The following is a 68,654-nucleotide window of genomic DNA, read 5'->3' on the forward strand; positions in this document are numbered from 1 at the left end:
CAGGGCTGGGTTCCAGGCCAAAGTGGCCCAGAGAGCCCCTCCCTGTTCTTCTCTGGCTAGCAGGAGGCTGTGCTGTTCTACCCAGCAGAGCGGGCAGCCTCCTGCCTCCCTGGCACTGCCACCCTGCTGTGTTGGGCTGGCATCAGCTGGGTGGGGCATGGGTAGGTATGTATGAGGGGTGGTGGGATCCCATCCTGGGCAACTCCTGAGGCTCCTTGGACGACTCCTGGGTAGTCGGGCAACTGAGGCCATTCAAACCGGGCGCAACTGGGTGCCGAGCTCTGGTCCAGGGCTCAGGGCCCCCCAGTTCTGCATCATAAGGGGACGGCCCTGGAAGGTGGGCAGCGGGAAAAGCGCTTCCAGCCCAGCACCCGTTTGCTCCTGGGGGCTGCTTCCGCTCAGAGCCAGCTTCCACGGGAGCATCTCTCAGTCGGATGCCCAGAGCCCTGTCTGCTCCAGGGCCCATCTCCTCCGCCCTCAGGCTGTGTATCATCTCCCTCCCTCCTCATGCTCTGTCTTAACCTCAGTGCTCCCCATTCCTCAGGGCACAGCGCAGCCTCCTCCTCCAGGAGGCCCTGGAGCCTTGGCACACCCTGAGCTCACCCCACCACCCTGCCCTCCTCCCCCTGGGCAGGTAGGTGCCAGGGGGCCGCCTCCCTCTTGGGTCCCTGGGGTCAAGCCTCTTCTAAGGTAATCAAATGGTCGCCCCCCACAACCTCAGGGAGGTCCCCTGAATCAATGGGATGGGGGTGGAGGGAGGGAGATCAGAGTGGGGCTGCTGGCTTCTCCTACCCAGTGCTTGTTCCCTTGCTGCACACCTCACTCTCCCTGCCCAAGCCCAGCAAAGCAGACGGCCTCCATGTCCCTCTTCTCCGGATGGGGGATGCATGCATTTCGCCTTCCAGGAAGACTGAACATTTGTTCAGCACCTACTGTGCGCCAGGCACTGTGATGGCTGTAATAAATTACAAAACTAACAATAACACCAACTTTGAACATTTGCGAAGCACCAGACCCACGGCTAGGCAATTCAATAACAACCGCTATTATGACAGCAGCTCATCGCAATGGTCAACCTTAACTGAGTGTTTACTATGTACCTGGCGCCGTTTTAAGAGCTTTGCTGCAGCAGTGACCCTTTGAATAGAAGCTATGGTCAGTTGCTCTGTTTTGATAGGTCCTAACTCAGGCAGAGGAGTGGGTGCTGGCCTGGGCCTCTGGCTAGCTACGTCCCAGGGATGCTGGTAGGGACAGGAAATGGGGCAGCAATGAAGAAGTGGGGCTCTAGGCAGAAAGCAGGCAGCCTGCTCCCCTAGGCCTGGCTCTGTCTCTCTATGGTCAGTGATCCCATCATGAGTTAGAAAAGGTGGGTGGACTTGTACAAGTTCATAAGGCAGAGTGGCTAAGGTCCTGAGGCCTGGAAGCTTCTTGGAGTCCCCAGGCCCTGCCCCAGCCATCTGTGCAGTTACCATCCCCATAAGGCAGGTCTGACTCAGAAGGGGCCCTTCCAGCCTGAGTCACCACCTTCCAGGAGTGCCCAGGCTCTGCCAGCCTCGCCCACCTGCCTGCTTGCTCAACGGCTCTTTACAACAGGCTCCACCTTCCCCAACAAGACCCAACAGGGTTCCCCCTGCTTCTCTCTGGTTCTTGGAGGTCTCTGCCCTGGCCAGCACATCTGGCAGTCCTGGCCCACCTGTACTTGCCCTGATGAGAGACACATCCTTGGCATCCAGAAGGGTTCTGAGTTTCTAGGAGACCCATTTCTGCCAGTGAAATGCTGTGTGACTGTGGCAAGTCACTCCTCTAAGGTTGGGACTCTGAGCCCCCAAGTTCAATGCGGGGGGTTCAGTGGGTAGGGTACAGGGGGTCACCCTTGGCTCTGCTCTGCTCCTTGCCCGTGAAGGCTGGGATCAGGTGGTTAGACCCGCTGGCACAGGAGGTTCTGAGGAGGGGCTGGAGCTGCAGGGGGAGCCTGAGTGGGAGGGGTTCCAGGTTGTCTCCCCCTCCTGCCCTATTTAATCCATTTGCACTCTGTCTGTGGTGGGGTTCCACATTTGATTTGGTCAAAGTGTTCTGCCCATGGGGTTCTGAGCAGATAGACCCCAGGGTGTCTGGATGGGAGGGTGCCATGGGTGGGTGTGGAGAGACAGAGAGGTGAGCTCTGAAGAGTCTGGGAGGGGCAGAGTCAAACCTGCTCAGAAACTTAAGATCTGCTTGGGCTCTGGATGGGATGCAGGGGCCAGAGCAGCAGTGGAGAGCCTCGCTAGCCCTCCTGGGGGATGAGGAAAGCTGGGAAAGGAGGTCTGGGTGGGGCTTGTGGTTAGAGACCTTCTGGGCTTGTGGGAAGGGAGGGGCTACATTCTGGCAATAGATGTTTCCCGAACATCTCTACATGCTTAGGACTGAGCTGGCTGGACACTGCCTGGAGGGAGCACACAGCATTGAACTATGTTTACTACAAGGTGCAGAGAGCTGGGGCCTTTGCCCAGGCTGGGGGCCTCAGCAACCTGGGAGGGGAGGGAAGTTGGGTGCCCCCAAAGCACTCCCAGTACAAGGGCAGCACATAGGCTGGGGGTCACAGCCGGCATTTGTTTTGAGGGGCAGAAGGGACAGCTCGGCAGCCTCCGTCCAGCCTCTCTTGCTCCCCACCCTCTGCAGGATGGAGAGCTGTGGGAGGCCTGTCCTCCCTTCCTGATCAGGCCTGGGCCGGACAAGCAGCTTCTCCCCTCCTCCGCTCGCTGCTGCTGCTGGGCCCTGGGGGAGACCCAATGCGCTGACTGGTGACCTTGGCTGGACACCTCCCTTAGTCCCTCCCTCTGCAGGCAGGGAGGGGCCTGGGAGGGAAGGACCCGCTGGATTGCAGAAGGCAGGGTGCAGGGAGCTGCTGCACTGTCCAGGGACCTGCCTTTGGAAGGTAAGGGTGGGAGCAGGCTACTCCCTGCAGACCCTCCACACTGGACTGGACCTGGCTGCCGGCCTCACCTTCCTCTGCTTCAAGGACTTAGAACGACCCGTCTAAGTTGGGCTTCAGGACTGATACGTGAGCCCTTTGTGAGCTTACAAGGCATCAGAAGGAAGCCGTGGGTTTAGCTCCAGGCTCTGGGCTACCAGAGCTGGCAGTTCCTAGGTTGGGGACCCGGGGAGCTCCTCCAGCTCCCAGCTGAGGCTGTGTTTGGGTAGAAAAGTTCCTTCTTGGCCACTGATTGAATTAATCAAGGGTTGCTTGTGCCTTTAGGGGCTCTTAGGACATCAGAAATGTGAAGGAACACAGCAGAACCCACCAGTCATCCTGGTGGCCACAGGGGGCTCTCTGAGGAGTTGGCACCTTTTATGAGGACAGCGGCTATCAGTTCAATACTGTACCTCATTGCACTGCGAAGGGAAATGTGAACAGGAGGTAGGTAGGGGATGCTTGACGTTAGACACTCATGGCTTCTCCTTCCACGGAAAGGCCTGACACTCTGTAAGGGGAGAAGAAAGCTGCCAGAGGCAGCTCCCCGCCCCGGCCCCCAGGCTTCCCCGCACCCGCTAGCTCGTGCCCCTGGGTTAGGGCACACATGGTGTGGTAGTTACTCATTGGCATGTCTGGGGCTCTTCAGGAAGGGCTGGGTACATTTCTATCTGCATCTCCCACAGCATTTTTGGCACCAAATACCCTTGCCAATGTCTGACTAATCCTAGTGGTGACTACCCAGGGATGGCATTAAATATGAGAGGACCTAGGATGGGACAGGGGCTGTGGAGAGAGGGGTCTAGCACGTCTGGTCTCCATCTTGGCTCCACTCACTTACTGGGGCTCCCTCACACGTGACAACTGGGAACAGGAGACCCAACCAGAGAAGTCTGGCAGGGCTGCCCAGGTACCTCCATCCCTTTAAGATCTGGAATCTTCAGGGCCCAGAGGAAGATGCTAGCACCCCTGGCAGTTCCCATTGGTCAGGAGAGGTTGGTTGCGGGGGAGGAGGAGGAGGAGGAGGAGGAGGGGGAGGGGGAGGGGGAGGACCATTTCTCTTGCTTCCTATTGGAGGACAATGGTTCCAGCTCTGTGGGTTCCACAGCTGCCACAGCAACTCCACTTAAAGGGCCAGCTCATAGAATGAGGTGGGGGGCTCAAGGGAACCCCTTCCTTAGCACCTAAGAGGCTAAACCATTGAGGGTGGTGGGCAGGGCTTCCAAGCTGGGGATCTAGGCCCCCCTGGCAACCCCTACTCTGTTTCCCATACCCCGTTCCACCATCCTTCCCACTGTGGGGTCACTTCCCAGCTCTGCTGATGTCAGCTCGGGTCTGGTGATGGGCAGGACATCCTGGCCCTTGGCTCAACACGGCCAGCTCCTGGGACTGTGGGCAGGCCACAGGCAAGGAGCACTTAACCCTGAAGTTTGTATGTGCACCTGTGAGTGTGTGTGTACGAATTATATAGGGAAGTATTTATCTCTGTGTTGTGCTTCTGAAAGTCTGAAAGTGCACAGCTGTAAGCACAAGTACACTGTGTGTGTGTGTGTGTGTGTGTGTGTGTGTGAGAGGGTCAGAGGCTCCCGGACATTCCTGAGCGCTTGTACACAGGTTGGCTCCTCTCCTCAGTGCCTGGGAGGAACCAGCTCCTTAACAGAACGATCGGTGAGTTATTTTGTAAAGTGGGTGGCAACCTCCTCAAGCTTGGGGTGCATACCTGAAATCTGCAAGGAATCTACCTAAAACAAGGCCCCACGTTTAACATGGGTTCTGAGGTTGGTGTGCCTGTGAAAGACCCTCTCCCACGTCCTGGCAGAGCTGCTGGCACGATGCCTGGATGGTGGCCCACTGTCCAGCCCAGGCTTAGAGGAGCTGGAGCAGCGTCAGCCTGCGCCAGCTCCCTGGCGGCAGGGCAGGCCCGGCCACGTGAACAGAGAGGGTGTTGTCAGGCCTCTGGGGAAACCTGAGCCGAGGCCAGATCCTGCCTGGCGGGTCTGTCGCCCTTGTCTCAGCTTACACTCCCAGGGAAACTGGTCTCCTGGGTGGAGACTGGCCCCAGATATCAGGGCCCTGAGGATGCAGGCTTGAGCGCCCGGGAGAAGCAGGGCAGAGCGTGGGGTGTGGCGTGGAGACGCCCTTGGCAGGGCCCCTGGATGAGGCTGGCCTGGGGCATGCTGGAGAGACCAGGCTTGAAAAGGAAGCTGGGGCCAGGACTGCGAGCTCCGGGTATGAAGGCAACTCTGCAGAGTCCCATGGGTCTCTACCCTTCCAACAAGAGGACCAAGAGTGCTCCTGGGTCCTGGCCAGGACTCATGGGTCCTGGCCACCTTCCGTGAGAGGGAGGCTTTCAGTGTAGCGACAGGAGCCGGCTGTGCCTCAAGGGTCTGGTCTGCTCTATGACTGCCTTGCTGTGCGAGACTCTGGACAAGCCTCTTCCCCTCTCTCTCAGTCTCCCCTTGGTCCTCTGGGGGTCCTTTCAGCAGTGATCTACCAGGATTCCGGGTTTCTTGGCCAAATCTTCTGAGAGAGGGGGAGGCTCTAGGAGGCCGGATGCTGAGATGCGAGGGGCATGGTGGGAGGGATGGTCCAGGGGCAGCACCGTGGGGAGGAGGGGGTCTCCTCTCTTGCCCTAAGTCCTGGTTCAGATGTTGAGCACAGGGAGGAGGTGATGCCGCACAGCTGCCGGAGGCTGGCTGGGGCTCTCCCCGCCCAAAGCGGCCGTGCTCAGGCCCCAGCCGCCCCCCCCCAACCCCCCACCTCCCCCCAGAGCTCAGACAGCTCTCCTGCTGCTTTTCTTCTGAGGACTTCAACTTGCTCCCAGAGCTCGGGGTACTCTCTGGGACCGAGTCTGTCTCCATTGCCCACGACCCTGAGAGACCCTCTGAACGGAAAGGACCAGAGAGTGGCGGCTCCTCGGCAACTCACTGAGGGCCTCCTGAAGACACCGTGTCTCAAATCCATTTCTGACCACAGGATGGACTCTTGGGTCACGTACGCGGACCGCTGACTTTGTGGAACCCTTGCTGCTTATTCTGCCCTTGAGAAGGAGCACTCTTGGTCCTCTTGTTGGAAGGGTAGAGACCAGCAGAAATCTTCCTTGTGAAAATCTCCAGGGAGCTGAGGGAGGGCGCCTCTGGTGGTCCCCGGCTGCCCCTACCCCCAGCACCACGGCCCAGCCTGGCGATCCCCAAGTCCCACTCTCTCCTCATCTTTGCTGCTCCAACCTCTTAAGAGGCGGATGGAGAGGAACTGGGCCGTAGAGGCCAACACTCAGCCTAAGAAACCTATGGCTGGGGGAGGTCCCTGGTAGCCTAGTGGTTAGGACTCGGGGCTTTCATGGCTGTGGCCCAGGATTCACTTACTGGTCAGGGAACTGAGATCCTACAAGCTGTGTGGAGGGGCCAAAGGTGGAAGTTCAGGCTCCATCTAACCTGGTGGCTGAGGCCTGGCAGGGTGGCCTGCACTGGTGGAGGGCAGGCTAGTGTGGACACGGGCCCAGCGCATAGTCAGACAAACAACACGCAGCTGTCCAGAACCTCTTATCCAGAAGCACCATTTATCCAGGCCCCACGGAGCCGAGTGCCCCCAAGTACCCGCCCCTCAGTCCTCAGGGGAGCACAGGCACCGCAGCAGCCTGTGGCCTGAGACCCGGCACGCTCCCCAGCCCCAGCCCACTCTGGGGCCACAGACCCATGCTTGCCTAGCTGTCAGCCCATCAAGGTGGAGCCCTGGGAATAAGCTGGCCTCCACTATCCCTCACCCCAGGGGCTCCATCATTCGGGGCTAGCTCAGTACCATGTTAAATAGCTGCCCTGCAATCCCCCTTAAATAAATCCATCCCAGAGCAACCCACCCACCTTGCACCCTGGATATATTATTATTCCACGGGCTTATACTTTCTAGAGAGTGGGAAGACTCTCTCCTCCTGCCCACTGCTCCAGGGAATACCATCGCCCTAAAAAAACCAAGGGAAAAAGGTTTCCTCTCAATCCTGGGGCAGAGACAGGTGGGCGGAGGCCTGGCTTGGAGTGAAAAAGCCAGGAATCCCCACCTGGTCCTCCCTTCCCTTTCTTCTCCTTGCCCTCTTAGCAGCCTGGGTCAGGTGTGACTTACCCAAGGTCACAGACCCAGGACCCAGAGTTCCGACCATGTAGGAGGCGACTCTGGTTTTGACAGCGCACGCTACCTCCAGGGCAGGGGACTGGCCCTGAGCCTGCCTCTTCTCATACCCTTGCAGTTCTCCTGGCTCGCAGTGAGCTGGGGAGGTTCCAGCTCTTGACTCCACTTGGTCCTGGACCCCTGGGGCTTCATCCCAGCACCCTCCACCCCTGGTGTGCCCAAGGCTCTCTGGCTCTGGGGACTCAGACAGCACCAGGGCATGGGAGCAGTGGGGCTGGGGCCTGAGCAAGCCTGTCCCTGGCCCGATCAGCATCTGGGCCCAGGCCAGGCCTCACACCCAGTACTGGCCGTTCTTGAGGGCAGGGTTGGATGTCCGGCAGAACTGCAGCAGCTCTGGGTCAGGCTGGCCCCCCGGCGGGGGCCCCTGGCCAGGCACCGCTGTGAGTGGGATGGCCTGGCCCGGCTCCACCTTGCGGAAGGTCTCGGCGTCACCGGCCAGGCCGTTTCGGGGCTTGGCAGTCAGCACCTGGACGTCGTGCTTGCCCGTCTTGTTGCGTTTGCGGAGGTAGAAGAGCAGAGGCACGGTGAGTGCAAGCAGCAGGATGACCAGGCACACGGGGATGATGATGCTGAACATGTTGGCCTCCAGGAAGCCCAGGAAGCCCCCGCTGGCCACGGTGGGCACGGGGCTGGAGGCTGCTGGGCCCGGCTTGCCCGTGGGAGTGCCGGCCTCGGGCTCCCCCGCGTCTGTCCGAGCCGCCTCGGGCAGACTGAGCAGGGCCACTCTGTAGGGCCGGCTCGCGTTGTAAGGCTCTGTGGCAAAGTCCAGCGAGGCCACGGCAGGAGGGACACCCCTTGCCCACAGCTCCAGAGTGAGACTGTCGCCTGCAGGTCCAGAAGAGCTACCCTCTGGCCTGCCAACCTCCAGCCCCAGCCTTCCATCCTCAAGGTCCTGCTGGGTGAACTGCTCCACAAGCTGGCCGCCCCTGGGCTCTGTCCTGGCCCGGGGCACGCGAACTACGCGGCCGTGCCGGGGTCCTGCCAGGAGCCGGAAACGCGGCACACTGCCTGTGCGGTTGGCCAGCTCGCCCGCATCTAAGACAGTGGGATCCAGGCGCAGGGTGGTGCCCTGGGGCCACGGCCCACCTGTCCACACACGCAGCAGAGCCCTCACGGTGACGTTCACCGTGGCAGATACGTTGGCACCCCTGGCCAGTGCCAGGATGCTGAATTGGTCGTGAGAGGAGGAGAAGTTGGTAAAAGCAAAGACCACCTCACCCTGGTCTACCTGGAACTGGCTGAAGGCTGTGGCAGGCTGCCCGCCCACCAGGAGATGCCCGTACTGGGGCCCCTGAGTGAGGCGGTAGGCTGCGTCTGGCTCCTCCCGGTCGGAAACCACCCGGAGCTGCTGCCGGCTCAGGGAAGAGCGCCCTAAAGCTTGGGGCACCTCTAGGGGTGCCCGCAGCTGCACCTCAATGGACGAGGGCAGGACATCCACGGCCAGGGACATGGGCAGGGGTGGGCTGGCCCCGTCGGACACGCTCAGCTGGAAGATGCCCGCCACGCTGCTCCCATTGGCCACAAAGGCCAGCTGCCCTGCATCCACGTCGGCCTGCGTGAAGCGGGTCACAGGCCCCGGGCTGGCCCCCGCCAGGCTCAGGAAGCCGTTGTGGGGCGCCCGCTGCACCGCGTACTCGATCTCCCCAGGAGCCGAGTCTGGGTCCACCACGCTCAGCTGGGCCCGGGAGACGGCGCTGCGGGAGCCCCGGGTGAGCCTGAGCGGGACGGAGGTCTGCGGCTGTGGGGGCCGCGCGTTCACGTCCCGCACTGTGACGGTAAAAGCCTCTGAGGTTTGGGGTCCCACCACGGAGGCCCCTGCCGGCCCCTGGAGGTGGGCGCGGAAGCGGAAGCCATCCTGCTGGGTGCCCCCGCCGCCGTGGGTGTACACCAGCTGTCCTGCGGCCAGCTCGGACTGCAGGAAGTGGGGCTGCCCGGCGTGGAGGGGCTCCTCGGACACCGACAGCTGGCCCCGCGTGGGGAACTGCGTGATCTGGAAGAGCACGTCGTGCTCTGAGCGCTGGGGTGACGGAACGCTTGCCAGCAGGTTGGAGGCATCGAGGGCGGCCGTGGTGATCTCGGCTCGTTGGCCCTCAGAGACCCAGAGACCTGGGGGGTGGGACACAGTCTGTGAAGGTCCCATTCACTGAGGGGAGAGCCACGGACCCTCAGGCCAGGTACCCCAGGTTGGGGCTCAGGGGCCAGGAAGACCAGGATCATGTCCTGCTCTGACCTCAGAGCCTCCCCACCTGCCCACCCTCCCTATAATCTACCAGGTCCTGGGAGCTGACACGAGCTGCTGGCCTTGGCCTTGTGTCCCCTCCTCTCTGGGCCTCTCCCACTGTCCCCTCCACCTTTGCCAGCCCACCATGCTGTTCACCTGTGTTCCTCCAGAGGCGGCTGGGGCGCTGGGGACAGGCAGCCTCGAAAGACACAGTCACAGCAAGGGTGGCGGCCACATCAGGGGCAGGGGGTGAGGACAGCCGGAGCTCCAGGGTGTCGTGGGCCTCCCAGAAGGGCTCGGCGGGCATCTCGTGCTCATACAGAACGTTCCCAGCATACACCTGCAGGGAGACCCCGTTGCTGGGATGAGAGGCAGGTCCAGCCTGTGGTACCCAGGAGCCCCCACCCAGGCTGGCACCAGCACCGGCCACTCGGGTCTCCCTGAGAGCCCCTCAGAGCCCAGCCACCCTCGAGGCTCTCCCCGCTGTGCCTTGTTCCACGTCTGTAGCCCGTGCTCTCCCTCACCAACTCAGCGGGTCACCGTAAAACAGGCACGTGACAGTGAAGAGCCAGGCCCTGGAGCCAGACGCCTGTGTCGAATCCCAGCTCTGCCACCCTGGGCAAGTCACCTCATCTCCCTGAGCCCCTGGGGAAAGCAATACTCTATCCGTGCTTCTCTGGACAGCAGGTCATTCCTCTTTTGCATGAAATCCCTGTCCCTCTTCCCTACTGAAGACCCCACTTCTACCATCTCCCGTCTTCCTCCCATGACGTCAGTTGCCCCCAGATGGACCTTTCCCATCGTTACCAACGATGCTATCCGCCCGCCTTAAAGGAAAAGCTTCTCTCGACTTCATTTTTCCACCACTGTTTGCTCCCCCACCTTTTATTGTTCTTCTCTGCAACAAAAATCCAAGAAGCATAGTCTGTACTCTCCCCCATGCTGTCTCGAGTGCGCTCCGCCCAGGCTTCTCTCCTGCTGTTGCCGAGGGCACGATGGCCTCCGTGTTGCTGGACCCAGCGGTCGGTTCTCCGCAGCACTGGACATGATTGAGGATTCCTTCCTCCAGCCCACCCGATGGCTTCCAGGAGGTTCTGCTCCCTTGGTGTTCCTCCAACCTTATCAGTTGCTTCTTCACAGACTCTCTTGCTGGTTCCTCCCCTTCTCTGCAATGTCTGTGGCTTGGCCCTGAGACCATCTACAGGCGCTGCCCACGTGCTCTCGGTGGGTCTCACGTCCTCAAATGCCAGCCGTGAGATGACCCCCTGATTTGCATCTCCAGCCCGGGCTGCGCTCTCCTGAACTCCAGGCTCAGGGCCACCTGCTTCCTGGGCGGCTCCTCGAAAATGTCTGAGGGAGGTCTCAAACTCAGCATGTCCCAGACGACCCTGACCTGCCCCGCCTCTCCCGGCCTTCCCACGGCAGAGGGCACAGCTCTGTTCTTCCAGTGGCTCAGGCTCCAAACCCTGGAGTCACCCCTGATTCCTCTCCTCCTCTCACACACCACCATCTCCGGCCTGGATTACTGCAAGAGCCTCCTAACTGTGTCCTGGCTTTGCCACACACCCCCCTCCCCCTCGCCCCATTTTGTCCTTAACATAGAAGTCAGAGTGGGTCGTTGAAAATGTAAGTCAGGTTCTGTGACTCCTGCTCAGACAATGCAATGGTTCACCACCATTTGGCTTCAAAGACCCCGTATGACCCCGTTACCCACGACCTTGCCTCCTCCCACTCCTCCCACGGCGACTCCGCTCCAGCCACACCCGCTGTTCTCCAGGGCCGGCTGCCTGTTAAACACCAAGGAACAGTCTCCACTTCCATCAAGAAGGCCATTCCCTCCCCCTCCTAATCCCAGTGTGTCCTCTTGGCTTGTGTTTTGTTTTCCGCTTTTAGGAGACACAGGGAACTATTTTCCTTCTGTCAGAAAAACAGGACTTGTGCAATGGTGAGGTGGACGCCGACTGGGGTCACAGTGTGCGGAGATGCTGAGAGCAGTGGGGTTGCATGAGGTGGGGAGCCCTGCCCAGTTGACAGGGGGAGCAGAGCCCCGTCTCCAGCTGACGGTTGGAAGAGGGGACACAGGCCTTTTAAGAAACTGGAAATCAGGGTGTGTGTGTGTGTGTGTGTGTGTGTGTGTGTCTGTGTAATCCCCCAAAGGTTATGTCTTGACCGCTAGTTTTAATATATTACATGCACGTGCAGGCCAAATGAAACACATCTGTGGGCCAGCTGTGGCCCGCAAGGGCTGCCATCTGTAACCTCTGGCCCAGGCTGGCGGGTGAGCAGGAAGGAAACAGTGACCCTCTGGAGTGGGGGGGGTGGGACGCTTGATGCCCGAATACAGGAGCTGCTTATGGGTGGGAGGTGTTTGGCTGGGGATGAAGCAAGTCACAGGCAAGGTGGGGAGGGGTCCCTGACCTCTGGGAACCAGCATTGTCCTTTGGCGAAAGAAGTCGTGAACGAGCAGCCAAAAGGCATAGCCCCGGTTTTGCTTACCAGCCGTGGGCACTGAATAAAGTCACCTGACCTCTGCGAACCCTCAGTTTCCTTACCTATAAAACGGAGACACCTGGCCCCTGCCCCACCCAGCTCAGAGTACTCTTGCACAGTGGTGCTATCAGATACCACCCAGCCCTGCCCTGCCCTCTTGGCCAAGCGGGGAGGATGTGTCTGCCACGAAGCCTCCTCCCAGCTTCCCCGGGTGGTGCTGCCAGCCTGGCCCCCTGGTGGCCATTCAGTCCAGTCCTTCAGATTGCTGGGGCGTGAGGGAAGCACCGCGGGGTGGGGGAGGGGCCTGATGGGCTCATCCTGTTCCCTCCCCTCTCCTGGGCATCCGACGACAAAGGCTCCCAGGGACTCAGGGTGCACAGCTGCTGCAGCCTGCTGAATATTTCATTGTGGGGAGGGGCAAGAAGGGGGCCACGGCAGAAGCTAGGAGAACAGAGAACCCAGGCCTGGGGGACGTTGATGTGAGAGACCTGAGAAACTCTTCCCACCTCTGTTAAAGTGACTTCCTTCCCTTGCCTGCAAGATCCCCCCTGCCCCGCCTTCAGGAAGAACCAAGGCTGCCCTGGAATGCTTGGCATCTCCTGCACGTAGAAGGGACGTTAATTTAAGTGATGGCTGCTGGCTCACTGGCACAGTTAGTACAGAGAGCTCTGTGATCCCAGTAGCCAGCCATCTGCCTCTTCCCTTGGCTGAGAGTTCTAGTTTTCACCGGTGGCCTCTGGTGTGCTCTGGGATAGCTGTGTCCTGAAGCTGCCACGATGGATGGGTGGCAGCCCGCTCCCAGCTTGACTCACACAGCTGCTTCTGTCCACTTTCAGGACCCACTGCTTCTTGCTGCCTCTTCACCTGAGCCCCAGGCTCACATCTCTGCCCACAAGCCTAACGGCTGCTCTCATCCCAAACTCTATCCCTCCAAACCAAACACTGCCCCACACCAGCCACCGGGGTATCTAGGGCTCCCTATGCAGTGTACCCTTTCCAGTCCCCTAGGGTCCAACTGCCGTTCCTTCTGGAAGCCAAGCCCCAGAGCCTGATCCCTGCTCTGGGCTCCTATAGCCCTGACCTCCTGCATCCTTCTTCCTTCCCTTGGAACATTAAGCCCCATTTGCTCTACCAGCCTGGTGGCTCCTGGAGGGTGGGGCAGGCAGGGCCTGGACCATGGCAGGCCCAGGGAGTGGCTGCCAATAAGGCTGGAGCTGGTACCCGTGTCCACACGTGCGTCCAGAGGCAGAGTGGGCCACTTGAGGCTGGATGGAGTCTAAGTGGTGGCCGTAGACGGTGGTCCTTACCTCTGCCTGAGTGAAGTTCCCCAGGACCTCCCCAGTGCTGCCCCGCTGGGTGTGGAACAGCCGGCCAAGCTGGGGGCCCTGCACCACGTGGTAGAGCAGGTGGTGGGGGTCGGTGCCCGCACTGGAACTGGCTCTCAGGCTCTGGCTGCTGAGCGGCTGGGTGGACCCTGCGAGAGGCAAAAGGGGACTGCCAGCCTCTGACCAGAAGCCAGGGCAAGGCCTGGGGAGGCTGCTGGGGAGGCAGTGTGACCCTGGTGTGGCACACCCACCTGGGCAGGCGGTCAGCGCCCGGCTACCCTCCAGCGAGAGGAGCAGCTGCTTCTGGGCCATCACCCGGAAGAAGTGTCCCGCAGACGTATGCTTGCCATCAGACAGGCTGAAGCGGAAGCCTCCGTCCAGGGCTCCTAGGACAGGCATGGGGTTGGGTCTCACCGGCCCATGGTGGCGCCCATCCTCAGGGCACCCCCACCTCTAGGCACCCACCTCTGTGTGAGAATAGCACGAGCCCGCCGTCTAGCTGGACCTGGGTGAAGCTGTGGACTTCAGTGCCTGGCGCTGCCCGCAGCACCACCCGGCCGTTGCTGGGCTGCTCGAGGGTGTAGACCAGGTCCTCAGGTCCCGAGTCACTGTCTGTGCCCTTGAGGGCCTCCGTAGGGATGGGCACAGTGGCCCCCTCCCACATCTGGGGACACAAGCGTGTGAAGGTTCTGCCCCAACCATGCTCACCCACTGCACTCCTCCCTGGCCCTGGGGCCACCCTCAGGGCTCCAACCACACTGCCATCTGGATTCCCCTGCACAAAGGGCTCTCCATCCCATTCACCTTCCCCTGCTGGCCCAGCGCCCCCCACGCCCAGGCTCCCTGCTCTCCCTCTGCCCTAGTCCTGCCTGTCCCTCAGGCCAGCTCATGAACCCCTATCCCAGGAAGCCCCCGGCTCTCACCCCCCAGAGATCCCCAACCCTGACCCATAGTGCTGCCTAATGTGGCTCCACTGGCAGGGCAGCAGTCTCCCTCAGACCCTCCATGGTGAGGCTGGGCAGGGGCTGGCACACGATGGGCATGGGGGTTTCTGTCTGCCCAGGATACTTAGAAATGAGCTCTCTTTCCAGGTGAGGGATGGGGTGAGCTGGAGAGGCTGATGGCTGGCCACTACCCTGCAGCACTGAAGCAGTACTTGATGGCGGCCCAGGTGTTTCCAGGGCAATCACGAGCCCCCCAGCAGGTGGGTGAAGGCTTCCTGGGTGCAGGCAGCCCCTCCCCATGCTCAAAGTGAAGCATGCTAGCTTCACGCGCTAGCAGGGCAGGATTCTGTTTCGGGGGTCCTGTTCCATGTCCTGCTGTGTCAGCAACTTATGAGCAGTATTGGGGAGGGGCTCCCATACCTGGAAAACGGGGCCCTCTGGGATTCCCTCCCCCAGCCCAAGGCTGACCTCAGCCAGAGCTCTGGAAGGAAGGCCACAAAGGGCAGATGCCGGGCTTTAGCACAGCTCCCTGCACAACCATGGTGGACAGCACCACCTGGTGGCTGGAATGCCACACAGCATCATCTGACTGCGGTCCCAGGGCAGCCCTTTGCCTGAAATCTACCCTCTGCTGGCCTCCCCACCACGGGGCTGCTCCCCACAGGCACATCCTATACCATCAAAGATTCCCAGGGCCCCACGTCACAGACAGCTCGAGTCAGCCCTCCTCTGAAACCTTCCGCGGATGAGGCTGACCCAGCGTCCACACTCTAGAAGTCAGCATTCAAGGTCCTGCCCATTCACTATCCTACTGTGTGGCCCTGGTCAAGCCACACCCTTTCTTTTCCACCAGTAACTTCTACTGTGACCCTGGAGAAGTTCTGTTACCTGTCGGGGCCTCAATTTCCGCCTCTGCCGGGTGAGGACACCACTACTCTGCAACCTGGGGATTGGGGAGCCAAGCTGTGGCCTTCACTTGCTGCGGGTGGAAGTGGGGAGCAGCTGGAGTCCACCCTTAAGGGTTTGAAAGAGCTTTCTTCAGACGTCCTGGTCCTGAGCCATAGGAAAAGCTTCCTGCTTAGGGTGAGTCCAGGGAACTGGACCAAGCATATCCATTCACAAGGCTGTCTACCGCACGTACGAGTGTCCAATAATTAAGCCTCACACCTGTGTTCTAATTTCAATGCAATAGCTCTTCTCTCTTCCCCACAACCTAGTGAGGCATGTGGCAGGGTCCCCATTTTACAGAGGAGAAAACCGAGCCTCAGGGAGGGGGAGCTAAGTGCCGGGTCTCTCTCTGGGAGGAGAGGTGGGAGGTGGTCCTAGAATGCTCTCACCTGCAGGCCTGTGTTTGTGGTGAGGACGGGCGGATGGTCGTTGACAGGCAGGATGGTGACGGCGAAGGCCACGGGATGGCTCTGACGGTCCACCTCTGAGGCATTAGCCACTAGGACGAAACTGTCTGCCAGCGTCTCACTCCCGTCGTGCACGTAGCGGATCAGCTGCTGTTCCACCTGCAGGCAGGCCCAGGGCTGGAGGTCAGGCCCCAGCAGGCCTCAGACCCAGCACCCTTCATGCCCTGCCTTTAGGTGCAGAAGGAGACGGACTCCTTGAGAGCGTCAGTTTCTGCAGGTGGCAACGGGGACAATCATTTCTCCCAGAGGGAAGGAATGAAGGAGTGAAGGCAGTGGGGACCCTTGTCTCTCTCTGCCAGTGAGGGAGGATGAGATGCGGTGCTCTGGAAGAGTGGGCTCCTGCCTCTCCTCTGTGCGTGCCCCCAGACTCTGCCCCCAGAGCTGGGCTGCACCCTGGGCCTCCCTGACCGTACCTCTCTCCAGGAGAAGGTGCTGAGGGTCCTGTCTTGAGGTCCTTCCTCTCTCTGCAGCACCCCGTGCTGGGGTGGTTCCAGCACCTGCAGGTCAAGGCCCGGCAGCGTGGGGAAGTAGGGCCCAGTGATGCGCAGCAGGGGCGGGGCCAGGGTGCGGGTGCCGCCCTCGGGGACGCTGAAGTTCTGCGCCTCCAGCGGGATGGCAGCGGGCAGCACCTCCAGCTCCACGCGGATGTCCTCAAGGGGAGCACCCAGGCCTGAGGACACATCCAGGGAGAAGGCATCGCTCCAGGCCTCAGGGCGGGAGTGCAGGTACAGGACCCTGCCCGCGTCCACTGCCTCCTGGGAGAAGCTGTGCACAGGGTCCAGGCTGGGCGGCTCGGCTGCTGTGGCGCCGTGGGACAACATCACCAGGTAGCCAGCGCTTGGTGGGGTCTTCACGGAGAACACAATGTCTGCCGGTGGCACTGCCTCCTGGGCTGCCTGGTTATCAGAGGGGTCACAGAGGGAGGCTGTTGAGGCCTCTGGGACACACGTTCTCTCGGAGATGTACACAATCACACATCCTCAGGGTCAGTGCCATGGACAGTCAGCCTCACCACACACAAATGTGTGGACCGAGACACACATCACACATGCACCCCTGGGCGCGCGCTTACGCGCAGACACATGCATACGCACGCACACACAGGCACTGCCCCTGCCACACTATTGCCACCAGAGGGCGCCCCATCCTTCTCCGCGACACAGACTGCTACACTACAGGCCCCATGGTGCTTACAGACCGTAGTCCAGTCCAGGGCCTGCAGGGGAGGTGCTCCCTCCTCTGCTGGTCCAGCCACATAAGGCTACACACCACCCCTGAACTCACATTCCTGATTCTGTCCCTCTGCCTGGAATACTGTCCCCCTGTTCTCTGCTGTTAAACCCCAGGCTCTTCAAAGCCTGGCTCAAACGCTGCCTGCTCCGGGGTGAAGACTTCCAGACACCAGACGTGTTTCGTCACCGTCTGCCCCAAAGTCCAGACAGCCAGAACCACAAGAGGCTCAGAAGTTGGCAGCATAGGAGAATAAGGCCCAGAGAGGGCAAGTGACGGGTGTGAGGTCACACAGCAAGGCAATGGACCTGCCGGATGGCCTGTGGTTTCTCTGTGAGGTTCCTAGGCGGTCAGCAGCCCTCTCCAGACCCTGAGGCCTGGTCTGAGGTCTGGAAAAAGAACTGAGGACACGGGAGCTGGGGGAGAGGCAACCAAGCCTGTCCTCAAGGCCTACAGTCCCCAAAGTCTGTACCCATCAAAACTCTCCAGAGAGCCTACTCTTATTCGAATACAGATTTTCAGGCTCCGCATCAGAACCTGTGGCCTGGGTAGGGCCCAGGAATCTGCATGGTTGGTCACAGCAGGTACACGTGTGCACCTGACACATGGAGAAACACGCAACCCACAGGCAGCCGTATGTACAATAAACTCCCCAGAAACCCTCAGGCACGCGACATGCACATGTACACGTACATACCTAAGACACATACACACACCTGGCCCAGAAGCCACCACAGGCACATCCCAAACCATCCAAGCACACGTGGCATGAAAGCTGGAGGGAAGGATCCCCTTTACCTCGCCCGTTCCCCTGTTCACGCCCCCAGCCCTTTACCTCCAGCTGGTCTCTTCTGATCTCAGCCGCCTCCCCCTGGAAGACATAGACCTTCTTGTTCTGGACCAGGTGCAGTGGGGCCAGTGGCCCCTCTAAGGCAATGGTCACTGGTAGGGTGGCATCCGTGTGCATAGGCCCCGCCTCCACAGAGAAGGCCAGGGTATCACGGGGGCTAAGGCTGCCGTTGTGGCTGTAAGCAATGACCCCATCCAGCAGGTCCTGCTGGGAGAAGGCTGTGACTGGCTGGCTGGCCCGGAGCAGCTGCCCCCAGCGTGGGCCAGCCGTGACACGGTAGTGGATCTCATCCCCACTGCGGATATCTAGGTTGGTGTCCAGGTGTAGCACAGCTGTGTCGATGGTGCCCTGGCCTCCTTGAGGCACCACAAGGCTGGAGCCATTGGCCACACGGAGGTAGGGCTCCGAGGCCTGCACTTCGAGCAGCGCGGTGGCCTGGTGCTGGCCGTCAGACACCTGCAGCTGGATCCAGCCGCGGTCGGCCCCCGAGTGCACGAACAGGACGCGTCTCTTCCTGAGGTCCTCCTGGGTGAAGCGGTAGATGGGCCGAGTGGGCTCGTCGACAGCCACGATACTGCCGAAGAGGAGGTCCTTGCGGGTCAGCACCAGCTGAGCATCGGCAAAGCCGGAGTCGGCGTCGCTGAAGGCCACGTCGTCTGTGGTCAGCAGCCGCCGCCCACCGCGCGCCACGTGGAAGACCCGGCTGATGGTCTGCACAGGGGCATGGTCATTCGTGGGCTGGATGGCCACACGGAAGACACCCCGTACCTCCTCCCAGGCCATGTCACCACTGCCCTCGCCCTGGCGGGTAGCCACGAAGGGGATGTCATCTTCCGTGGTCTCGGAGTCGTCATGCTGGTAGACCAGCCGGCCATGTAGCAGGTCCTCGTTGGTGAAGGATGTCACCACGGTGGCCCTGTCCTGTGCCCCCTTCCACACCAACCTGCCATGGCGGGGCCGCTCCATGACCTCATAGAGGTAGCTGGCACTGTTGAGACTCTTGACAAAGAGGTGATCAGCAGAGAGGACACCCCAGCCGCCCTCAGGCACTGAGAGGAGGACGTTGGTGAGGACGGGGGCATCTGGATCACCACCGATGTGGATGGGGAAAGTGTAGAGTGGGGAGAAGTGTGGCGGAGCGGTGACCCGGAAATGGAAGGAGTCCTCGACGGCCTCTGAGGCACGTGCTGTGGCCCCGTAGGTCACCCGGCCGGCCTGCAGATCGTCCTGGGTGAAGCTCTGACCGTCTGACAGCCGCGTGCCCTGTAGCTGAAGATTACCCTTCCTAGGGGCCTGAACCACCTCATAGTGGAAGGTGGTGGGGCTTGGGCCTGCCTCCTCCAGGGTGGCTTCCAGGTGGGCTGTGGTGAGGGCCTCCTGCTGGGTGTTCTGGGTGTGCAGAGGCTCTAGCCGCAGCAGCCACACCGTGGCTCTCTGGACCGTCACTGGGAAGGACAGATTGCTCAGGGCCTCCTGGCCCACCTGCACCTCCAGGGCCACGTTCTCCGTGGTGTCCTCGGCGCGGTGCTGCGTGTCGGTGCTCAGGTACCTCACCCGGCCCTGCTCCACGTCCCACTGGTGAAAGGCCTGCGTGGCCCGCCACTCAGTGCCCTCCGCCCCGCCTGCCCCCTGCTTCTGCAGCTCCCCAAACTTCAGGGCCCCGGCGACTCGGAACAGCACGCTCACATCCTGCCCCACGGCATTGGTCTCCACTGACAGGTTGGCGGGCAAGACAGGGGCCGCGGAGCCCTGGGCCAGGCGCAGCCCCGTGTTACGGCGGATCTGCATGGCCGGCCGGACGGCCACCACCTTCAGCGTGACCGGAGGGCTGGCCTGAAGCCCGTCACTGACCCGGAACGTCAGGTCCAGGGCGGGCCCACCGCGGTGGATGTACACGAGGCTGCCTGCCTCCAGCTCCCGGCAGGAGAACTCGGTCGCTGGCTCCCCGGGCTGGTCTCGGCGCTCCACAGGGAGGCTGGAGGGGGCACCGAGGAGCTGGAAGGTGAGACCCTCACAGGCAGAGTCTGGGTCGTAGGCCTGGAAGACCTCCGGCCCCAGCGGCTTCTGAGTGTGCTCCAGGATCACCATGAGGCTGCCGTGCGGGAAGACGACGCGGGGCAGGTCGTTGACAGGGTTTATCTGAATGGGCAGGATGTACGTTTGGCCCCTCCGAAGGCAGGAGGGCACAGACCCCCGAGCCGTCACTGACACCTCGAGCATCAGCTGGTCGGAGGTGTCCTCAGAGCCGTCATGGACGAAGCGGGCCTTGCGGTTCACCACGTCCAGGAGGGTGAACATCTTCCGCGCCTGGGCGCCCGGGATGTCCAGCTCTAGCTCGCCGTGGCGGGCCCCGCGGCTCACGCTGAACAGCACCTGGGATTTGCGCAGCTCGGCCTCGCTCAGGTCCAGCGTGGGCTGCACGTGCCGCCACTCCAGCCAGGCCGTGCCGCCCTCGGCCACCACCAGCGGGCTGACGGTCAGCAGCCGGGTGAAATTGGCAAAGATCGGAGGCAGCCCTGGTTCGGGCACGCAGGGCTCAGGCAGCTCCATGGCCAGCCAGGCCTCGGGTGCCAGGGTGGAGAAAGCTTCGTAGGGGCCATAGGCGTCCTCCTCGTACTCATCTTCCTCGAGCCTGCAGCCGGCCGCCATGCTGCGAGTCAGCGAGGCCTCCCGGAGCCCCCGCCTCTGGCCATTGATGCTGAGATCTTCCATGCAGCCCAGCAGAGAGACATTGACGGCCAGGCCCAGGCGGTGTTCCTGGAGATGGCGCGAGGCCTCTGCGTCCAGCCCCCCGAGGAGGAGACTGCCTTGCGGCTCCAGGTAGCTGAGGACCCCGCGGTTGGAAGTACGCGTGGGGTACTGGTCCACGGAGATTTCCAGCCGGTGAGCATCCAAGTGGACACTGACCTCGTGGGGCTGCCCGTCGGCCACAGGCACACTGTTGTGGAGCAATATTGTGCCCTGGCCCTTCTCCACCACGGCGCGCAGGTGGCCCTCAGATATGTCCACGTAGATGAAGTCCCCATGCCGGCCCCCTGCCTGGAAGGCCAGGGGCGCCTGCTGGCTGCGTGTGGTGAGTATGAACTCCAGGGTGCCTTTGTCCCGCGTGTCCCAGGCGGGGAAGGCAGCCAGTGAGTGGGGCCCAGAGAAGCCCATGGCCACGTCGTCACCGACGGAGAGCTCCTCAGCACAGCCCTCGGGCACGTCCGGGGTCAGCGGCTGAAGCAGGCTGCGGCCATTGAGGGTGGCTGCGCGGAGGCAACCGCGCAGGGGTCGGCTGGCTCTCGCCAGGTAGGGCAGGCCCAGGCTCCCGGTGCCCCCCAGGAAGAGCCCGTAGGGGGCCTCCAGCGGGGCCTGCTGGACGTGGGCTGAGGCATTCAGGAGCCCGTCGACGGACAGCGAGGCCCAGCTGTCTGCCACAGTCAGCCCCACAGTGTGGGGGACGGAGTCACTCAGCAGTGTCTCTGCCGGGGTCTGCATCCTCACCTCCTCCTGGTCCAGGATAAATCTGACCTGAGGAGAGATGGGGGAATGGGGGATGCGGAAAGCACGTTGAATCCATCACTCCTGTGGTAAAAGCATAATGGGTCCCCCACACGTGGGGTCCCCGCAGCACAGGACCTAGGACGAGGTCTCCTCACGCCATTCCTTTCTCTGTCCTGCTGTCTCTTCACTCATCCTGCAAACACTCACCCATGTGACTCAGATGTGGTCCTGGCCCACATGGACCTGTCATACAGCAAGATGCTTTCCTAGAGATTCAGCCTAAATTCTTTTATGTGAGAGGTGCCAGAAAAATCACCTCGGGATACAGGAGATTCCTCCCCTGGAATAATGGGCACCTGGGAATCCCCTGATGAGTCTCCCTAAGCAGAGCAAAACACCTTGGGGTCACTGAGGCAGCCAGGCTCCCTCTTCAGGGATGAGGAGCCCAATCAGATGCTCTGTGTTTTGACCTGTCCAAGGGGAGTTCCTTGGGGAGAGAAGAGAGAGATGGCTCTGTCTCCAGGACACTGACACCAGAACAGGCTCTGGTGCGGTGCTCCCACAACCAGACGGTCAAATGGGTGGTGGCAGAGTACGGAAACTGAACGAGCAGAGCACAAAGAGCGTATGGCCTTGGGAGTCCACGCGTGGAGCACCTTTCTAGGGCCGTGGCACCAACACCTGGCAGGGAGGAAGCGCATCAGGGCTAGGTTGTACCGGGCCACGTTCAACAGTGTCACTTTGTGGCCGTGAGAAGCAACGGCAGCATCAGATGGCCGGAAAGCCGCAGATGAACTGAGAGGACCGGAGTCCCCTCCCCACCAGGGTGTGGAAGCAGACGGCTCCCCCAAATTTGGACTAAGACCTCATGTTCTCAAACTCTTCATGGTTAGGGGAAGCCTCAAGAGAGAGCCAGGAGACTCTTTGCTGATAAAACTCGTGGTGACTTGAAGGATGAAACAGAAAATTGAGGAAGCTGTGGCAGTGCTGGTTGTTCCATCATCGACGGACAGTGGTGATACAGGGAGATTGGTGCTGTGCCAGAGGGATGCATGGGGGTGCTGGAACCCAGGACAGGGGACGCAGCCCAGGGGAGGAAGGGATGCCCGTGCTGAGCCTTTAAGAAGCGGCCGGAGGTAGACACGTGCAGGGAACGAGTGAGGCTTGCACCAGGCAGAGGGAGTGTGGTGAGCAAAGGCCGGCAGCAAGAGACCACAGGATGGCAGAGAACTGAAAGCAGTCTGGGTGATCAGAACACAAAGGACCAGCTAGGTGTTGTGGTGAGAAGTGTGGCTAGAGAGCCGGAGGGCAGAGCCAGTTCCTGCGGGAGTCACACCTTCTGGGATGCTACTGTTCATCTCAGGTGGGAAACTTGAGACCTCAGGGTGTAAGCAACTTGCACAAGGACACGCAGCCGGTTGGGGCCACTCAAAGCTAGAGAAGGAGTCCGGCAGGGAAATGTCACTGACCTGCAGGCGTCCAGAGTAGAGTTGCAGGAGGAGATAGTCAGTGGGGCCTGCTGCCAGCAGAAGTAGGGCTTCGGGCTGGGACGTGGAAAACTCCAGCTGTAGGTCTATGTCGGTCAGAGCCATGGCCACAGGCACCTCCAGGTGGTTCTCCCCGAAGAAGGAGGCTGTATGACAGAGAGAGCTGTGGTGAAGCTCAGCCCCTCGGCTGGAGGAGGAGAGATGCTGCAGGGTGGACGGATGGGCTGCAGGGAGGGCGTTGCCTGCTGGTGCTCCCTCACGGTTCTCCTATGTGATGCCGTCCTGTGGCCTCAGCTGGTCCTAGCGCCTGCTTGGTCCTGGCACCAGAAGGCATGGCCCCACCTTGTGTCTAGCCCAGATCCTGGCTCTGAAGGAGGCCAGACCCAGCAATTTCAAGCATCTCAGGTCTCCTCCTCAGAGGTTTCTGGGGCCAGAGATCTCTGCCAGCTCTGGCTCTCCTCCCCTGGGCCCCAGGGGAAACTCCATCCTGGGTCTGGCCCCTCCCTGGCTCAAAGGGAAACCGTCACTGGCCTGATCACCTGGACTGATGGTCACAGCCGCCAGGAATGAAGCTCTAGGAGAAGCACCTCTACCCAAACTGATCCCTGCTCAAATTCCTTCTCCTAAGTGCCCATACGGTTTAGCCCCTGGGTTGGCTGGGACCACGGCTGGGCTCTGGTGGTGGTGGTAAGTCAGGCAACCCATCCATCCCTGCCTCTCTCTCGGGCCCTGCTCCGAGTTGTCTTTGGGGGTGGGGGGGGGGCAGCTTGTTGACCTGAGTCCACCGAGGAGCAAAGGCTCTGAGGCCAGATGGAGGCCACGTGCAGTGCCGGGCGCAAAATGGGCCCCAGTTCCCTCCATCACCCTGTACTGCCTCCTGCTGCTTAGCTATTAATGGGCCCTGCTGAGGGGTCAGACCTGACCCCATTATTTCGACCGTGGCCAGGAAGCCAAGGATGACAACAGCTGAGTTCTCCAAGCCTGGGTCTGAGGCTGAAGAGAAGGCCTGGGAGGGGCTGACAGCCTGACGGGCAGGCCAGACGGCCTCCCGAGACAGGAGGTCATATGTGGGGTTCCCCAGGGTCAGTGGTCACCGTGTGGGGCCCCTTTTGTCCCACACTGGGACCTCTCCTCTTTTTAAGCTGTCACCCCCCTCCAGGAAGTTTCACCAAATAAGCCTCCCTTGGCCTCTAACCTGCTGCCACAATTTCTGGTCCATTTCTTTTGTGAGATTAGTGCCAAACGGAATGTTGACTCTGCCCCCTAGACATCCGGGCCTAGAGAGACAGGAATGGATTAAAGAAATGACTCATCCCCCTTGGGCTTCTCTTAAATCCCGTGTGAGTGAGTAGATGCCGACAGGGATGATCTGGCACCAGCCATATACATGCTGCTCCCCGGGCAGCCTGAGCCAGCTGACATGCACCTGAGGAAGCAGCATCAGCCACTGGAGGAGTCCCAGACGTGTATGCCCTAAGGGCAGCCAACACAGCCTGGAGGGATGGAGGGATGTCCAAGAAAGATGATGACCTTCCCCTCGGGCTGAGCTGAAATCTCTTCTACTTATCCCCTCTTGCCAGCACTTGCCGGCAACACCAGAGCCTTGTCTGGGAAGCTAAAGGAATCAAAGGAGAACTGCGAAACCATCCAGGTGGACACAGCCCAGCAGGCCCAGAACATGTCGGTGCCCGCGAGAGATAGATCAGGGAACTGGCAGCTGGCAGGCACCTACAGGGATGCCTTATCTGCAAGATCGTTGATTCCTAAGAACAAAACACAGCACACTGAGCTGAGGGCAGGACTTCCCTGGTGGCACAGTGGTTAATAATCTGCCTGCCAATACAGGGGACATGGGTTTGACCCCGGTCCAGGAAGATTCCACATGCCACAGAGCAACTAAGCATGTGTGCCACAACTACTGAGCCTGTGCTCTAGAGCCCTCGAGCCACAACTACTGAGCCCACGTGCCGCAACTACTGAAGCCCGCACACCTAGAGCCCGTGTTCTGCAACAAGAGAAGCCACCACAATGAGAAGCCCGCGCACCACAACAAGGAGTAGCGCCCACTTGCCACAACTAGAGAATGCCCACACACGCAACGAACACCCAAAGCAGTCAAAAACAAACAAAACAAACAAAACAACAAGAACAACAACAACAAAAAACTGAGGGCAGCAAGGAGTGGGGGCGGGTGGCCCCTGTAGGATGGAGCTATCACGGTGGCAGGTAGGAACTCAGAGCAGCTGACAAGAGCTGATTGTTACATTTCCAGGAATGTTCCAAGCCAGATGATGTTGCCCAGTGAGAATATTTATACCACGGAAAGAGGCAAGCGCGACTAATCAGGGCTCCCTCTCTCCTGGGAGAGCCTGCTGCTAAACATTCGCCTGCCTACCATGCAGGGGTTGGGGGGCCCCCCTGCTTCCCCTGTGTGGGAGTGAGCGCCAGCCCGCGCCCACACTCCCTTCTGCTAAAGGTGGATGCCAACCTGCCAGGGCAGGGTCAAGCTCAGGACCAGGCAGGAACTGAAGTAGCTGGCTGGCTCTAACCACTGAACCACCTGCCCCAGCACCCACCCAGCAGGGGAGAGTGGCAGCCTGTTTGGCCTGGTTCTCCAGGCCCGAGTGGGAGGGCAACAGGAAGCAGAGGTACTTTCCAGAGAGCTGGGGTCTGAATGGGCCCATTGAGGGGCTGGGCCCTGCTGTTTCCTGTGGGGCCAGGCGGGAAAGGGCTCACACAAGCTGCCTTGTGCTGCTGGGAGCACACAGGCCAGGCAGCCCCCTCGCCCCAAAGGATGGCCCTCGGAGGCCTTGCTGGCCAGGATTTCGGAAACTCTGACAGCGCTACTCCCCCTACCTCCTGGTGTCCTTCTGCTGCCTGTCTTACTGTCTCTGATGGGCTGCAGTTGTAAGAACCCAGAGTCCCTGTCCTGGGCTGGGGGCAGGGGGACAGTTGGAGAGGGGCTTCGAATGGAGAGGGGATGCAGGATAAAGAAGTCATGAGCTAGGAGTCAATCCCAGAGGGCTTCCTGGGGGAGGTAAGGGTTGTGTAGAGGAGCAGAGAGGGAGGGAAACGGGCAGTCTCAGAGGGAAGCGATGCCAAGAGATTGGCAGGGATATACAGGCTCTGGAAATGGTGAAGACAGAGGAGTGGAGAGAAAAAAAAAAGCACGGGCCACACCAGGCTCAGCACCCTGATAGGGGTGCCAGGGCAGCAGCGGGAGGAGAAGAGGCATCATTACGGCCTAGAGACCTGTCCTTGACTCTCCTGGGTCAAGAAGACTCATGATTCATCAAAACACCAGTTCAGGCCTGCAGCAGCTCTGTGGGCTGCCCTCTGGGCCAGAAGAAGGGGCCCGACTCAGGCCTCAGTGTCACCATTCTGTAAAATGGGCACGCCTTCTCACTCTTTCCTCCTCCTGTCTGTGGGGATTAGCCCTGGAGGCCCCTTTCTGGTCTGGGGTCTGCTCTCTAATGTGAGTGTGCAGAGGGTTAACGGTGTGGGCTGCTTGGAAGGCTCCAAGCTTTGGTTTGGGGGAAGCAGGATGCCCCAGACGGTCTGGGGGACAAGTGGAGGGGGCAAGACGAGGGCCACAGGTATGGGTTTCTCTGCCTGGAAGAAGGTACACAGGTGAATATCCAGGGCTGCGTAGATGTGTACTTGCATGTGTGTGCGAGTGTGTGGGTGGCTGCTGGGAGTGTGTTTTGGGTTTGCGCAAGGCTCTGTGTTTGTGCATGTGTGTGCGTGTGGCTGGGAGCTGCCAGGACAGAGCAGTGATTGTGCCCAGGCCTGTCCTGCCCCTCGGTGCCCGTCCACCGTGACTTGGCTGCGCCCGGCTCCATGAAAGGGGTAGTGTGTTCTTGGAGGCTTGCCGCCCCTCCCGCCCGTCACCCATCCACCCGAGAGGTTTGCTCAAGGTGGAGAATCCCACAGCTTCCCACCCTTCCTGTCCACAAACAGGGCGCCGCTGTCTGGGCCCAGGGCGGGTGTTCCATCTCTCTTCCTCAGACGAGGGCTGGGGGCACAGAAGGTGTCTGTACCCATCCCCGCCGCGCCCCTTTCTCACACACGGAGGTGAAGCCTAAGCCAAGGTCCCCCAACAAGCCACCCTCTGGCAGAGCAGGGGTTATGCTGGCATCTCCTGGTTCCCTGGGCCACTCCTAGGATGTTTATGAGTGGGGACCCGGTCCCTGTCCCCGGGGGACCCCAAGCATGAGGGCTTACCCAAACATGAGGCTTACTTCCATCATGGCGCTCAACTCTCTGCCTGCCAGCAGGATTTTGGCCTCTCAGTCTCTCTCAGGCTCCCCACACTCTCCCAGGCTGGCCAGGGGCAGAGTCTCAAGCATGGGTGCCTTTCCAGTCTTGGGGTTGCTACAGACCCTGCTCCTTCTGGATCCTCGGAACCCCTGGGGCTGGCCAGTCCGTCTCTCTCCCTGTCTCTGTCTGACGTCTCTTGTCTCCACCTCTGCTTTTCCTCTTCTCTCCCTCTTTTGATCTTTGGCCCCCCTCTTCCCTCTGTCCCAGCCCGGCTGTAACTGGGAGCATCACCCTTGCTCTAGGACAGTCCAGAGAGCCAGACCTACCTCCCCAACCCTGGAACCCCCACTCCTCGGTGACAGGTTTCACAGTATCAGAGCTCTCTGCGGCCCTTGCCTGCAGCAGGGCACTTGGCTTCCACTTGCCAGACAAACTGAGGCTCCAGAGGAGGAGCGATGTGACAGAGAGAAGCAGAAAGCCTGCAGCTCCCGGCCTTGCCACCTGTCGGAGCCCTGCCTGCCTGGGCACCCCCGCCCCACCCCAGCCCCGGCGATCAATCTCTGTGTGCCCCACCCCCACCACATTCCTGGTGGCCTGGGGGCAGCCAGGCGGCCCCACAGCCGGATGCGTCATGGGCAGCATTCCTGGGTGTCTGCTGCCGCCTGACTTTATAAGGGAGAAAGTCCGGGAGCCCAGAGCTGCCGGGCAGGATGGCCAGTGGGACGCGCCTGGCCCCACAGTCAAGGGTGGGTGGTGGGAGACCTGGACGTGAGGAGGTGGGGGAGGTACATCCAGTGGTACAGAGACGGAGCAGGAGGTGAGAGGTGGATGGGGAAGAAGTGGGAGATCATCGTCCTTCCTTCATTCATTCACTCACAAATATAATAATGTAGCGATGGGGAGGGAACGGGAGACCTGACTTGGGAGACAGAAAACCTGAGAAAGATCTTAAACCTGAGAATGAGAAATAAAGACCCCTCCTCCACAAAGACTGACCTCAAGGATCCAGATGGAGGCCTGAGGTAGGAGATGGAGGAGGAAACTCCAAGAGAGACACAAAAGGCAGGACGTAGGCAGTGAGCCTGCTGCCGTGGCCAGGAGCGGGGAGGGTGAGGAGGGGGTACCCCACCAGCCAGCTGGGGAGGGAGGGCGTCCGGCTCTGGGGCAAAGCTGGGCTTTTCCACCATAGCCTCCTGGGGTCTGGCACCAGGGGTGACAGATCCTGGGTAGGCAGCGGTGAGGCTGGGAGCGTTCCCTGAGGGAGTCAGAGAGGGGCTGTGGGGTGCGGTGTTGTGGGAGGGCCAAGGCAGGGACGAAGGGCCCTCCGTCTCCCCTCCTGGGTGTGTGTGGGGTGGACCCCTGGGGGCTGAATGCCGGCCCTGGGCGAGAGCGGGGGTGGGCTCTGCCCCAGTCACCCAGGCCCTCTGGACCTCAGGCCTGATCCCCTCCTCGCGTGCCTCCAGGGGCCTTGCTTTTCCTTTACCAGCACTCTGCCCGCAAGCCCGCGACGTTGGAGGAGGCTGGGGTGGGGTGGAACGCGCCCTCTGATTTAGAACCAGAGCTTCAGCCCCCAGCACGGCCAGGGCTCCCTAGACGGCCCCCGCCCACCTCAGAGGTGGGAAGGGAAATTTGCCGAGATGGGACCTCAGCCCCACAGAGCGCTGCGGACCCCTGGATGGCCTCCGGGGGCGGCGAGGGGGCGCGTGTGTGCGCGGGTGCAGGTCCGCGCCCCGCGTCGCAGAGGCTGCGCTGAGTGCGGGCAGGTGAGGAGCCGGCGCCGCGGGCCCAGGCTGGCTCCGGGTACTGGGCCGTGACTCCCTGGCCACACCCACCCCCCGGGCTCCCGGGCAAGGGAGACGCTGTCAGCGCAGCGGCCTCTCCCTCAACACGTCCCTCAGCCCAAGGCTCGGCCCTCCCAAACGGAACTGTGACCTTCCTCCAAGCCTATTACCACCGAAGGTAACAAGGGGGAAAGTTACGGGGATGACCTCAGGTCAGGCCAAAGGGACAACATAACCGGCCCGTATGGTGGTGACACAGGGGTCATAGAGGCAAGGCTAGATGGCTCACCACCTGCCAGGGCTGGCCGCCTTCCAGAGGCGCACACACCTGCAGACCCACGGGGCTCACCGCACTGGCTCTCCTACCCACCCAGTTCCAGACCGGGGAATAACCCAGGGCCATCCCAGCTGCCCGCCAACCACCTGCTCCTCTCCTGCCCCACAAGCCATGGCTGTAGGAACAACAGCACGTTAGTTCCAAGTCACATGGGAGTTAAACAAGCAGCCTTCCTCTTGGGAGAAAGAAGCTGTCTCAATAGAGTGCAGGAACGCCAGGCCCTGCCCGACCACCTCCCCCTGCAACACTATGGAGACCTTGCTGGGGTCAAGAGGCCCCATCCCTCCTCGCTCCAAGAACTCTTGACTCGGACTTCCTAGGTGGCACGGTGGCTAAGAATCCGCCTGCCAATGCAGGGGACATAGGTTCGATCCCTGCCCCGGGAAGATAACATGCCGTGGAGCAACTAAGCCCGTGCGCCACAACTATTGAGCCTGTGCACTAGAGCCCACAAGCCACAGCTATTGAGCCCATGTGCCACAACTATTGAAGCCCACATGCCTAGCGCCCATGCTCCGCAACAAGAGAAGCCACTACAGTGAGGAGCTCGTGCACCACAATGAAGAGTAGCCCCAGCTCGCAGCAACTAGAGAAACCCTGTGTGCAGCATCGAAGACCCAGTGCAAAAAAAAAAACCAAAAACAGAGAACTCTTGACTCACCCTCAGGGTACTTGACCTCTTTGGTTGCCTTTCTGGTTCCCTGCAAGGCAAAGGATGCCAGGGCGGGACAACAGTTTCCTTAGCTATTGGCAGAACCCTGACCCTGGTCACTGGCCTCAGCTACTGATCCTCTAACCAAGCATCCGGAGGTCACCCACGCTGAATGTCATATGCTGGGGGACATTTCCAATTCAGGGACCCCCTCTGGAAGGTGAGTGCCCCTGGAGAGGAAGTAGGGGACGGATGGGGTGGGAGATGCTGAGTTTGGTCCACAGACACCAACAGAGGCAGGGTTGGTGCCCTGGGCTCCCAGCCACGTGTTCCAACCCTGGGGCCACGTGGGGCACAGAGGAAGTGGGAGGGAAAATGAGAGGTTTTGCTGGAAGAAGCAGCCCAGAGTCCACCCAGGCTGGAGGGCTGGGGCGGGGAGGAAGTGCAGCCCTCAATGGAGTCTTTGTGGAGGCCCTGCCGCTCCCCGGGGTGGGGCTGCTGCGGCATGGAGCAAATCCGAGCGGCTTTTCCTTGCCTTATAATTTTCCTCCTTATAGGGCAGCGGGGTGGATTTCTATGCCCCTTTCCACATCCTGTTCTCTCTGGCTTTCTTGGCCCCAGAAGCAAGGTGGGATCCTCATCTCAATGGGCCCAGGCTGAGGTAGGGGTCCTGGCAGGGAAAAAACAGAGTGAAGGACTCTCGCCTGGCATTGGGCCTGCAGTCCCCCCACCCCAGCCGGGTCCTTGTGAGGTTGCTCCCATTTTACAGGTGAGGAAACTGAGGCTCAAAGACGGCAGTCGTCTGTATTAGGGCCTCAAGATGAGCAGCGGCAGGGCTGAGAGCCAAGCCCCTGTGGGTGCGGCTCCAGAGCTGGGTGCTGTGGGTGCAGGGAGGGGTGTGTGCACACAGAAGCAGGGAGGGTTGGTTGCTGCCTGCGAATCGGAAGTGGAGCATCTGCTGCTGGTCCCAGTGGGAGGAGGGTGTGAGAGCTGGCCTCTTGCCTGGGGAAGACACAATTTTTCCCTTCTCTCAGGTCCTTGGGGGGCTCCCTCTCTCAGGGTTGGGGGTGGAGGTGGGAGGGAGTGAGGAAGGGAGGGGAAAGCATCTGCTTTCGATGGGTGGTTTGGCAGCTGGCCTTTCCCAGTGTGGCTGGATGGGGTCTGGTCTGGGGCCGGCAGGATCAGGGAGGCACCTCTTCAAGGCTGGCTGAAGACGGCACGTTCCAGAAACCAGTGATAAGTGCTCCCCATGCCCTCTGGGGTCTTGGAGGTCAGAGTCGAGGGCGGAGAGGCGGGGGTGTGGGCTCTGCTCAGGGTGAGAAGTCTGCTCTCTGATGGGCCAGCCCCTCTCTTGGGCAGAAGCCAGAGCTGGGACGCCTGTTGTTCATCTCCCATCTCTGGGATGAGAAACCGCTAAGGGCAGGGCTGCTGGGGTGATGTCTCAGGGCTTCCCCCAGCCTGGCCGGCTGGCCTTGGAGACAGTGAGTGAGCGAGCTGGGACGGGGGATAGCGGAAGCAATGACTGTGGGTTTGGACAGAGGCCTGGACCAGTCTGGCTCAGACTGTGCTCAATAGGCTGTGTGCCTCGGAGAAGCCACCGCCCCCTGTGCCTCAGTTCCCCCATCTGAAGTATAAGAAAGAGGGGTGGGATGACCCCACAGACAGAAGTTCCACATCCAGGAGACCGGGCGAAGCAGAGGGTTGGGTCAGGGATCACCCCCAGCACGCCCCCCCCGCCCGCCCCCACACCTGGTCCCTGGCCAGCCCAGCCCAGCCCAGCAGGAAGCGGCTGGTGGAGAGGTGTGGTCAGCAGAGCGGGTACCGCAAAGCCACCTCCAGCTGCAGGGTCCCGGGCCTGGCTGGACTGAAGGCTCTCGAGGATGGGACCCAGGGCCTGTATCCCCCCGCCAGTGCATCTGCCATCCAGGAGGCCCCTACACACGTACCAACAGAGGAAACGTCGGCACCTGAGGGAATGCAAGGATCAAGCGGACGTGACATTTGCCCCACAGGACGGCTTTTCTATCGGCATTGCTGTCTGATGGCAGACAGGCAGAGAAGCAAGTCCCTGGCACTGGTGCTGTGCCAGCAGGAGTGTGTGCCCTTGGAGGGTGGACCAGGAAACCTCCGTGTCCTTGCTGGTGGCCTCTGTGCCACCCAGGTTCTGCCAGAGATCCCCAGCCTGAGACCCCCAGCCCTCTGCCCCACTGGTGGGCAGGCCTGACTCCTCTTGAAATCGTTCCCTGCCTAGCACCCCACCTGCCAACTCTGCAGACCCCTCCAGCCCGTCAGCACCCACTGAGCTGCGCCCTGCCTCTGCCACCCTCTCTCCAGCCCACCTCTTCCCCCCGGCCTCAGGCACTGCCTCTTTGCTATGGTGCCCATACCTCTGTCTCAAGCACCAAGTCCCCAGGGCTCTGGGCCCGCCTGCCCATGCCCCCTAGACATCTACATCAGGAACACCTACAGGAGCCCCCAAACCCAAGCCCACTCATTCAAGCCAGACTCAGTATCATCTCTCCTCCAACCTGCTCACCACCCAGTGAAGGCGCCACGTGAAACCACTGCTGGGCAGAAATCTGAAAGTCGCTCTGAGCCTCTCCCTCTTTCTGACCCTGCATGAATGTTCCATCCATTCAGCGCCATTAACTGTCATTCAGGTTTGTCCCCCCACCCCTCCGCTTCTCTGTGCCGTCCCACAAGACACACGGTCCCCATGCCTTGCGTGGCTTAACGAGTTTCCTGCCTCCCTTTGCTAATCGCAGCCACAGTTAACCGAAGCTGAGTCACTCCATCACCCTCCCCTGCCTGGGCGCCTTCAGTGGCTCCCCAGTGCCCCACCATCAAGCCCCAGCCCTCTGGTGTGGCAGTGAAGGTGTTAGGTGACCTTGTCCCTGGCCTGCCAGGCTTCCCTGTTCACTCCTTTGAACACCCCACGTGCCAGCCTCACCAGACCTTTGGCTGTTTTCCATCCACACCTAACAGACCTCCATTCCAGCCTTTGCTCAGGCTGGGCCCTCTGCCCAGCAAGCGCCTCTTTCCTCTTTGCCTGTGAAATGCCCTCATGCTCCTTCAGGAAAGAAGTCTTTCCCTTCCCTTCCCCAGAGCCCATAGCTCCTTCTCCGCATTTTGGGTGCAAAGAGGCTCTACCGTGGCTTGGGGAGTTATGTGGCTGTCACCTCTCTGTTAACACTGTGAGTCTCAAAGGGACAAGACTGGTGGTGGGAGATTGTAAGAAAAGAGGGAGGGGCCCAACAGGGCAGGAGGGGTGCCCCATTCCTGGCTGTACCTGGGAGCTTGCCCCAGCTCTGCCCCCCACTTGTCTTACCTCCAGGCTTCTTTCCAGTCCTCCTCTGCCCTCCAGGGCCCCAGTGCCTGCAGGCAGGGGTGGGGTGGGGGTGGGGTGGGGCCGGACACAGTGGTTGGGGCCGAGTGGGGCACTGCCCCAGCCAGGGAGTGCTTTTCTGGGCCTGTGGTGACTGTCTGGTGCTTGTTTTTAAAGAAAATAGAATCAGAAGCCCTATTTATAGCTGGAGGCCATAGTCACAGACAGGAGATGGATGGGGTTTGAGGCTGTGCAGGCTCCGGCTCGGGCAGGGGCTGGGGGTGGAGCCATTCCCAGGCCCCCTGCCCCCCTTTCTCAGCCCCCAAGGAAGTGCCTGTGGGATCTTGACATTCCCTGGGACAGGATGTAGCCTGCGCTCTGGGGCAGGGGGAGGAGGGGACTTGGGTGAGGAAGATGGAAATTTTCTCTCCGGATTCGGTCCCTGGGGCCCAGAGTCCTTTGTGGGAATGGGTGGAGGTGAGGGTGTGTTCTGTCTACAAGGCATAGCAGGCAAAGAAGGACCTGTGGGGGGTGAGGGTGTCGACTGCCACCGGGACTGGGTAAAGGAAAGAGAACAGGGCAGGGCCAGAGAGATGGGCAGACAGAGAGAGATGCAGGGATGGGGAGAGAGAGATGGAGAGACAGCCTTGGGGAGCGCACAGAGAGAGGCAGGGGTGGGGGTAGAGAGACCTGTAGCCCAGCCGACACCCTGAATAGAGGGGAGATAGAGGAAGCAAGGGGAGATCTGAAGTGGGGGTTCTGTCCCACAGAAAGTCTTCATGGTGCTCTGGGCAGACTGGTCAGCCTGAGTTGGATCCAGGTGAGGAAGGGCAGGAATTAGGCATCTCTGTGGCCTGTACCCTAGAAGGCCAGGCCTGGCCTACTCCCACCATCCCCAGGGCCTGGAGATCTTCTGTTCCTGGCAATCTAATGCTGGAAGGCCCAGGTCCTTTTGGAGGCAAAGCAAAGCTGTGGGGGCAGAGCTGATGCAGATGGGCTTTGTTGCCAAGATCTCTGCAGAACCGTCCTGGGTAGCTCCAGGACTGCTGGGGACAGGTCTGGGCTCTGACTTGCTAGGGGGTGAATTCCCAGGCGTGGAGGGGTTACAAGTTAAGGCTGCGGCCTGGGCTCATACCTGCTGCCAGCCTCTATTCAGACCCCTCCCTTGACTGTGCTGTTGGGGGCTGTGGAGTGGCTACAGCCCGGGGCATGTGTCCTGGAGCTATAGCCACAACCGGTGACTCAGACTGTTAAAAAAAGGAGTAGCTTTGAGCAGTGACTCAGTTGGCTCTGGAGGGGCTGGGTGGGTCTGGCTGGTATAAGATGGGGTGGTCTGGGTTTATTTTTGGTAGGGTGGGGCTGGGGGTGGAAGAGGGGAACCGGGGGTGGAGAGGAGCCATTGCTCTCATCCCAGGAGAGCCCCAGGCTCTGTGCCAAGTTAGGAAAAAAGTTTCTCAACGCCAGGGAGCTCTGGCAGCCTGGGTCGCCTCTCAGCCCTGTTCTGAGCCTAGCCTGCCTTGCTGTGTGGACCCAGAGAAGGAGCTGGCTCTCTCTGGTTAGAAGCAGAGATCTTCAGCCTGTTCCCAAGAGGCAGGAGCTCAGAATTTTAGAGCTGACCTTGGAGAATGAAGATTCTATCCAGAGGCCCAGAGAGGGACAGAGGTCTGCCCAAGGCCACACAGCAGGGCCAGGTATCCCAAGGGCTGCCATGACACATTTGGCTCAGGTCCCTACAACATCTCTCCTACCCCAGGGCTGGCAACAGTTGGAGGGACAGGCCCCCACGTGAGTACCTGACCCTGGAGGGGCTCGGCTGGGCTCCAGATGAGTGTCCGGAAGCACACGGGCACCAGATGCTCCGAGATGGAGCATCAGCAGGGGCAGGAGCCTGGTTCCCGTTAGCACATATCCGGGGAGCTGACCGGTCTGCACAATTGTCTGTTCAGAAGAGTTAGCTCTATGGGGTAAAGGCAGAGGATGCCCCCACACTGGGATCTTGACTTGGGGCCCAGGCTCTTCATCCAGAGTGTCCCTCCAGTTGGCACTCTCCTAGGTGTAGCCCCACGCTGTAGCCATTTCCCGAGACTCACTTCCCCTCACCTCCCCCAGCGCCGATCTTACACATACATGGATTCTGGATCCTGCGCCTCAGGATGCAGCCACGGGTGCTTAATGAGTGGCGGTAATAGCCCCATGGGAGCTCCGTGGGAACCAGCTCACATCACCAGGCCCTGGCTTCCAGCCCCTACCTCCGGAGGGGCCCCTGAAGGGTGGGCAGAGAGCAGGGAAAAGACAGGCTTCTAGGTTCCCCATCGTATAAAAGGTCCTGATGCCTGCTCCCCCTCCCTGTCCCCACCCGCCTGCTTTTGGACAGCGTTTGAGTTTCATTTGGTCATTCGGTCAACAGATTGATTGTGCTGTACCCTGGCTCAACGATCTCCATCCAAGGGGACGTTAGGCTCTGGGGTGGGGCTGGGAGGGGCTGTGCTGTTTCTCCTCACACAGGAGAGGTGTGTGGACCTCAGTCCAGTGAGTCAGTCCGATGCAGGACCCACCCCCCACCCTCCTTTCTGAAGGGTCCTGGGCTGGCGGGCAGAGGCTGGCTTGACAGCTCCTCTGAGAGCCTGCCTCCCCTTTTCCACATCATTTTGTCCCACACAGACCCTCTCCAACCCTCTGCACTGGAAACGTTCTTAAAGATTCCTAAGCAGGAACCCCCTTCCCTATTGCTGGGCCTGCCCCACTCCAGAAGAAGATGGTAATAACAGAATAACAGCAACCTCAAGACCAGACACCTACTGAGCATTTACTCTAGGCAAAGGGTTTTAATCCTCAACACACAGAGGAGGTAGGAATTATTTATCCCATTTTACAGGAGAAAACTGAGGCTCAGAAAGGCCAGGTCACTGGCATCTAGTGGTAGGGCTGGAATTAAATGCTCAGCTCTCTAACACCATGTTCTTTACCATCATGAGCCTGGCCTCCTGCCTCCCCCAGCCCTGCAGAGGTTCCAGGAGCTGAGGACTCAGAGGAGGGAGAGGTGGGGACTGAGTCAGGACTGAGGGGCGGGAGGGAAGCTTACTCTTAGCTGCTCCAAGACGCCCAAAAAGGGTGATTCGTTCCTTCCTTCCCCGCTGTGAGAAGTGTGTGTGTGTGTCTGGGCCTGCCTGGCTGGCCTCCAGCTGTAGGAGAGCTGGGCTGGTCCCAGTCACTGTGCACAAGGGCAAGGGAAGGCGCAGGGAGGGGCCGGTGTCGTGGGAACCAGCATCCTGGGGCCCCGGATAATTATAGCTGCCCCCTCCGAAAATGGGGGTTGGGGGAGGGGCTACTCTTAGGTGGGAAAGGAAGTTGGTCTCCTCTCCTCCACCCCCTCAATCTTCCCAGAGAGGAGGCTGGCCCAGGATAGAAGCCCTGGCCTGGCGGTGGAGCTGGGGGCAGTGTGTCCTGAGCTGGGGGCTTTCCCCAGGCTGCCAGCTCAGGGGTGGACACACACACACGCACAGCTACTGGGTGTCACACTGATGGCGGTCACAGAACAGGGGCAGGGGCCAGATGGGGGTAGAGGGAGAAAGGCCTGTAATCCCACAGAGATGGAGGGCAGGGCCCCAGAAGCGGGGTAGACTAGACCGTAGGCCTCAGTAAGCAATGGTTGGAAAAGGCGGTGATGCTGGAGCTGGATCTTGAAGGATGGACAGAAAAAGAGAAGACCAGCTGCAGGCAACAGCTTGGGCAAAGGTGGAAGGGTGCCGGGGCTGACGGATTATTATCTGATGGTCTAGTTCATCAGCCAGCCTGCGGGGCACAGCATCTCCTGGAATGTGGAGGCTGACCTACTGGGGGGAGAGAGGGCCCAGACACAGCCATGGTGTCTTTGGGCCTGCAGGCAGGTGACACCATGAGGCTGCTGTCTATGTGGATACTCAGGAGTGTCCCATTTGGTTCTGAGAGGGACGGGAATGGGCTGCCGGGGCTGGAGAGGCTAGGTCCCCAGGCCTGGCTGGGAGGAAGCTGGGACTGTGTTCTGCTCTCTGCCTTCAGGCCACCCCCACTTTGCTCCACCTGGGGAAGGACACCTTCCAGGGGCCACTGATATCAATCTTGATTTGGATTCTTTGAAAGCCGCAAAGTCCTTTTTTGTGTGTGACCTAACTCTCCTGCTCTCAGTATGCTTTAACTCAAAGCAATTAATTCGTTTTCAAGCGCTTTTTTTTTAAAGCCACAGAACGCTTTATCAAAACCGTGTCCTACACAAAATCCAGATCTATAAACACATGTTCATGAGACTGCAATGCCTGAAGCAGGGTGGTGCAAGCATCCCGTATTCCCAGATATGGGCATACAAAGCCCCGGAGCACCTTGGACACGGTCTGAAAAGCCCTGGTTGGCTCAGTGTTCTCTATGCCCCTTGTGGGCCCAGTCTTTTTTTTTTTTTTAGGAACTTTTATTGAGATACAGTTAACAGACAATAAGCTGCATATATTTAGACTGCACAGTTTGGTATTTTTTTTCTTATTTGTAGTGTATACACGGCATCCCAGTCTCTGGGCCTGAGCACAGCAGGATAGTGGAGACCTCAGAGAAAAGCAGATGGGAGGTCTGCCCACGGGGAGCTGCTGGTCCCGTGGGGAAGGCCTCCTTCCCAAAGGAGGGCATAAGGACAAAGAGCAGAGAGGCCTACCTGCCACCCTGCTAAGGACTTGCTGTGTGACTCTGAGAAAACAGCTGTCCCTCTCTGGGCTCTGATATCCCTATGAACCATGGGGGGCTGGCCTGGGCTGGGGGGTCTCTGCAGTGAGGTCTGGGAGGGGAGGCCGCTTCACTGACCCAACATGACACTTAAACCACGCGAGAGACACACACGGAAACGTTTAGCGTGAGCCGTGGCGGGAGCTGGCAGAGCTGCTGGCTCTTCTGCAGGCGGCGAGCAGCGGGGGTGTGGGCCGGAGCTGAGTGGGAGGAGGGAACGGTCAGCAGGAGAGGCGCTGTCCAGAACACGGGTGCGCCACGCCACCCAGCCACCTTGACAGCAGCCCCCAGAGCCGCTACCCTACCTCGGAGACGAATGTGGCTTCATCTGCCACCCCCGCTGTCGGCGGAGGGAGGGCAGGCTTTCCTGAAGAGGAGCTGCTTATGCTGTGAGGAAGTGGGCAGGGTTTGGAAAGGTGGGGGGCACTTGCGGGAGGAGTCTACGGAGATGGGAACAGAGACCTGGGGTCCTCAGGGAGCTGTCTCTCTCCCCTGCTGGGGGGCCTGAGTCCACTGGCGGGGTGCCTCCCACCTGGCCTGATCTGGGAAACGTGGCTGTTGTTGGGGTGAGTGAGAACACTATGGCCTGTGTACCCACAGAGTGACCTAAGGCCAGCCCTTGCTGTTCTCAGAGCCTCAGTTCCCTCATCTGTAAAATGGGGAACGTTTCTTGACTGGAAGGGCTGCTGTGAGGCTGCAGGATGACATGGTTAGTGGCCGGCATGGGGTGTCGCTGGAGGTAGGAGCTCTGTTATAAGAGAGCTCCATCCTCTCCCCTGTTTGGAGTTATGGACCCTCCTGAGAAGCAGAGAGAGCCAGGAGCCCCCACGCCAGGGAAAGCCAAGTACAAAACTGTTTATAAGAATTCGGTTCATTAAAAAATTACTCATACGCATTCAGTAATAATGGTGATATAATACTTTTGAAACACACCCTAAGCCTGCACCTGGAGAAGGAGTCTTAACTCTAGAAGGCTCTACAGAACTGCACACACGCTCCATCAGGGGCAAGTTGGAGGCAAAAGGGGAGCTGGATGGGGCCTGGAGTCGCGGAAGGGGCAGTAAAGGAGCAGAGGGGACCTGGAAGGGAGCAGGCTCACGTCCCAGAGGCGAAGGCCCCCATTTTTTTTGATCTTGGCACTGAACAGGAGCCCCAGTGCAGCCCAGCGCCCCCGGCCCCCCGCCTGTCCTCACCTCTTTCCCGGAAGGCACCACCCAGCCCAGGTCTGTGAGCACGGCTGGCTGTGTGCACGGCCGCGCGGTCTCACATCTGTGTGCGCCAGCGAGTGTGTACGTCAGGGCTATTTCCAACTCCCCCTCCCCTGCCCGCCCCCATCCTGGGCAGCACGCCCAGTTCCCTATACACTTCCTCTGAGCACGCCACACACACCCCACTCCCCGCCCGCCCCTCGGCAGCAGCCTGGTCCACCTGGCGCAGCCCCCTCCTTGGGCCCCCCAGGCGGGCAGCACTGAAAGGCTCTTCTTGTCCTGGCTGGGCAGGCGGGCAAATGTTGGGAGCAGGGGCTCAGTTATACTTGGTTCTGGAAAAGCTTTTTCAGAGGCCGGCTGGGCTGGGCCAAGGGTTCTGGCCCCTGCCCTGCTCTAGAGGGCTGGGGCAGTGTACGCGCACACACACGCGCGCACACACACACACACACACACACACACACACACCTCAGAGGCTGTCTCCAGTACCACTGGTTCCCCCAGACCATCCTTAGAGGCAACAGAATCTATCCTGGTTCAATTTCTTGTACCTGATGCTCCCATGCCCCACCCCAGCCCTGCTAAGACACCCCCATCCGTTCAGAGCCCCCCCCCCCCAGATCACACAGGAATCCACTCTGCCAGGTCCTCCCACCTGAGTGCCACTTGAGCCCCTCACCTCCTGCCTTTCAAAGTCAGCTGTGCCACGCCGGGAAGAGGTACAGGAGCCACTGGCATGCTCTGCGCCCACTCTGACCTCCCAGTTTTGCTTGTGCTGTAGCCCCCGACTGGAACTGCATCAGCTCAAATCCAATCTCCCCAATGCCTGTGGCTCTGCTGCGCCTCCCACAGGGCTTAGAAGGGGCTGGACCCCACACTTCTCATCCACACTGGCACAGGGGCCTGAGCCTAGCTACCCACACAGGTGGGGAGCTCCCAGCTCTTGCTGGGCAGCTGGGCTTCTCTGTGGGTTAGAGCACTTTTCTTCCTCCCTGGGTCCTCAGTTTCCCTGTGTGTACAACTGGAAGGTTGCCCCAGATGGTCTCCAAAGGTGCTTGACCCTCAGGCCCCACGACCTGGATGTTCTGGAATGTTGATGAGAGCAGGGAAAGCATCCCAGCATGCCTCACTTTGGTACCTGAGACTTGGGGGCCTTTGGGGCTAGGGGTGTCCAGGAGGGGTGGGCATGATACCTTCCTTGGTAGGGGCTGCCCCTACTGCAGAGACCAGGACAGAGAGCTAAGCTAGGCATGGGGACAGAGGTGGGCTCTTAGAGGGGAGCTCTGCGTGGGAGGGGGAGAGGACACTAGTTCACCCACCCCCTCACTACTTCCAAATCCCTCCTAAGGGCAGGGGTCATCTTGATGTTATAAAACCCCACTGGCACCAAGCCACTCTCCTCTCTAAAACCTTCGCTGGCTCCCTACTGCCAACCAAGCATAGGCTGTGGGCTCTATTTTGCTGTTTCGGATTTCTGTGCCCCAGCCCAATGGCTCTTCCTGGCCTGTGCTCAAAATATATACGCCTTCCCGCCAGGCTGCTGACCTCCTCATCTCAACCTCCCTCTGCTCATAACCCCTCAGAGCCTTTGCTCACTGAGCCCTCACCTGGGTTCTGACCCCCTTCCCACCCTCCAATGCTTAGCTCAAGGATCACACTCTGCCCCACCCCAGCTTGCCTCTGAACCTCTCTTCACCATTCTCATCTGGATCTTTGCAGACACGATAGGAGTTGCTGTTTGAGTTTTCATTTGCTTTTCTGCCTCCAAAATGAGTCCAAGTCCAGCCTATGACCTTCTGTGCACTCTTGACTGCCCAGCATGTCTGCACATTGTTGATGCTGAGAAGATGTTTGAGAATGGCTCTCATCTGAAGCCCAAGGAGGTGGGTCCTGGAGTTCCTCCCTTGGCCAGAGGCTAGGTGAGCGGACCTCTCAGCTCAGATGCCCGCTTCCCATCTCTCTAGAGGCCCAGCCCATCACCCAGGCCCTGAGACCTTGGAGAATGGGATCCCTGGGGACAGGAACAGGGAGCCTGGGGATCCAGCTCTGACTCACCCTAGCGGGGGTCCTCCCCTGACTCATTTCCCTTTTGGGTACTGAGTGATTACTGTCCATTCAAACTGGCTTCTCCAACTGATGGGGAGAGGGGTGTGGCCAGGGTCCCTGGAAAGGAGGCTCAGGCCCTTCTGCTCAAAGCTGTTCTTGGGAATGGTCCCAAAAGATGTAGGCTGAAGCACTGATTCATACATATATGGGTAGTAATGATTGAGGGGCCCTGAGGCCACAGTTCTTATGGCATAACTATGTCATGCCTTAACTAAGGGAAGAATGCCATAATGGTGGGATTTCTGGCATTGCAAGAGAGATACATCCTAGCACTTCTCGGATGGCAGTCTCTGCTGGAGTCAGCACCAATGCCTGGGACAGGGAGGTGTGGCAGAGGGTTGCCCAGGGCTGTCTGAGGGGCACCAGCCCTGCCTCTAGGAGGCTGAAGAGGGGGTGGTCTTGTCTGTCACCCACTAGGTCTTCTCAGTGAGGAAACAGGAGACAGAAGGGGGAGGCGGGGGCCAGGAGGAAGTTGGTGGCGAAGAGGCCAGACAGAAAATGCACCTAGGGAATGAGGGGAGAAGGAGCAGAGCTGGGGTGCAGCTGGAGGAGGCCCGAGAGGCTGGAGTTGGTGGAGACGGGGGTGCCCGTGGGGGCCCACACAGGGTGGGGCAGGGTGGCTTCCTCCCCATTTCATGCCTTGCAGCACTCCCCCTTCCTGGCCTGGGTGTCTGAGGTGGGGGACTCGCTTCTCGCTGTCACTAGGTGTCCTTTGGGCACCAACTTAGTCACAGAAAGCCTGCTGGGCACAGGGAGGCCAGGCAGCACTGGGGCGTCTCCCCGCCCCGGGGTCTAGAGGGCAATCCTGCAGAGCCACGCCCTAGGCAAGCCACCCTGGGGCCAACCTCAGATAACCAGAGCCCACATAACCCCCCAGAGCCAGAGCTATGGCTGGGGGGGGGGGAGTCCCGCATCCCAGGGGGTTGGGGTGGTACCACCAGAGACCCCAGCCTGGGGTGGCAGAAGGGCAGCCCCCTTGTTTTCTGGTCCGGGGGCCACTTCTGGGTCCTCCTGTCCCTTTTCTCTACCTAAGAAACCCTCCACAGCTCCTGCCAGTCTGCGTCGGGGTCTCAGGCCCCTCACTCACCTGCGGATGCTGGTCCCACCCACGTAGCCAAGGTCAGAGCCAGGGCCAGCGCGGGGGCTGGAAGCGCGAGCCGCGGGCGCGGGCGCATCGCGGCGGGCTGGGCAGCGGGACGTGCAAGGAGCGAGCGGAGTCAGGAGCCCCGAGCTTGGGCGCCCGGGTCCCGAGTTGAGAGAACTGGCGCGGGCTGGGGCTCCCCCGCGGCCCGCCGCCTACTTAACTCGGGGGCGGGGCAGGCGCCAGCCGCGCTCGGGTTTCAGGCGGGGGCTCTCCTGTCTGCCCCCTCCAGCCTCCTTAAAGGGCCCGTGCAGGCCGGCTCCTCCCCGTCGCGGGGGGAGGGCACCCTTACAGCTCGGTCAGACCCAGGCTCCGCCACAGAGATTTGGGACACAATCCCAGGGGAGTCCGGACCTCCTGGGCTCGGACTCCAGGGCTCCCGCAGGGCTCCGCTGGGAGGAGATGTGAGGCGGGCTAGTCCCCTCACCTCTCTGCCTTCTGCTCTTGCAGGGGTTGTGGGTGGGGGTGTCCCCACGCCAGGCCCAGGAGGAAGGACAGATGCCCTCCAGCCCACGGACTGCTTTTTGGCTGCTTTGCCTCTGAAGTCTCTTCAGGACACCATGTGGGCAGAGAGGCACCAGCCCAAGGTTCTACACAGCTCTGTGAGCACTGGTATGGCAACCTTGACCTTTTCTGTCCCGCAGGGCCTCCGTTTCTCAGTCTGTAAAGGAGAGATGTTCTAGATTCTCCCACAAGGCAGGAGGGATTCTCAACGTCCTTCATTTACCTCAAACTAACCCTGCAAAGTGGGTGACAACCGCTCCTGCCCCCACTTTATGGAGGGGGAAGCTGGCTCAGAGCTGCAAGTGGTTCTTGCAAGGCCCCCCTGATGGAGAGTAGGTCCCCGGCCATATGGGACTAGAACCCCAGGCTTCCTGACTCCTGAATCCAGGTGTTTCAATTTCTTGGGCTGCCTCCTGGGAAATCTGGCCCTGGATTTAGCACCTACCTAAGAGCTCCAGGCTGGGGTCCTGCTCCTCTTGGCTCCCTCCCAGGCCACAACATCAGCCTTGTCCCAAACAGGAGAAAGGGCAGTATTATTGCAGAGTTTCCAGTGCCTAGAGGCTCTGCCTGTGCTCTGCCTAGCCCTAGCATCAGTGTTGCCTGGCCTCAGTTTCTCTGTCCAGTGAATGGGTGGAAGAATACCCCTGGAGTGTTTCCCCCTCCTTTCCTCCATTAGAATCTCTCTGTTACACCTACCTGCTTCAGCCCCCTCCGCCCCCACCTCGCCACCAGCCCCATCCCACCACTCACTGTCCCTCCAGCCCCACCCCTTGCCCCATGAGAGTCCTACCATGTGTACAGCCCTTCAGACTTTGCAACAAAATTTCCCTCCGTTTTGCAAATGAAGAAACTGAGGCTGAGGGAGATAAAGGGACTTGAGCAAGTCTGCACAGCTGCAAAGAGGTAGAGCCAGGTCTTTGACCCCAAACCCAGAGCTCTTACTACCACAGCACAGTGGTTAACGGGATCTGGGTTCAAATTCCAGCTCTCCTGCTTGAGCAAGGCACTTTACTTCTCTGTGGTTCAAGTTCCTCATTTGTAAAATTGGCTTTGTGAGAATTAAATGCTTTAATGTACCTCAAGTGTCTAGCCCCGGGGGTATACAGCAGGTGCTCAACAAGTGCTAGTCCTTTCTCCTCCTTGCCCTGTCGTCCTGCTGCATATCTTCCTTGTGTCTCACAGTTTGCATATAGCTTCCAGAGGCAGCTGCACACAGTAGGTACTCAATAAATGCATACTGGGATTGACTAAGAAGCCAGTTGCTGCTGTTCTGTGGGGATTTTGGCAAACAGCAACTCCCATCCAGTTCAGTGGAGGAAGCCTGGGGCGGGCCTGTGCTCAGCTGGTCTCAGGGGCAATAAAACCATTGATTCCACTTGTCCCTTGTTTTTCCTTCTCCCCAAGTCAGCAAGGCACCTGGTCCTTGTTAGGGGCTAATTACTGGCCAAGTGTGGGCCCAGAGTCAAGGGGGCTGCTGAGAAGACATTTGGCAGAAAAGAGATTTCTTTTTAGGAATGAAAAAAGGAGAAGGCTTTTGCTTCTTTGTTAATCAAAAATGTGGGTGGAGATTTCTACCCACCCCATCTGCCCATCCTTCCCCCTCCCCATCTTCTCCCATCACCTCCCCTGACCCCCACCCACACAGATTTACCCACCACTACCAGGAGTCATTGGTCTGTCCGTGGAGCCTCCAGACGGAGTTCCCGCCCACAGCTGAGATTCAAGTCAGGATTAGCTCGCAGCACTCCCCCTCCCTGCCTGGTTGCTAGCTGGGGAGAGAAACACAGGCCTGGAAAAATAATGGCAACCAGCACAGCAGTAATAACCCACACTCTCTTCTCTGCTGGATCTTCTCAGTTTACAAAACGTTCACCTGGTCTCTTGACAACCCTGGGGTGTGTGTGTGTTGGGGGACAGTGTTCCCTTTTCGCTGATGAGAAAACTGAGGCTCTAGTGGAAAAGAGATGCTGGGGCACTGGCGCACATAGGCCTGGCCTTTGCTCAGCCTGTAGCCTAGGACTTGAACTCTGGACTGGTGCGGAGCAGCCTCATCCCAGGAAGACTGCAGGACGCTGAGGCCTCCTGTTGCCTTGAAACTGATCCCTGACTACCTCTTACTGTCTCAGGGCAAAGGCCGTTGGACCAGGCAGTGACTGCTCCTCAGTTGTCCCTTCCCCAGCCTCCTTGGCATGCCCCCCGCCCCGCTGAGACCCCCACCAAATCCGCATCCTGAGTAGAGCCCATCAGGGCCTCCCTAGCATCCTCAGGCCTTCGTCCTCTGCCTTCTGACTTTTGCCATGACTTTCTCTGGCTTGGGTTGGCCAGGTGTCCCTGCTGACCATCCCTGACTGCTCCTGTCTCTCTGGCCACAGCTCACCTTCCTCCAGGAAGCGCCCCCCCGCCCCCCACCTTCTTTCCCGCCACTGACCTCCCTTCCCACAGACTCCCTCGGGCAGTGACGTCTGTATTCTCCCAGTGCCCCTCAGGGCACGCCTAGTTGAGTCAATGCCTCCTGGCCCCATGGACAGATTTCTTCCCAGCAAAGCACAGGACAGGACACCCAGGATAGGTGAGAGGAAGACTCAGGACCCACTTGAAGAATGAAGAAGAATGCCCACACACCAGGGCTGAAGGAGGAGTCAAAATTTTCTGAAGCTACAACGACCTGTGGCATGTGCTGCCTCAGTGTCCCCAAGTGATCAGCCTCTGGGAGAACAGACAACAGAGAGCCCCACATCACCCGCTTCTCTTCTCTGCTGGTAGGCCCTCCTGGTCACTCTTATCCTCATGCCTCTTGGATGAAGAGCGCCCGCTCTGGCAGTGGCCGTGGCTCAGTCCTGCCCTTGGCCAGGGCCTGGCACTCTGAATGCCTCTGTGTTTTGCACGCTGACCGCCTAGGCCCCACCCAGGGAGCCTGTGGCCAAAGCCTGCTTGCTGGTAAATGGTGGGTGCTTGTGCCTTAGAGGGGGCAGTGCCTTAGCTCCTGCTGCCCAGGTCCTAACCTCAGGGCAGTGGCCTTCTGCCATGAAGGACATGGAACCTAGGTCACTACTGTGCAAGGGGACATGGGCTTTCGGCCCCGATTCCATGGCCCTGCAGTCACATGGCCAGGAGCTCCAGGGTGGTGGGCCCCAGGCCTGGGCCTCTGCCCAGGGACCTATGCTGGGAGTGGTCTTGCTCCCACTCCTGGCCGGAGGCAACCATGGGGCTCTTCCAAGTGCAGGCAGCCAGGATCAGGGGGGCGGGGGCAGCTATTCCTAACACTTTCACAATTCAGGGGCTGAAAAGTTATGTTTGCTGCCCTTGGGAGCCGGCTGTGGGCTGTGGATGGGAGGCCTGTGGCAGCGCTTTCCCTGGCCAGGGATAGGTTCTCCCTATGCCCAAGGTGTCCTGGGGAGACAGGGGCTGGGGGTGGTGTAGGACCCTCTCAAAGCCTCTGTTCCTAGGAGCAGGCACTAGACTTCCACATGTCCACAAAGACTTGTGGCTTTAGAGGCTGTGACCGGCTGGCTGCAGCTGACTCCTCCTGGGGTTGTGCTATTTCTAAATATTGGTTCATGCTGTTAACCCCTGCTCTGCTCCACCAATGGATATTCAGCTGGCTGCAGAGAGAGCCTCTGGGAGGGGGAATGAATCGTCCTCGTTTGAATGGAAAATTTGTGAACGTACTTGCTCAGGGTCTAGCAGGGGGCAGGTACTTTGAGGGCTGGGGTGGGGCTCCCAAAAGAAGGGTGAGAAATACCTGCTCGGGACTGGGAATGAGGCTTCACTGGGAGTTAGGAGACATGGGTCTGAGCTGGCGACTGGGCAGGGCAGTGGAAAGAATGTGGGGTTAGGAGCCAGAAGTCTGGTTCTGCCAAGCCTTTTTCGTGTGGCCTCAGGAGAGTCACTTCACCTCTTGGCACCTTTTCCCTCATCTGTAAACTGTAGAACCACCATGGTGCTTGGATGATGCCCTCCTACAGAGGTGCTGGGGCTTTATAAACTGTGAAGGGCAGTGCCTGGTGGTTATGATGAGGGCATCTGTTGAGGCCAGGGTTGTGTTCTCTGCACATCTCCCAGGAATATCCTTTGAAGGAAAGGCAAGACTGCCAACCAAGAGGCAGCTGGAGCAAGCTGGCAGGGCTGTTGTCAGCCTGTGTGGGGTTTAGTGGGTATGCCACTTCACCCAAGAACATAGAGCATTGGATTCCAGTGCCTATCGGCCTCATTGGCTAGGTGTCCTTCTATAGTGAAAACCCTGTGGTAGCCAGCCTCCAAGATGGCCCTCAGTGGTGCTCACCTTCTGGCATTCCCAACCTTGTGGAGGCACTGCCCACATTGAATAGGGCTAACCCAAATGGCCAATAGGACATTGCAGAAATGATGGAGTATGATTTCCAAGGCCGGGTCACAAAAGACATGGTGGTGTCTACATTGTTCTCTTCTGATTGCTTGCTCTCGGGGAAGCCAGCCACCATGACCTGGGAACCATTAAGTGGCCTCTGGAAGGCCCCTGTGGAGAGGAACTGGGGCCTTTTGTCAGTGGTCAGCATCTGCCCACCATTCACATGAGTGAGCCATCTTGGACGTAGATCTGCCAGCCCCAGTCACACTTTCAGATGACTGCAGTTCCTACTGACATCTTTTTTAAAAAAATTATTTATTATTTATTAATTTATTTATTTTTGGCTGCATCTGGTCTCAGTTGTGGTGTGCGGGCTCTTTGTTGTGGTGCGAGCTTCTCTCTAGTTGGGTGTGTGGGTTTTCTCTTCTCTAGTTGTGGTGCACAGGCCCCAGGGGGTGTGGGCTCTGTAGCTTGTGGCACACAAGCTCTCTAGTTGAGGCGTGCAAACTCAGTAGTTGTAGTATGTGGGCTTAGTTGGCCCAAGGCATGTGGGATCTTAGTTCCCTGACCAGGGATTGGAAGGTGGATTCTTTACCACTGGACCACCAGGGAAGTCCCCCTACTGACACCTTGACTGCCACTTCTGTAGAGACCTGGAGCCAGAGCCATCCAACTAAGCCACTTTTAAACTCCTGATCCCTAAACTCCTGAAACTGTGTGTGATAATAAATGTTTATTGCTATTTTAAGCTCTTAGGCTTTGAGGATAATTTGTTACACAGCAAGAGATAACTGATACAAACCTCCATGAATGTAAATCGTAGTCCAGTCAGCCAGATTGGGCATGTGTCTAGGTTCAGAAAGTAGGACTCTGTTCCCATGAGGAGGAGTGATGTTTCCTTGATCAATGGATCAACTCATTTATTCATTCTACAAACATCTCTTAAGCACTTACCATATGTCAGGGCACTATGCTGGAGGCTGGAGACATTAAGTGACAGGAGCCCTGCCTTGGGAGCTCACAGGCTCCCCAAGTGGCTTGATAATTGTTGGATGTGGGGAGTAAGGACAAAGGAGTTGTCCAGGACAAGCCCAGATTTCTGGCTTGGATGCTTGGATGGGTTGTGGGGTCATTCATTGACATAAATGGCGGACAGGGGGCATCTCATGAGAAAAGCTCTGGGCATGTTGATTTTTAGATGTTTGTGAGAATCTCAAGTAACACTGTGCAGGCTGTTGAAATGTGGGTCTAAACTAAGAAGGTCTGAGCCAGAGACATATATATTCAGGAATTGTTGTGGTACAGATAATGGGATTGAAGCAACAAGAGGAGAAGAGACTTCCCAGTGAGCGGAGGGTGGTAGAAAAAGAGAGGAAGGCCCAGGACTGAACTCTGAGATACCAACATTTTTTCTTAAAAAATTTTCTTTTTACATAATTTCAGACTTACAGAAAAGTAGCAAGGTGGGACTTCCTAGGTGGTGCAGTGGTTAAGAATCCACCTGCCAATGCAGGGGACATGGGTTTGATCCCTGCTCCAAGAAGATCCCACATGCTGCAGAGCAACTAAGCCCGTGAGCCACAACTATTGAGCCTGCGCTCTAGAGCCCGTGAGCCACAACTGTTGAGCCCATGTGCCACAACTACTGAAGCCCACGTGCCTAGAGCCTGTGCTCTGCAACAAGAGAGGCCACCGCAATGAGAAGCCCGCGCACCACAATGAAGAGTAGCCCTCACTCGCTGCAACTAGAGAAAGCCCGTGTGCAGCAACGAAGACCCAATACAGCCAACAAAATAAATAAATAAATAAATAAATTTATAAAAAAAAAATCTTGATTTGAGTTTATCTGGTTTCTTTGTAATTAGATTCCAGTTATGTACCTTCGGTGGGAACAGCCCAGAAGTGATCCTGTGTCCTTCTCAGTGCATCCTCTCGGGAGGTACACAGCATCTGTCTGTCTATTGTCGATGATGTTAACTTCCATCACTTGGTTGTGGTGGTGCCTGCCAGGATTCTCCCTGCAAAGTTACTGTTTCTCCCTTTGCAGTTAATGAGCATATGTCAACATTTGAAGGTCAAGTTGAGGAAGAAGAGCCAGGAAGAAAGCTTGTGAAGGGGCAATGGGGACATGGGAGGAAGACCAGAACATCTTGGAACCAGAAGAGGTCCTGCAAGGAGGAGGGAGTAGCTGGTCATTGTGGTCCAGTTTTGCTGAGAGGCCAGTTTGGCGAGAGTGAAAAGTGGCCATTGGCTGCAGCTTCCACATGCAGGTCACAGTTTAGGTGGAGCCATGGGCCTGAAGCCAGCTTGCGGGGAGTCAGTGTGAAAGGGAGGCGAGAAGGAGACAGCAGGGAAAATGCATCTTTGGGGAAGGTTGCTTGTGGAATGGGGAGAGGTGTGCGTGGCCAGGGAGATGATTTTTATTTTTTAAATTAAAAATTTTTTTTAAATCATTTTTCTCTATAGCAGTAATTAAAAAGTTTTTAATTGAGGTATAATTGATTGACAATGTGCCAATCTCTGCTGTACAGCACAGTGACTCAGTTATACACCCACAGACATTCTCTTTAGAATATTCTTTTCCACTATGGTTTATCACAGCATATTGAATATAGTTCCCTGTGCTAGGTGGTTTTTAATAGATGGGAGGGATGCAGAGTATGTAGAATGTGATAGGAAGGGGCCAGATGAGGGGTTAAAGCAAGGATGAAGCAACAATGAACAGGAGAATGTTCTCGAGATGCAGAGGAGATGGGAGAAGATCTTGGTGGGTCGTCCTAAGCTGCAGGAGGGAAGTGGGAGCAGGTGACAGTGGAAGCTGGTGGTTCTGACAGTTCGGTAGGGAGGGTTTGAGTCCAAGTCCAGCCTGATGGCCTCTTTGTTCTCTCTGAGCAGGAGGCAGAGCAGGGGGCTGGAGGGAGGGCCAGGCATACAGATGGGAATAAGCATTGTTTGAAATGATCTCTGGGGAGAGGGAGACAGCAAGCTGACCAGTATGGAGATGGGCAGTGGGGTGGCATGGAGGCAAGTCCAGGGTTTGGGGGCCATGAGTCTATCCCCAGCAGCTTTTAGCTGAATGGTGCAGGTAGGCAAGGCAGACGTGGTGACTCAGGGCTGAGATTTACCAGCAAAGAAGTGGGACAAGGAGGGCAATCTGAAGGATGGGGAGGAGGTGCAGGGCCACCGATGGGGTCTCAGGGATAGCAGGCAATCTGTGCAGTGCCAGAAATGGAAGGACAGGGGATGGTGCTCCTGGGAGGAGGGTGAGAAGCCCAGGATGTGCTGGGGAGGGTGGCTGAGGGGGAGTGGAGGGCAGGCATTTGGAGATGAGGAGTTCTGGGAACTGGGAGGCTGAGGGATAGTGGGTGGTCCCTGGGGAGGCCTGAGTCACCAGGGTAATGGCAGGAGTTGGGGGGTGGGGAAGAAGACCCTGAGCCAGGGCCGCCAGGTTGACAAGGCAGGACAGATGGCAGCCCTGAGAGATGAGGATGGGTACCCTGGATGTGGGAGTCTTTGGGGAGCCATGCTCTTGTCAGGGAGGGGACTCTGCCTGGGTGAATATCAAGGAGACCAGGGATCTACTCCACCTTGGGCTCTGAGGGACAGAGCAGCAGCTTTGAAGAGAGCCAAGGGCTGTCTCCAGGGGTAGCTAGGTCTCTGCTGAAGTTGGAGGGAAGGGAGCCTTTGGAGCATAAGTCAGGTGGCTTGTGACCTTCTGGGCTGTAGAGTGACTCGGTTTCCCTGAGAGAGCCAGGCACAAGGATGGCAGACAGGCACAGTGTGTGTGTGGGTGTCAGGAAGGCTCCCTGAGTCTGAAATACTTGGAGACCACCACCTCCCCCCGCAGCCCAGGAAGGAGAAGAGCCCAGCCCCGCATCTGGCCCCTGTCAGCACAAGGGCACCATCAGGGTTTGGGCCCAGCAGGCCCGCGGCTTCCTCCAGGAAAAGCTGACACGGATGGCGGTGAGCAGGCGGCACTGCCTGTGGCCCCAGGCCAACGGAGCCTCGGCCAATCCCAGCCTTGCCCAGTCCTCCCTCTCCAGAACTCGGAGGCCTGGCTGCCCCACGGGTGAGGAGGGAGGCACAGGGAGGATCTGCCGCTGGTGGGGGTGGGGGCTGCCTTCTGCTCCAAGCCTTTCAGCCCCACCAGGGGTTTCTGGAGCACCCAGCACACCTGGCTGCTCTGCTCCAAGTTCTCCTTGTGCCTGCGGGTTGGAATGAGTTCCGAGCATGGTTTGGTTTCCATTAGATCAGAGGCTATGATCCAAAGAGAGCTCTGGGGTTTGTGTTCTGGTTCTGTCTCCGCTAGCAATGTAATGGGAAACTTTGGGCAAGTCTTTGCCCCTTTCTGGTCCTCAGCTTCCTCATCTGTGTACCGGGGCTGTGACAGACACTCTCTCTAAAGCCAGTAGTAGTCTGGAAACCCCTCTAGATCAAATCCCTAGTCTGAGCTATGAGCTGGTAGGTGCGAGCAGGCCCCAGGGCCCCTGAGCCCCCTGGGTTTTTGGGGGTGAAGGAGTGTCTAGCATTTACTCAGCCCTGAGGCTCATCCATCCACCATATGGTAACTGAGTGTCTTCCCTATCCCTCAGTGTCTTCCCTCACACTTCCTGCACCCCAGAGGGTGCTCTTGACCACAGGCACAGGAAGCAGCTTCTCGAGGTCTCAGCAACACCCTCCCTCCCCTTTATGTGCTCCCCATGGCCTGCCTGAAAGGCCAGCAGCAGGCAAGCATTCCTCGAGCTAGACATAGATCCCTAAAGACACCATGGCCTGGGATAAGAGTCTGGGGAGCTATCAGACAGTCACACCTTAGTGTGAAATAATTGGCTTGATGCTTTCCCAAGGGAAAAACAGGCAGTGATAGAGGGAGGGCATGTGCAGAACCTGGGGGATAGGTGGGGAGGGCAGGGAGTAGAGGGCCACCCCAGGGGGCAGTGAAGGTGGCAAGAACCCTCCACCCGTGACCTGCCCACTCTTTCACCAACCGCAGGGCACCCACCAGGCGTGAAGAGCTGGATCTGTCACTTCGCTTCTCCCTTTATCCTTCCTGAGCTAGGGTCCTGGGGACCCTCAGGCTACTTAACCAGGTTGGGAGCAGGGACAGTGGGACTGAGTTCTCAGGGTCCACAGCTGAGCTGCCAGCATAGAATTTCTACGCCGCAGTTTAGGCACCACGGCAACTGGAGGAAATAAACACTCAGGGTTTCACAGTCCAAGTTCTGAAGTGATGTCATCCCCAGCTCCAGCCTGCCGGGCCCTGCAGCTGGCTGTACCCCAGACAGCCTCAGCTGCTCGAGTAGGAGGACTCTCTTGCTTTCCAGCCTCCACAGAGCCTCTGGCGTCGGGGAGAGAGCGTGGACATAGGGGCTTGGGCAGGGGTACCTAAAACAGGCCCCACCCAGGCCCAGCTCCTTGCCCGCTGCTTAGGTCTCTCAGTAGCTGCTGTTGCCCCCTGCTTGACCCCAGACATGAAACTGCCCAAGGGGGTCAGGAACCCTGTATTCTACGGGCAGCAGCCAGAGAAGAAGGTTCAGGTGCCCTCAGGGCAGGAGGTAAAGCAGACCCCTGTTGTCCTGGCAACGATCAAAGGTGAGAGCAGGCCTCTGAGCTGGGCTTGGGCTCATTCCTCTCTCTGCAGAGCTGCTGAAGGTGTCCTAGCCTTCCAGTCCTGCCTCCTGCAAAGCTCCTTGACTCTCCTCAAAGCCACAGAAGATCTGCACTTCCAAGATGGCAGGCAGTATTAGCTGCTGGGAATTTTGGGGGGGGGTTGGGGGGAGGGGAAGGTGGGGAAGGAGTTTGAGGTGAGGCCAGTTTTGGAAAAAGGGTAGGCATTCAGTGGCATCTTCTAGCCCAGCTCTAGCTTTCCTCGCTTCCCTTGAATCTTATTCTCAACTGAAAGCAGACAAACTAATTCTTACTACATTGTTAATGACTGATTGTTGCTCTACGTGGGAGGTGGTTTAGTGTGTGATTAAATGTTTGGGCTCTGTTGGCTGGCGTCTCTGAATTTTCACAATACCAGCATGTGTGCCTTTGGGCAAATTGATATTTCTAAGCCTTAATTTTCTCATCTGTAAGATGGGAAAAACAAGGGTATCTATCTTACAGTTGTTGAGAGGCTTCACTGAAATAACCCACAGAAAATGCTTAGCATAGTCCTCGGCACAGAATAAGTTCTCGGTTACTTGTAACTATTACTTTTCTTATTATGCATTGCCTGTCCAAGGGAAATTGCATTTTATCTGGGAACACTGCCTTTCCCCAAAGGAAGCAGCTCGATGGTGGGATTTGTGGCCGTGTGACACCAGCGGGAGCAAAGCCCCCAGTTCTCTTAAGGCACACTGTATTTGGGTGGGCCCTCTGACCTGGCGGGCCCAGGCTAATGGCCCCCCCGGCCGTGCTCACAGGTCCAGGGCCTGCCAAGTACCTCCGGCCATCCTGCACGGGCTACGTAGACCACGATGTCTCCATGTTCCAGGAGCCGGCCTACACGCTGCACACCCGGCACTCGGAGAGGCGTGAGTACTCGCCACACCCATCATCCCTGTGGGTGTAGGGTTATTATTGTTGGGTGTTTGGGGTGGCCGTGAGAGGTGGGGAGTTATTATCTATAGCCAGAGGCCCCTGGGAACCCAGGCCTGCCCCGAGTGGGACGCCCAGGTGGCCTGCTGGATCCAGAAGCAAGACAGCAGGTGTGCCAAGTGACCCATCCCTCTGAAGGCAACTCTGGGCATCTCCCAACTGGACCTCGTGAGGGAGCTTTGAAGGGACCTGTTGCATCCAGCTGGCAGGGCCTCCTTCCTGTGGGGGCTTTGGCTGGGGCCCTTCAGCTCTACCTGCCATGGGTTCACTTGCCACAGCAGCTGGGCAGGAATCGCTGGGGAGTGGAGGGCAGGTGGTGGGTGTGGTGGCCTCAAAGCTTCCCGGGTGGCTTAGAACCCCCTGGAAGGCGAGGAGCAGAGGGCCACCGATGAGCTGGGGCTGATGGTCAAGGCCGGTGAGAGGAGGGGGTGGGCAGGGGCGTGTATCTGGGGGGTCTGAGATCTAGGCCCCTCCCTGGGGTGACACACCCTCCTCAGCAGGGGAATCCCTGTCCTGGGCTGGGTCCCTTCTTTATACTAACAATAGCCACCGCGCCTATTCTTACTCCCTTGGCGCCAATACCTGATGGGTGGGAGCTGACCAAACTGCTGTGCAGCCGTTATTTTATCTGTTCCTCTGAACAAGTTCTTGAGAATGTTAGGTTGTGTGTTAAAAGCCCCATTTTACAGATGAGGAAATCAAGGCTCCTGAAACACCCAGGAGCCCAAGGAATTGGAAAGGAGCCCTCGATCCTTTCTTGGGGGAGTGGGATCTTGCCCGGAGGCAGGCCAGACTCACCCTGGGGCAGCCTCTGGGGCTGACCGGGCCTTTGCTTGGCTGTCTTGCAGGAATCATGGACATACACACCCCTGGGCCTTGCTATTTCTTAGATCCTAAGATAACTCGGTTTGGAACGTCCAGCTGCCCTCAGGTCCCCATGGCGGAGCGCGTCTCTAACCTGCGTAAGATGGGCCGGGAGAGGAAGGTGGGGGTTGGGAGGTTGGGGGATGGGGTCCATGATTAGGACATGAGCAGGGGCAAAGGGCTTATGACTCCCTTTGCCAGGTGTGGCTGCAGATTCTGGCATCTGCCTGCAATGTCCCATCAAGACACCGATGTCACCGTGTCTGTGTCACAGTACTTAATGTCTTGAGGCCAATGTTATGCGTGTATGTTGCAGGGTGATGCTATGATAAAAATATCACAGGGCTCAAGTTGAGGCAGTGATATTGTCATGCTAATGAGTTCACAGACTGTAGAGATTTCAGGATGTTTTCTTGGTGCTGTCGCGGGGACAAGGACAGCCCAAGGGTGATGTTCTGATGACACTTGGGGTTTTTATAATATGAAAACAGTGTCACAATCCTGATATCACGATGGCCAAAGTCTCTCTCCACGGCCATCCCATAGCCCCATGCAGGGGTGGTGATGTTCCTGCCAATGCAGTGAAGTCACACCAGGCTAATCAAGACCTCAGCTCCCTCCCTAGACCCATTGGTTGGACACCAGGAGATGTGGCCTGGCTCCTGCCCTGAGACCCCTCCCCTTCATTCACCCACTTTCAGGCCTGAGCCCCACCCCCGCCTCCTGCCACTACCACCTGGAGAAGACCCACCCACCTGGGGAACGCAAGGCTCCCGAGTATACCTTTGGCTACCGGTGCCCGTACAGAGTGATGGACCCCAATCCGGGCCCCAACCAGTACCAGCTGCCACTCCTGCTGGGCTCCAAAGTCCCTGCCATCAGAGCCGCTCCTTGTTATAGCTTGACCCCCTTGGTCAAGAACTGGTTCTACAAGGAGGATGTGGCAGGAGGCCCTGGACCAGCCATGCACGCCCGGCCTGAGCCGTCCATCTACCAGAACCGCAGCCCTGTCTACAGCATGGCCAAACGCTTTGCTTACCCCGTGGACCACACACCTCGGCCCGGCCCCGGCTCCCATGACGTCGAGCAGGTCACGGTGCACAAGCCCCGCACGCCCGCTTTCACCATGGGCATCAAGCACTCGCCCCACCTATGCCCACTGGTCGTCGACATTCGTGACTGAGGCCCCTCCTGGTGTGCTCCCTCCCCCCCAAACCCCATCCCCAGAAGCTATTTTTCTATACCAAATTGAGCAACTTACCAAAGTTTTAAGTCGCAGAACTGGTGTCTGCTGTGTCCAGCACACAGAAGGCATTAGATAAATATTTTCATTTATTTATTCCTTCGTTTTGCAAACGCTCACGGCTGCTTTCTTTGGGCCCTGCCCTGGGCAGAGACTCGGGGAGCTGAGTTCTAGGCCTGCCTCTGCCGCTAACGTGCTGTGTGGACTTGTGCAGCTCCTGCACCTCTCTGGGCCTCAGTGAAGGGGAAGGGTGGACCTGGAGGATGTCCCGGTTCCCTCCAGCTCCCGAGCGGTTTGATTCTGATCCCTGATATTGGTCAGCACCCAAGGGAGGAGCAGGCCAAGTGGAGCAGGAGGGAGAAGCCATTCCGGCTGCGGGTGGGGGGAGAGGGCAGTTTTCCTGGGGGGGCGGGAACCCAAGAGGATAAGCCAGAACAGTGGGTGGGAGGGAGGGTATTCTTGGTGGAGGTAAAGATGAGATGGGGGTCATGCAGGTAGGACCCAAGGGTGCAGGGGCAGGGAACCAGGGGAGGCTCAGAGGGCGGGCGCCTGGGCTTTAGCAGGCTGGCCCAAAATGGGACCAGACGGTGGGCAGCCTGGAGGGGACTCAGGATTTGTCCTCAGTGTGATGGGGCTGGATAAGATGTGGTCTTTGCAGAATTCCTCGGGCAGTGAGAGAAGGTTAGACAAGATGGGCCTGGAAGCTAGGGATCAGCCTAGGGAAGAGGCAAAGGGCCAGGGGCTGCATGTCACATGCTGTCTTTGGAAAGTCACCGCCAACCTCAACCGCTAACCGTCAGGTGCCAGGTGGAGGAGGAGAGGAGGAGTCGTGAACCAGCCAGGAGGGGGCAGTATTGCCTCACTCATGCGTCCAGGCGGTGCCCACAGCCCCTACCCCTTCTGGCTTTGCTGCTTTTGCACAGACTGGTGGCAGCTCTCCCGCCGGTCTCTGGGAAGGCTGGGGTCTCGGGGGCTGGTATTTATCCTTCCTTAATTCTTTGTTTCCAGACCCCCGTTCTGACTTGCCTCCATCCCTAGGACCAGCCCCTCTCCTGGCTCCCCTGCCCACAGGTGATGTGGGGGACACTTCCATCCCTGCTCTGCAGCCCGTGGCAGTGAGGAAGGGGGGCAGGGACTGTGGGGGGAGATGGGCTTAGGGAAGGAGGAGAGGAGGCTGAATATCCCCCCAGACCCGATGGCTCAAGCAGAGGCGTGTCCTCCTGCAGCCACTGTCCCCAGAGCAGAGGGAGGCAGGAGGAAAGGGCCACTAGGAACCCGTGTCCCATGGCCCATCCTTGCGAATGTGAGCAATATTCAGGTTTTAATTGAAAACGAAAATGGTTTTGAAGAACTAACTTCGGATAGAAAGGAGCAGAGAATATCTTTGGAATATCAGAAAGAAACAAAGACTGAATATTTTAAAAAGGGGCATGTAGAAAACCCCACTGGAGTCCTACCTGATTCTGGGCCTGAAACGTCCTCCCTCTCCCACAGCAGCCTCCAGGCCTGGGGTATTGTGTCTGTCCGGTCCTCCCCACGCCTCCATAAGGCTGGCCTGGGCAGGCCCGAGAGACAGCGAGTGAGCTTGGGGACCCATCTGTCTCGCAGCAGATTAGAAAGATGTCATTTTGCCGACAATGCCATTTATCATGGCGGCTGCAAAAATTAGTGATGCTTGGGCTGAAAGTGCTGCGCGGGGCTGGGGGCTGGCAGGTGGCAGCAGCTGATGCTCTCTTGTGTCGCCAGGTCAGGGAAACTACAGGCCAACCTCTGAGGAGGGGTTTTCTGATGTCATGCTCAGCCCAACCCAAGGCCCTCCATTAGAGAAGAAAACGGAGGCCCAGAGCCAGGGAAACAGCTTTGGCACTCTGACAAATGAATGGCCTGTCTCTAAATAAATAAAGGTCCAGGCTCAGTCTGTGACCAAGGTCAGGGCTCCGTGTGTGACCAGGATCAGGGCTCAGGATGTAATCAGGGTCAGGGCTTAATCTGTGACAGGGTCAGGGCTCAGAGTGTTACCATGTTTGGGGGTGTGATGAGTCAGGGCTCAGTCTGGGGTGAGACCCTTGACTTAGGACTAAATCCTAGTTTTTGCCTCCATGGCTCAGTCTGGGACAAACCTTCAGCCTGTCCCCAGCTGCCACCAGATGTGGACAGGGGCTGGGTGTTCGCCCTAGAACTAGAACTAACCCTTGGTTTATGGTCCCAAGGGAAGGAGAGGAGGCTGGAGGATGCAGCGTGACTCTTTGGGGGATGAAGATGTTTGGGAGAGCGATGGCCCCGCCAAGAGAGGGATGTGGCCTCCGGAGAAGATAAATGGGGCTTCCCTTGTGCCTCCACCCTTGAAGTGACAGGGTCGTTTAGCTTCAGACAGACCTTTAGACAAAGCAGTCTCCATCTCCTGGCCTTGCCTCTGCTGTGGTGGTGACCAGGCAGATGACCTGGAAAAGGTCAGTGGGCATGGCCTCTTAGGCCTGGCTGAATGCTGAGCCTGCCTCTTCTGAAGAACTCGGGGGCCATGCTTGACCTGGCAGGAGGCCCTGGTCTGATTCTTGTAGGACTTCAGCCTGTGCCTTCAGGTACTGAGGTCCCGGAGCCTGGCACCTGACCACACAGATACAATCATTCACTCATTCATTCATTCAACAAACGGTTGCTGAGCTCCTGCCCTATGCCAGGCTCTGGCTGTACCTCGGAGTCCCAGCCACGCCCTTCAGGAGTTCAGAGGGTGGCTGGGTGGGAGGAGGAGAAGCAGCTCTCCCCAAGCGTGGGCAGACATAGGAGGGTGGGTGAGGGTCAGTGCAGGACAGGGCACCTGCCACAGTTCCCGCCCTCCTTTCCCAGGGGCAAGAGGAGGCCTGGCCTCTGTGGGTCACCCCTGCCAGGGCTTGGTGGTAAAACAGAGGTCACGTGACCCTCCTGGATGCTGGCTGGGCGGGGATGGGTCACCGTCATTCTGTTGTTGCTGGAGGGACCCTGAGGGCCAGTCATCACTCTGTCTCCCAGGAGCTGGGGGAATGGTGGCCCTGGGCCGGGAGCAAAAGAGGGGCCCTGCCTGTGGGGACACACTGCCACACCACACACGGGCTCACAGCGAGGGGTTGTGCACAGATACATGTCCTCTACCCACGTGTGCATGGAGACGAGACACAGACACATCTTACAGTACAGCTCACACGCACATGCCTGCACGCACACGCTCAGACCATGCACCCCACCTCACACACACACCCTGACACCAAACCCCTCAAACACGAGCCTTCAATTACATTCACAGGGAAAGGCATAGGAACAGACACACACACACTGCACGTGCATTTACTACCACACACACCCCTCTCTCCAGGCACCTCCTTATCTCACGCACATACTCACGTCCCCAGGCTCCCTCGCACAGCCCACTGCCCTGGAGAATCAGAGCAGATAAACCATGAGAACCCGCCCCCCACAACATGCAGAGGCGCAGAGAGGGTGGGGGAGGGCTGTGGGAAGGGAGCTCAGGACAGAGATGGGCGGGATTCTCAGCCCTGGGGGCAGAGGAGCTGCGGGCGGGCTCTTAACCCTCCAGTCTGAGATCCCTCCTCTGGATGGGGCGTACGTGGCTGTGAGCCCTTGCTGATCAAACCAGACCCCTTCTCCCTGCCCTTAGCACTGAAGAGACCCCCCTCCAGGGGCCACCCAGGGACAGGAGGACTAGCATAGGAGCTCCTGCCCCCTGGCTCTCCTCTTCCTCATCCTTGGCTGGGGTAGGGGTGGGGAGCTGGTTGGCCGGCACCCGCCACGGGATTCCCAGTGAGGTCAGAAGCTGCCTCACCACGCTGGAGGCAGAGAGTCTGCCACCAACCTGCTCCTTCTGGCTTCTCCTCTCTCTTCTCTGAGTCCACATTCCATCCGACTCTTCTCCCCTCTAAGTCTTTCTGCCTCCCTCTGGTTCTCCTCTCTCTTCTCTCTCTCTCTCCCTCTCACTCACTGTGTCTCTCTGCCTAGTTTATCCTCTAGAATAAAGATCGGCATTTTCAATTAACCCCCACATAACAGAGCAGCTCTTGGAGGCCCTGACAAGAGGAGGATGGTGTGTTCGCGTGCGCGCGTGTGCACGTGGCCCATGGGTGGCGCAGGGGGCACCCACGGCTCCACTGTCCTTTGTTTGCTTTTTCTCTTCTGGAGCCTTCATTTTTTCCTGGGAGAGTGGAAGCACGTTTCCCTTCAGGGGAGGAAGGGAGATAAAAGAGAGAAATAAAAACTGTCATGGTTTTCTTGTAAACACAGTGTGTGGTGCAGAGTGGGGGCCCAGCAGGAGAGAGGGACTGAGGGAGAGGCAGGGACAGAGAAAAGGGGGGCCGAGAGACACAGGGAGAAAAGGTGAGCGGGGGGGCAGGAGCTACTACCTCAGGGCCTGGGTGTGGGCTGCCAAGGGAGGGGGGGAGGGAAAGGGTTGATCCGGGATGGTAGAAGGGACTCTAGGAGAGAGACCCTTATACGGAGGGCCAGACAGGGCCAGGAGGGACAGGGTCTCCAGGCAGCTACTGTTCTCTGAACATCTACCTCATGTCAGCTCTGGGGATGCCAAGATGAGTAAGATAGACACGTGTCTGCTCTCGTGGAATGTAATATATACCAGAGACAAAGCAGCGGATTCGTGTGTTCAGCCCTTGCCATGTGCCAGGCACCTACATAAGCTGAGGATCAGAGAGGGTGGGGGACCTGCCTAGTGATGCACAGCTAGGGATGGGGGCGCCAGGACTCCAGACCAAGTCTACCTGACTCCAATCTTCCCTTCACACAGCGTCTGCTAGGGGGCTGGGGGCTGGGGGCTGGGAAAAAGGGTTAGAGATTTGGCTTTGCCATGTCCGATGTGTGACCTTGAACAAGTCCTCCCTCCTCTGGTCCCGGTTTCCTCATCTGAAAAGTAGAGAATGCTGGCTGCTCTGCGGGGCTGTGGGGAGAAACAAATGTCTGGAAGCGGATAATTACTCAGATCTGGTTCCCTGGAGAGCCCTCTGAGGGTGTGGGGGAACAAAGAACATCTGGTGCTGGGGGAGGGACTGGCCAGCAGCAGCCGCACTGAGGCTGGACTCCAGCTTTATTCTCTTCTGCCACCCAGTGGTAAAACTTAGGTACTGCATGGGTTGGGTCTGGATGGGCTCGCATAAAGGTCAAAGCTGGAAGATGCCTAGGGTGTGTGGTCTGGTCCTCTCTGGCTCTGTTTTGCAGATGCCCAGAGAGGGGGAGGGAGTTGCCCCCAGATCACTCAGGGAAGCAGCTCGGGCTAGGGCTGGGCTGAGGCTGGGATTGGCTTTCAGGGCAGGGTGTTTCCCTTCAGCCCTGTGGTGTTCAGGAAGTCCCCAAGTGGCCTTAGAGCAAGAGAGGTAGAGCTCTGCATCCTCTGCTTGAAGTCACCTCTTCCAGGGATCCTTCCAGGATTTTCTCCAGCAGGAAGTGGCCTCACTCTTGCCCTGCAGCCCCACATACATCCTCTCCTTTCCCTCGTGTTCCACCTGCCCCAAACTGCCCTGCCCCGTCCCCTAGCAAATCACGGAGTGGGAACCTTTGAGACATCAGAGATGAGGGAGGGCAATCTCCATCATCTAGCGAGCACTGCCAGGGGCCCAGCTCTGTCCTGGGACTTCACCTGTATTATATTGAACCTCATAGTGACCCCAGGAGGTCAGGATTATTTCTGAGCCTTATTTTTCAGGTGAGGACACAGGCACCGAGAAGTGGTAACTTTCAGATACAAAGTGATAGAGCAGGAATTCAAACCCAGGTCTATCAGTTCTCTGTAGAGGAGCCCTTACCTGGAGATGAAAACGATCCCTGTGGCTGGAGGACAACAGCTATGATCAGACATTGACTTGACTAGTCCAGGGCCTTGTGGGCTCAGGTTTCAGCCACACCACCGTGCTGCTGTGTGACTCTGGGCAAGGGCCGTCCCTCTTTGGATTTCTGGTTCCTCATCTGTGAAGTGTGTGTGTGTGTGTGTGTTCTGGGTTTCTTCAGAGATTCATTCTGGAATTTGGCATGTTCAGCCTTGGGCCCTGGGATGGATCTCTTTTGAAGGGCACTGGGAAGGGGTGAGCAATAGCAGGTCTGGGAGGGTGGAGCTCTGGCCCGGGAGCTGGGCCCCTGGGGAGCACCTCCGGTTTGGGTGTCAGCGTGTGCGGCTGGTGGGGATCGTGGGAAGGCGTGGGCCGTAAGGGCAGGAGAAGGGACCAGATCGGGGACGCGTACGGGGCGAGGGGCTGGCCCTTGGGCCTGGGAGCCTCCCTCTCTGCTGCCTGCCACAGAGGGAGGTTTTTCTTGGCAGGAAGCATCCCCATCAATCAGCAGCAATGGGGGGCTGACAGGCGACCACTCCCTGCTGGCCGGGCTCGAGGCAGACTCATAAATCCCACTCGCGGCTGGGCTGTAAATTCCTGTGATTCACGCGCGGCCACTTGGAGGACAGAGACGTTGGGGCTGTGGGACAGGCTGCTCTTCCCTGGGCAGCATAGGTGGAATAGCTTATTCACCAATCTGGGGGCGCAGACAGCCTCCTCCCCCAGCCTCTATGGGAGATGTGGCTGCCGAAGGCCCTAGGACACGTCAGGCCCAGCCTGAGCTGTCTCTGTCCAGACCCTGGCTACCTCTGCCTTCAATCTGGGCCATCCCTGTGTCCTGGCCTGATTTGACCTGAATCACACCAGGGGTCACATGTGTGGATACTTTCTACGTCCTCTGAGGTCTCACGGGGGCCTGTGGCCAGGAGGGACCACCCTACTTTCCGCATAGCAACTTCTCCTTCCACTCCTTGTGATGGCTGTCTTGGTGATGATGAGGACGAGGTGGGAACCAGGGCCTAGTTTGTGTATTTGTCATTCTTGGGGGCCTGGGGCCCTGAATCCACTGCTTCTCAGAGAGGGAAGGGCCTCAGAGACACTCTGGCCCAGGGCCACAGCCACTTGTCAACTTCTACTAGGACATCATACTCAGATGCTAGCCGTTCCTCTCATTTACTTAACATTTTTCTTTAAACTGGCTCACTGTTAAAATTTAAATGTGTTGGGACTTCCCTGGTGGCGCAGTGGTTAAGAGTCTGCCTGCCAAGGCAAGGAACACGGGTTCGAGCCCTGGTCCAGGAAGATCCCACATGCCGCGGATCAAGTAAGCCCGTGCTCCACAATTACTGAGCCTGCTCTCTAGAGCCCTTGAGCCACAACTACTGAGCCCAAGTGCCACAACTACTGAAGCCCGCACACCTAGAGCCTGTGCTCCGCAACAAGAGAAGCCAAGGCAATGAGAAGCCTGAGCACCGCAAAGAAGAGTAGCCTCCACTTGCTGCGACTAGAGAAAGCCTGCCTGCAGAAGACCCAACGCAGCCAAAAAAAAAAAAAAAGAAATTTAAATGTGTTACGCCTTGACTTAAGCAATATTTGTGAAATCAGGCGTGTGATGTGCTAGTTAAATACACACAAACACATACACACATAAGTGAGAATATATAGATGAAAATAAATACATGGTTAGAATAGCAGATGCCCGTCTCTGTGTACTATCTAAAACAGCACATTGGTGCCTCACCAATGATGCATACACCATTCTTTGAGAACAGTGGCTCTAGTCTTCTATTTTATGGACAAGGAAACCGAGACCCAGAGAGGTATGGGAACTTGCCCAAGGTCACACAGCACTGGGATTATCAGCCAGCCCAGCTGACTCCCAGCCTCGTACTGCTTTTACAGGAGCGTGCGCATTGTTTGTGGAGGGACTGGTTCCTTTCTCCAGAAGCACATTTGGATTCCCAGAGGCATTTTGGAGACCATGCCCTAACACAGAGGAGTACACTGAAAGGTGGACTTCCGCAGGCAGGTGGGCATTCTGGGTGGCCTGGTGGGACTAGGCACTGGCCCTCCTCCCTGTCTGCCCTTCTTCTTGGTACCCAGGGCTCCTGCAGCATCTCAGGACTGATAGGGAGGTAGGGAAAGGGGTCCCAGAGGAGGGAGAGAACAGGGCTCCGGCAGCAGCCCTTCCCTGGGGAGCTGCTTACTGAGGCGATAATTAGTGGCACCAGCTGCCAGGCTGGCAAGGAAGGTGGCCTCATTAGCGAGCGCCTTCCCCTGCCCCACCTCCACCTTCCTACCTTAGGGCTTCTGCCACCCATGCTGCCGCTGCTGCCACCATCCTCACCCCCGAGATGTGGCATGATGGCTCTTGCTGGGGACAAGGCTGTCAGCTCCCGGGGGGCCCAGGAAGGAGATGTGCGTGCAGGGCGGCCAGGGTGTGTGGGTGTGTACATGGCACACACACGGCCATGTGCCCCCCCAGACATGCTCATGCACCAGGGCACGCATACTGTCAGATGTGCGCACATCGGTTTACACACACACACCCAGAACACAGAGACATCTGTGTCTACATCCAAACAGACTTGCATGGTAATGAGGTCTACCCAGACTCACAGTACAGGCGCAGAGACTCAGCGGAGACCTGTGTACACACACAGAGTGAACCTGAATGTAAAGACAAAGGACGCACCAAGTGACTCGTACACGTATTCACACCAACATCCTGACGCGTGTCCGGATTTAGGAGCGCGTATGGAGTCATACCTCGTCATGGATGTGTGGATGAACCAGCAGACCAGACACGCATAATCACGCGATAGCACGCAACGTGCCCCCGTGTGCACCTTTGTGCGCTGGGGCAGCTACGCGCACACGTACGTGTCACAGAGCGCACAAGTGCTGTGTTTCTCTTGGAATCTAAGAAGTCCTGAGGTGCTGGGACTGGTTAATCCCCTAGGGGAAGTGAGCAGACAGGAGCTGAGGACACATTTAATTAATTCTTATCATTCCTGACAGAGGAAGAGAGGGATGGATGGAGAGAGAGAGAGAGAGAGAGGAAAAGGAGCAGCTGGAGGGGTAAAGGTGAAGAGCGGGTGGGAGCAGGTGTGAGAGGCCCTCAGGGCCCAGGGCATTAACCCTTTCAGCTCAGGGCAGGCCCAGGGACCCCACCACTGAGCCCCAATCACCAAACCAGATGGGCCCTTTAAAGTCAAGTGGTTGGGCTGATGCAGAAATCTTGCAGATCCTGGGATAGTAAACTCACCCCATCTTTCACTTGCTCGCAGTGAGTGGAAACCTGTCCCCCTGAACTTCCCACCTCAGCCGCACTCTGCTCTGTGGGTCTATCAGCTCAGGGGCCGTGGAGGCTCCCCTTTCACAAGGCCAGGGCTGGGGAGACATGATTGCCAAGGAGGCCCCTCCTGGACATCAGGGCAGCTCTCTCCCCCCGCCCTGATCTCACACTCAAGACAAAGTTGGAGAGTTGGGGTAGACAAAGACAGGGGCTCTGAGGAAGAGAAAGTGTGTGTGTGGGGGGTATGGGTGGCAGGGAGACAGAGGGACACAGGGACCAGAGATGAAAGAGATGGAGACACTAAGAAAGAGGCAGAGAAAGACTTGAGAGAGACTGAGACTGAGCTGGTGAGAGCCAGACAGGTGCAGAGACACAGAGAGGAATCGAGAATCAGAGCCAGGATGAGACAGACCTCAAGTAGAGGATGGAAAGAAAGATTGGGAGAGCAGGAGAGGCAGCCCAACTCCGCCACTTTCCTTGATGAGGAGGGAGTCACTGCACCTGGGGACATGGGGGTGTAACCCTGACCTAGAGGGCATGCTGCGCGACCTTGCCTAGGCTACCCAACCTCTCTGAGCCTTGGCTGCTGGTCTATAAAGTGCGGGAGGGAACCTAGCCTCTGAGTGAGCTCTGGGGCTGCAAGGGGAGGCTGGCCTGGCCCTTTGTTCCCTCCACTTCCCCTTGGGGCACATAGGCCTGCAGGTGGGGCTGGGGGCTCTGCAGGGGCTCAGGGTCCATGCCCGACTTGGAAGCCCCTGAGTTGACAAACCAGGTGGAAAAGGAATGTCTCGGCGGGGCTGGTGTAACGTGCTGCAGCCACGCAGAGCTGAGTGATGGAGCGTTTGTCCTGAATATTGAAAATGCATAAATATCCATTTTCAGGCACCAAGGCGGATATAAATACAGGGTGGGGGGTGTGCAGCCCTCAGTGGTAATTTACCAGCTCTGCTGCTCGCGGCGGCATGGGCACTTACGCTTGGCCGCCAGGAGCCTTTTTGAGATGGCTTTATGACTGCCGGCTGCCACCTGGGTCCCTTCTCCTGGAGGAGTGGCTCCTCAGGGACTGCGGCCCGTGGTGGGGGTGGGGCAAGGCAGGGGTGGTCATTCCTGGGCCTCTCCGCCTTCCCTTCCTCCAGCACCTCCTGGCTCAGGGGGGAGGGAGGGACCCCATCTGTGTCAGGCCTGGCACGTGCCCAGTCCTGCTGCCCTGGGGTAGAGCCGGAGGAGCTCCATCCCTGCCTGGGAGAAGGTCCAGACGAGGAGACAGAGGCGCCATCCTGCGTCCAGCCCTCAAGAGTTCACGCAAGGGCAACTGAGGCCCAGGGTGGGAACCATGTGGCCAGTGGTGGCCCCCACGTAGCCTGCCTCAGCCCAGCACATCCGCAGCTGCCAGCCTAGGAGGCTAAGCAGCAGGGTCCTTGCAGCAGGACTGGACAGCGGAGGCCATGGCCCGCGGGGCAGGGAGCTCTCTGGCACCTGCTGGAGAGGTCATGGGCCCTGCCTGCTGCTGGCTTGTCTGGACCCTTCTCTGTGGGCTGACAAGTGGAGGCCCTGTCTCTCCTCCCAGAGCTGGAGCACGGACTTGGAGACCCCGATCCCCGTGGCCTGCACAGCCGAGGGGTGTCTTTTCCTTTGGGCAGGGGCTCACAGCTGTGTTTGGGAGCCCACTTTCCCACAGCAGAGAAGCCATTGGCCTGCATGGGAGGGCACAGTGTTCTCCATGCTGTGGTCCTTCCAGGGTCCCTGAGCCTGCTCTTCTAGGGAGGGGCGAGGCAGGGCTTCCCTGCCCTGAGAGCCCACTGGGCAGGAGGGAGCTAGACAGTCACCCACCACCGGGCTGCACGGGGAGCCTGTTTCTGGGGCTTGCAGGCCCTGAATCAGCACCAGGAACCCGAACGTGCCAGGCAGAGTGGCCCAGGGCAGCACAGAGCAGGGGCTGGGGCGGGGCCAGGCGGGACTGAGTGGGTGGAGTGAGGGCTGAGGCTGAGCCTGGGACAGAATCATTCCTTCTCGTCCTTGCCTGCCCCTCGTCTTTTTTTTTTTAAAGTTTTATTTATGTATGTATTATTTATTTACTTATTTTTGGCTGCATTGGGTCTTCGTTGCTGCACACGGGCTTTCTCTAGTTGTGGTGAGTGGGGGCTCCTCTTCGTTGCGGTGTGCTGGCTTCTCATTGCTGTGGCTTCTCTTGTTTCGGAGCACAGGCTCTAGGTGCGTGGACTTCAGTCGTTGCGGCATGTGGGCTTAGCGGCTCCGCAGCATGTGGGATCTTCCCAGACCAGGGCTCGAACCCGTGTCCCCTGCATTGGCAGGCAGATTGTTAACCACTGTGCCACCAGGGACATCCCATGCCCCTCATCTTTATCTCCTACATCTCCATCATGGCCCTGACTCTATATCCTGGCTGCTCTAGACGCATGCTCTTTGCTTCTGCCTCTGCCGTGAACGGACTACATCACGTGGAAGGTCCCAGGTCAAATGACTTAGGGGGACAGTCTGGCCTGAGTCATTTCCCACCAGGCCAATGGTCCGTGAACAGCCCACGGCGTGGCCTTGGAGGTCAGATATTCATAGGCATGGTCGCTCCAGGGTGACCCAGAGGGAGCCATCGGACCTGGGAGTGAGGCTCTCTTCCTTAGAACAGGGTGGGGGTGGGGACAGGGGACCATGACCACAGGGCAACCTGGTGGCTGAGCTGGGCTCAGCTGCCTTGTCCCCTCTGGCTCAGAGGCTATAGTCACGCCCCCTACCCTGGCCCCCTTGACCTGGGCTCCAGCAACGCCTACTGTGTGCCACGCCCACATGCTGGGCTTCTGGGGGGACAGAAATGAACAAGACTCAGTCCTTGCCCTCAGGGGCTTAGAGTCTCGTGTGGGAGACAACGTGTCCCAAAACAGCGACATATAGGGACACAGGGAGCTTGGGGTGCACAGAAGAGGGAGAATTTAGCTTTGGCTGAGGAGTGGGGGTGCTTCGTGGAGGGGGTGATATTTGAGCTGAGCCACAAGGTGGGATTTTAGCCTGTGGTTCTGGGGGTGCTGGAAGCAGCCTATCTTTGTCGATATAGATGGTGTAGCACGTTTGCTCTGCCTTGGGGAGGTGGGGAGCGGACTAGAAACCAGTCTAAGGGCTGGTGAGAGAGCCCGGAGCCTTGGGCAGGGTCAGCTCCTGGAGGACAGAGGGTGTGGCACGCGTTTGGAGAGGGAGGCGAGTGGTGGGGGTGGCGGTGAAAGTGTCAGAGGGGCTGTTTGGCTGAACGGCTTTGCTTGCTTTGCATTGGGGACAGCCAGCCATCGGGCCCTCCTGCTGGGCTCTCAGGGCCTGCGTGTAGAGCTGGGCAGACACACAGCCCTCTCCAACCTAACAGCCAGGCTGCAGCCTGATGTCAGGGCTAAAATTAGCCTTGTGGCTGTGAGGGCAGCAGGAGACACAGTCATGGGAATCGCCCTGGCTTTTCTTTCAGAGGTAGTGACAAGGGCTGAAAGATTGGGGACACAGCCATGGAGCCAGAGTGGGGCTGGCTTTACTGCAGCAGCAAGAACCTGCCCCGCCCTCCTAACTTGGCTCTGGGATCTGGAGTCTTGGCGGGTAGGAGCCGTTCTCTCCTGGCCATCCTTTGGCCACTGCCAGCTGCCTGGGGGGAGGGGTGGCCAGCTTCTGAAGCCCTGGGGCCCACAGCACACTGATCAGGCCAGCAGCCCCTCCTGACCCCTTCCCCACTGTCTGCTTGTCCAGGTGCTCAGCTGGTTTTCTCTCCCGGTTGCTGTGGGAACCCCAGGTGGCTGGAGTTTACCTGAACCTGGCTCTCTGTCTGAACCCGGCTCCCTGTCGAGAGGGTCAGGGCACAGGAAGAGAACCCATTTCCAGCCTGGGCTCTGAAC

General features: G+C 58.7%; 2 protein-coding genes across 2 annotated transcripts; one reads left to right on the plus strand and one right to left on the minus strand.

The window, feature by feature from the left end:
• Positions 1 to 6,358: 6,358 nt before the first annotated feature.
• Positions 6,359 to 42,251, minus strand: CSPG4 (chondroitin sulfate proteoglycan 4). Its single transcript, XM_057724471.1, has 10 exons — positions 42,080 to 42,251; positions 22,563 to 22,726; positions 17,593 to 21,120; positions 15,941 to 16,423; positions 15,450 to 15,626; positions 13,634 to 13,832; positions 13,420 to 13,554; positions 13,151 to 13,317; positions 9,510 to 9,693; positions 6,359 to 9,238 (listed from the first exon to the last, which is right to left on the minus strand). The coding sequence occupies exons 1-10, from the start codon at positions 42,165 to 42,167 to the stop codon at positions 7,404 to 7,406; spliced, it is 6,960 nt and encodes a 2,319-aa protein (XP_057580454.1). The 5' UTR covers positions 42,168 to 42,251; the 3' UTR covers positions 6,359 to 7,403.
• Positions 42,252 to 52,321: 10,070 nt separating this feature from the next.
• CIMAP1C (ciliary microtubule associated protein 1C) lies at positions 52,322 to 55,596 on the plus strand. The gene is made up of 4 exons (XM_057725068.1): positions 52,322 to 52,556; positions 53,375 to 53,485; positions 54,398 to 54,511; positions 55,115 to 55,596. Exons 1-4 carry the CDS (start codon positions 52,436 to 52,438, stop codon positions 55,594 to 55,596), a joined length of 828 nt encoding a protein of 275 aa, XP_057581051.1. The 5' UTR covers positions 52,322 to 52,435.
• The last annotated feature ends 13,058 nt before the right edge of the window (positions 55,597 to 68,654 follow it).

Source organism: Hippopotamus amphibius, chromosome 2 (assembly GCF_030028045.1).
Source record: "Hippopotamus amphibius kiboko isolate mHipAmp2 chromosome 2, mHipAmp2.hap2, whole genome shotgun sequence".
NCBI lineage: Eukaryota > Metazoa > Chordata > Mammalia > Artiodactyla > Hippopotamidae > Hippopotamus > Hippopotamus amphibius.

What these genes read in the sequence shown, in the direction of transcription:
- CSPG4 (XM_057724471.1), bottom strand. Translation starts at nt 42,167, where the DNA reads ATGCGCCCGCGCCCGCGGCTCGCGCTTCCAGCCCCCGCGCTGGCCCTG. An exon ending in GGTGGGACCAGCATCCGCAG is followed by an intron (nt 22,727 to 42,079) that starts GTGAGTGAGGGG and finishes TCTGTCATACAG; the next exon opens with CCTCCTTCTTCGGGGAGAAC. An exon ending in CCGCCTCTGGAGGAACACAG is followed by an intron (nt 9,239 to 9,509) that starts GTGAACAGCATG and finishes CCCACCCCCCAG; the next exon opens with GTCTCTGGGTCTCTGAGGGC.
- CIMAP1C (XM_057725068.1), top strand. Translation starts at nt 52,436, where the DNA reads ATGAAACTGCCCAAGGGGGTCAGGAACCCTGTATTCTACGGGCAGCAG. An exon ending in TGTCCTGGCAACGATCAAAG is followed by an intron (nt 52,557 to 53,374) that starts GTGAGAGCAGGC and finishes CCGTGCTCACAG; the next exon opens with GTCCAGGGCCTGCCAAGTAC. An exon ending in GGAGCGCGTCTCTAACCTGC is followed by an intron (nt 54,512 to 55,114) that starts GTAAGATGGGCC and finishes ACCCACTTTCAG; the next exon opens with GCCTGAGCCCCACCCCCGCC.